Source organism: Mauremys reevesii, linkage group 25 (assembly GCF_016161935.1).
Source record: "Mauremys reevesii isolate NIE-2019 linkage group 25, ASM1616193v1, whole genome shotgun sequence".
In the NCBI taxonomy this organism is placed as follows: Eukaryota; Metazoa; Chordata; order Testudines; family Geoemydidae; genus Mauremys; species Mauremys reevesii.
Window position 1 is genome coordinate 11,215,613 of NC_052647.1, and position 67,204 is coordinate 11,282,816.

At 60.6% G+C, this 67,204-nt stretch overlaps 3 protein-coding genes and 2 long non-coding RNA genes across 5 annotated transcripts; 3 read left to right on the forward strand and 2 right to left on the reverse strand.

Annotated features, from left to right (window-relative positions):
- The first annotated feature begins 1,571 nt into the window (after positions 1-1,571).
- On the forward strand, positions 1,572-5,287 carry MRI1 (methylthioribose-1-phosphate isomerase 1). Its single transcript, XM_039513771.1, has 6 exons — positions 1,572-1,889; positions 2,683-2,924; positions 3,003-3,172; positions 3,569-3,745; positions 4,577-4,801; positions 4,970-5,287. Exons 1-6 carry the CDS (start codon positions 1,758-1,760, stop codon positions 5,101-5,103), a joined length of 1,080 nt encoding a protein of 359 aa, XP_039369705.1. The 5' UTR covers positions 1,572-1,757; the 3' UTR covers positions 5,104-5,287.
- Positions 5,288-5,965: 678 nt separating this feature from the next.
- C25H19orf53 (chromosome 25 C19orf53 homolog) lies at positions 5,966-10,915 on the forward strand. The gene is made up of 3 exons (XM_039515122.1): positions 5,966-6,130; positions 6,474-6,529; positions 10,007-10,915. The coding sequence occupies exons 1-3, from the start codon at positions 6,034-6,036 to the stop codon at positions 10,148-10,150; spliced, it is 297 nt and encodes a 98-aa protein (XP_039371056.1). The 5' UTR covers positions 5,966-6,033; the 3' UTR covers positions 10,151-10,915.
- A 2,728-nt stretch (positions 10,916-13,643) lies between these two features.
- On the reverse strand, positions 13,644-14,931 carry LOC120391480. Its single transcript, XR_005591351.1, has 2 exons — positions 14,875-14,931; positions 13,644-13,961 (listed from the first exon to the last, which is right to left on the reverse strand). It is a non-coding gene; the product is annotated as an uncharacterized LOC120391480 (long non-coding RNA).
- Positions 14,932-15,417: 486 nt separating this feature from the next.
- LOC120391479 lies at positions 15,418-17,266 on the reverse strand. The gene is made up of 2 exons (XR_005591350.1): positions 17,159-17,266; positions 15,418-15,694 (listed from the first exon to the last, which is right to left on the reverse strand). It is a non-coding gene; the product is annotated as an uncharacterized LOC120391479 (long non-coding RNA).
- Positions 17,267-17,794: 528 nt separating this feature from the next.
- On the forward strand, positions 17,795-40,874 carry ZSWIM4 (zinc finger SWIM-type containing 4). The gene is made up of 14 exons (XM_039514868.1): positions 17,795-17,901; positions 21,964-22,165; positions 30,749-31,105; positions 31,549-31,697; positions 32,042-32,192; positions 32,510-32,689; positions 32,970-33,284; positions 33,544-33,681; positions 34,236-34,499; positions 34,653-34,788; positions 35,769-35,926; positions 36,926-37,089; positions 37,545-37,626; positions 38,176-40,874. Exons 2-14 carry the CDS (start codon positions 22,051-22,053, stop codon positions 39,039-39,041), a joined length of 3,075 nt encoding a protein of 1,024 aa, XP_039370802.1. The 5' UTR covers positions 17,795-17,901; positions 21,964-22,050; the 3' UTR covers positions 39,042-40,874.
- The last annotated feature ends 26,330 nt before the right edge of the window (positions 40,875-67,204 follow it).

Genomic DNA, 67,204 nt, shown 5'->3' on the forward strand with positions numbered 1-67,204 from the left:
TCTGAAGCATCTGGCTCCAGCCACGGTCGGGGGATCCTGAGCTAGATGGACCATTGGTCTGACCCAGTGTGGCCATTCTTATGTTCTAGAGACAGCATGGGCAGTGGATTGGGGTTGGGAGTCAGGACCCCTGGGTTCTAGCCCCAGCTCGTGGAGAGCAGTGGGGGAGAGGTCAGCACTTGGCTTCTATCAAGGGTTGTCAGTTTGGGTTGGATGTATTCCTGGAGGTTTCATCATATGAACTAATCTTTAATTAAAGATTATTTTTTTACTTCCTGGAAACTACAGGACAATTCTGGAGTGTTGACAACCCTAGCTCTGGGAGAGCAGGCAGATCTAGTGGTTACGGTGGGTGTGCTAGGATGCCTGGGTTCTATCCCTAGCTCTGGGAGGGGAGTGGGGTCTGGTGGTCAGAGCAGGGGGTTGGGAGTAGGGTGACCAGCTGTCCTGATTTTATAGGGACAGTCCTGATTTTTGGGTCTTTTTCTTATATAGGCTCCTATTATCCCCCACCCTGATTTTTCACATTTGCTGTCTGGTCACCCTAGTTGGGAGCCAGGATTCCTGGGTTCTCTCCCCAGCTCTGGAAGGGCAGTGGGGTCTGGTGGTTAGCGCAGGCAGCCGGGAACCAGGACTCCTGGGTTCTCTCCTGGCTTTGGGAGGGCAGTGGGGGCTGGTGGTTATAGCAGAGGGGCTGGGAGTCAGGACTCCGTCCTGGGTTCTCTCCCCGGCTCGGGGAGGGCAGTGGGGGCTGGTGGTTGGGGGGAGGGGGCTGGGTGCCAGGACTCCTGGGTTCTCTCCCCATCTCCGGGAGGGCAGTGGGGGCTGGTGATTAGAGTGGGGGTGGGGCTGGGTGCCAGGACTCCTGGGTTCTCTCCCCATCTCCGGGAGGGCAGTGGGGGCTGGTGGTTAGAGGGGGGGGCTGGGAGCCAGGACTCCTGGGTTCTCTCCCTGGCCCCGGGTGGGCAGTGGGGGCTGGTGGTTATAGCAGAGGGGCTGGGAGCCAGGACTCCTGGGTTCTCTCCCTTGCTCCGGGAAAGCAGTGGGGGCTGGTGGTTAGAGCGGGGCAGGACTCCTGGGTTCTCTCCTGGCTCCGGGAATGGAGTGGGGGCTGGTGGTTAGAGCGGGGGGCAGGACTCCTGGGTTCTCTCCCTGGCTCCGGGAGGGTAGTAGGGGCTGGTGGTTAGAGCGGGGAGGACGGGAGCCAGGACTCCTGGGTTCTCTCCCTGGCTCCGGGAGGGCAGTGGGGGCTGGTGGTTAGAGTGGGGGGCTGGGAGCCAGGACTCCTGGGTTCTCTCCCTTGCTCCGGGCGGGCAGTGGGGGCTGGTGGTTAGAGCGGGGGGCTGGGAGCCAGGACTCCTGGGTTCTCTCCCTTGCTCCGGGACGGCAGTGGGGGCTGGTGGTTAGAGCGGGGGGCTGGGGGGCAGGACTCCTGGGTTCTCTCCCTGGCTCCGGGAGGGTAGTGGGGGCTGGTGGTTAGAGCGGGGGGGGGGGCAGGACTCCTGGGTTCTCTCCCTGGCTCCGGGAGGGTAGTGGGGGCTGGTGGTTAGAGCGGGGGGGGGGGGCTGGCAGACGCATTGCGGGTTTATAATCCGGTTTCAGAGGCAGAGCCCAGCCCGGCACTCGGCGGCGCTAGGGCCGCAGCGCAGCGCGGGTCTCCCTGTGCGGAGCCCCGAGGCCCGGGTCCGTCCGGGGCTGCAGCGCCCGAAGCCCGAGTCCCTCCCGGCCGAGCTGCGCCCCCCGCCCGGCCGCGGGCCATGAGCCTGGAGTCCCTGCGCTACCGCCGCGGCTCCCTGCGCGTCCTCAACCAGCTGCTGCTGCCGCAGCGGAGCTGCTACGAGCAGATCGGCGGCGTGCGGCAGGGCTGGGAGGCCATCCGGGCCATGCAGGTGGGGCACCCCGGGGCGCAGAGCAGGGGCGAGGGGCGGCAGGGAGCGGAGCAGGGCTGGGCGCAGGAGGTGGCGGGGTGCGGGAATGGGCGCGGAGTGGTGGCGGGTTGCAGGACTGCGCATGGAGGGGGTGCAAGGCTGGGCATGGAGGGGGTGTGGGGCTGGGCGCAGAGGGGTGGGCGGTGCAGGGCTGGGCATGGAGGGGGTGCGGGGCTGGGCGCAGAGGAGAGCGGGTGCAGGGCTGGGCATGGAGGGAGTGCGGGGCTGGGCGCAGAGGGGTGGGGGTGCAGGGCTGGGCATGGAGGGGGTGTGGGGCTGGGCACAGAGGGGTGCGGGTGCAGGGCTGGGCATGGAGGGGGTGCTGGGCTGGGCGCAGAGGGGATGTGTGTGTGGCTGGGCGTGGAGGGATGGGGGTGCAGGGCTGGGCATGGAGGGGGTGTGGGGCTGGGCGCAGAGGGGTGGGGGTGCAGGGCTGGGCATGGAGGGGGTGTGGGGCTGGGCGCAGAGGGGTGGGGGTGCAGGGCTGGGCATGGAGGGGGTGCGGGGCTGGGCGCGGAGAGGTGGGAGGTGCAGGGCTGGGAGGTGCGGGGAGGCGGGTGCAGGGCTGGATATGGGCATGGAGACATGGGGTGGGGACCGGGTCTGGGCTGCCCTGGGGACAAGCCTAGTTGGGCTCTTGCTCTGAACTGGGGTGGCAGCTCCTCCCCTGCAGTATCTCTCCACCCCACCCCCTAAAGCTTCCCATATGGTCCTTGGATCCCACTCTACCCTGACAGTGCCCCCTGTCCCCCAGGTGCGGGGCGCCCCTGCCATTGCCATCGTGGGGTGCCTGAGCTTGGCGGTGGAGCTGCATGGTGGGGCCGGCATGGGGCAGGGCAAGGCTGGCCTGGAGACCTTCATCCACGACTCCCTCCGCTACCTGGTGACTGCGCGCCCCACGGCTGTGAACATGGCGCGGGCAGCCGAGGAGCTGGGAGCTTTCACTTCCCAGGAGGCCCAGCGTGAGGAGGTCACAGCTGAGAGCCTGCGGGAGAGGTGAGAGCTAGGCCCACGGCCCCTTCCCTTCCTTGGGGTCGAGGGAGCCGTGCCCTAACCTTCCCCCCACCCCCCCAGCGTCATCCAGTGGGCAGAGGCCATGCTAGAGAAGGATCTACGGGACAACAGGAGCATCGGGGAGCATGGGGCGCGCCACCTGCTCCAGGCGTCACCGCAGGACAAGGTGACGGTGCTGACCCACTGCAACACCGGCTCCCTGGCCACCGCCGGCTATGGCACCGCGCTGGGTAAGTGGGGCTGGGGGGAGCCACATTGCCTGTAAACATTGGGTTGGAGGAAGGTGGGGGTTCCGCCAGGTCTGCAAAGTAGAGTCGGGTCTTACTACTAGGCCCCTCTCCCCTCCCAGAGCCAGAGAACCCAGGAGTCCTGACTTCCAGTTCCCTCTGCTTTAACCACTCGTCCACCCTCCACCCCCCTACTTAGACCCAGGGAGTAGAACCCAGGAGTCCTGACTCCCAACCTTTGTTCTAAGCACTAGACCCCATTCCCCTCCCAGGTCAGGGGAATTCACCCCAGGGGTCCTGCTACCATGCTCTGACCACTAACCTGCGCTCTCCAACTCACTAACCTCTTGCCCTCCTCCCCTCCCTCCCCCCATTCACGATTCCCCTCTCGCCTTGCAGGGGTCATCCGCTCTTTGCACGCCCTGGGTTGTCTGGCGCACGTCTACTGCACGGAGACGCGGCCGTACAACCAGGGGGCGCGGCTGACGGCCTACGAGCTGGTGTACGAGCACATCCCGGCCACGCTCATTGCGGATAGCATGGTCTCTGTGGCCATGAAGGAGAAGGGCGTGTCGGGTGAGTGGGAGACACTGCAGCCTGACCCCACCGCCACAGGCGCCAGCTGGCCTTGTTAGAAGGAGATGTGGATTCTAGGGCTTGTTAAGCTGGTGAGCTCTTCAAGGCAGGGGCCATCCTGGAGTCTGGCATGGTAGAGCCCTGATCTCAGTCAAGGGTGGGCATCTGCAAAGCAGCACGAGGAGGCCCTGATCTCGGCCGGGGTCTGTGCAGCATCACGCACAATGGTGATGACGGGGAGGAGACGTCTGTGCCGTGCCCAGTGCGACGGGGACCCATCTTGGTTGAGTCTCACAGGAATCAAGACATCAGTAGATCCCTCTAACCCAGTATGACACCAACAGGAGCCAGCACCAGTGCTGCCTTGCGCATGGCTGAGACAGTAACACCTATTTCTCAATGTAGGGCACTTCATCCCCAGTGTATTAGTAGCATTGTCTCCCGTCTGTGAGCGGGGTGGACATGCTGAGGCGTAGAGAGGGGTGATGGCTTGCAACTGCTCTGCTGGGTGTCTCTGGGCATAGCCAGGAATAGAATCCCGGTGTTCTCCCAGCATGGGGTCCTTTCCCCTGGACATCACTGCCTCTTGGAGAATCATGCTGGGTGCTCCATAGAGATGCTTTCTTGGGGCCCTGCGCAGTCCCTGGGGGTGCGGGAGGATTGGGGTCTGCCAGCCACAAGGCTGACCAGCGGCAGGAAGGGGGCGGGAGGAGGGGACCGTGATAGGATCTCACGAATGCTAAGGTGGCCATCTCAGTGCTGACTCCTTGGTGGTCGTGTGGCAGGGGAATCGCCCCTCCAGGACTTTAAGCGTTGCATTCCCTCGCCCAGCTGTCGTCGTGGGAGCCGACCGGGTGGTGGCCAACGGCGACACCGCCAACAAAGTGGGCACCTACCAGCTGGCCATCGCTGCAAAGCATCATGGGATCCCCTTCTACGTGGCGGCCCCTAGCACCTCGTGTGACTTGAGCTTGGCAGAAGGGGCTGAAATCGTGATTGAGGAGCGGCCGAGCCAGGAGCTGACGGACGTCAATGGAGTGAGGATCGCAGCGCCAGGTACTGCAGTGGGGGCGCATCCCCGAACAGTATTGCGGACCAGTGGGCTATTCTGGTGCAAGAGGAGGTGGCAGTATTGGGCCAAAGGGGCCAAGGGGGGGAATTCTTGGTTGGGTATTTGTCACGTTGCTGAGTGGCTCACGGTGTCTCTGTTTTTCTCCTGCCCAGGAATTGGCGTTTGGAACCCGGCCTTCGACGTCACGCCGCATGAGCTCATCACTGGGGGCATTGTCACGGAGCTTGGTGTCTTCCGCCCTGAAGAGCTCCGAGAGGCCCTCACCCGAGCAGTGAAAGGAGTGTGAACCCCTTGGGCCAATAACTGCCCTGACTCGGGCTGCGGGAGAGAGACCCGGCTTTCCCTCCGCAGAGACCAGACTCTGTGTGTGCGGGGGTAATACACCCCTTGCCTGGCTCTGTTTTACATGCTGTTAATAAATCCCCATCGCCTTTGACCACCACTTGTCTGCGTGGGCTGATGCCTGTAGCTGTCTAAATTAGCAGGGCTTTAAGGAGCTGGGTGGAGGTACTCCACCCAGGAGACTCCATCCACTCTACTGGATGGAGTCTGACTACCTCCCTCCCTCCGTGTCATAGCCCCTCTACTGCCACAGGAGATTCTCCCTTCGCTCCCGTGGCTGGGGTTTGTGCTTTGGGCTCACGTGATGTCCTGAATGGCAGCAGGGGGAAGTGCCCACGTGCCCCGGCGGCTCCTCCTGACTCACTGATACCAGAGCAAACGAGGGGCAGAGGGAGCTTCCCCAGGAGGCCCCGGCCGCCCTCAGAGCTTTGAATGGGGGGGGGAGATGAGGGTATCTGGAATTGGGGGGGGTGACCTCACTGCTCCCCAGGGCGTTCGGTATCCCGGCATGCACTGGGGTTAGTGGGCCTCTCTCTAGCCTGGCAAGGTTGCCCTGGGTGCGTGGTTTGCACCCGCCCCTCTGTATCCCGGCATGCACTGGGCGCGTGGCGTGCCCTTCTGTATCCGGGCATGCAGCGGAAGTGACGTTTCCCCCCGCCCCTCTGTATCCCGGCATGCACTGGGCGTGTGGCGTGCCCTTCTGTATCCGGGCATGCAGCGGAAGTGACGTTTCCCCCCCGCCCCTCTGTATCCCGGCATGCACTGGGCGCGTGGCGTGCCATTCTGTATCTGGGCATGCAGCGGAAATGACGTTTCCCCCGCCTCTCTGTATCCCGGCGTGCACTGGGGTTCTGCCGGATGTGGAGGCCGCCTCATGGCTCAGGGGAAGCAGAAGTTCCAGGCGCAGAAGCCGGGCGGGGGGAAGAAGCCGGCGGCGGCGGCCCAGGGGGTCCGGGGATCCCGGAAGGGAGGTGAGCGGCCTGGGGGCGGGGCTAGGCCCAGCTGAGCCTGTGCAGGGCACGGCCGGGGGGGGGGCGGCGGTTAGCGGGGCCCCGGCTCCTGGGCACGGCCGGGGGGGGGTTGGCGGGGCCCTCCCGGGCACGGGGGGGTAAGTGACCCCTTAGCCCTCCGCACTTCAGAGGGCCCCAGCAGCCCCATCCTCCTGCAGTCCCCAGGGAGAGGCTGTTACCCCCCCCACTCCTCTCCCAGGCCCCTCTCAGGGATCCCCACCCTGGGGCCGTACAGCTGCTGGCACCGAGTTCTGCTTCCCGGGGTCCAAATACTTATCTCTCCTCTCCCACGTCTCTCCTCCAGGCCGGACAATTGCTCCCAAGAAAGCTCGAGTGATCCAGCAGCAGAAACTGAAAAAGGTGAGGTGGGGTGTGAGAAACAAACCGCCCCCAGCAGCAGTGGCAGCGTTTATAGCTCAGTTTGTTACAGATGGGCCCCTGCCAAATTCATGGCCGCCGTGAAATCTGGTCTTGTGTGTCCCTTTACCCTGTACTGTACAGATTTCACGGGGGAGACCAGTTTGTCTCAAATTGGGGGTCCTCACCCAAAAGGAAGTTGTGGGTGGGGGGGTTGCAGTATTGCCACCCTTATTTCTATACTGCCTTCAAAGCTTGTTGGCCGGGCACCCAGCTCTGAAGGCAGAACCACCAGCAGCGGTGCAGAAGTAAGGGTAGCAGTACCCCCCCCCAACAATATCCTTGTGACCCTCCAAAATTCCTTTTTTGGGTCAGGATCCCTACAATTATAACACCATGAAATTTTAGATTTAAATGGTTGAAATGATATTTACCATTTTTTAAATCCTATAGCCGTGAAATTGACCAAAATGGACCATGAATTTGGTAGAGATCTGGTTATAGAGCAGGCTTGGCCAAACAGCAGCTGGTGAGCCACAGTGCAGTTCTTATACAGTTAAAGTGCAGGGCTTGCAGAGAAACTTCAGGAAATTTTGTCTTTCTGTATTTAGACTTTGTTCTGTGTGGACCTGGTGTGTTCGTGATCTCCTGCATTCTGCAGAATACAAGCTCTGTTTATGGTTCATAAGTTGCATTTGAATAGTTTTTAGGTTTAAGTGTTAACCCTACGTTAATTTCATGAATGACAATTTCTTCAAATTGTAAGAAATACAAGTATGAAGAAGAAAACTGAAGTTTTAAGCCAGAATGGGAGGAAGAGTTTGCATTTACTGTTAAAGGTGGCAAACCTCTGTGCCTTATCCGCAGTGCATCGCTCATTCACCATGAAGCGAGCAACTTGAAACATCATTGTGAAACAAATCACAATAACTTTTCATCTAAATACCCTTCTGAATCAGAATTAAGGAAAAACAAGCTAACCGCACTAAAATTACGCCTAAACAGTTAACAGACGCTGCTTTCGGCATTCAGTAAGGAAGCTGACACAACGACTGAAGCTAGTTTTATTATGTCATGGAATATCGCTCGTGCTAAACATCCATATTCTGATGAAGAATATTGTGGAAGTGGTTGCAATTTTAGATGCAAATAACACACAACTTCAACGACTAATAAAACAAATTCCAATTTTGTGCCACGCTATGGAGACGCGTATCTTCCCAGATCAATGCTGATGTTGCAAGCAAGATGCAAAATGATCTAAAGAATTCTCTAGCATTCAGCCTAGCTCTTGACAAATCCACAGATATACAAGATAAACCACAAATAGCGATATTTGCTACGATTCCATGGAAGGTTAAGATTATTTCTGACCTTACTCAGTCTTCAGCTTCCAGAACAAGTTACAGCTTCTGCAAAGAGACATAATGTCAAGAGACTTCAACCACTTTCCCCCATCTCAAGAATAGGGTGAACACATTCTCCGAAATCAAAGTGGAAGATCACAAAGTTGAGGAATGCAGAGGTAAATTACAAGGACGGCTTAATGACTTTCTGGCCAGGTTTGAAGACTTGCAGAAGTTGAGATCCTGCTTTGCCTTTCTTGTAACCCCATTCACGATTGATGTGATCAGCGATGGCTGTCCAATTCCCAAAACCATGGTTACGGAAACACTTACTATAGCAATGGAACTCCAGGAGGACCAGGCTCTAAAGATGATGCATAAATCACAGTCTGCAATCAAGTTCTGGAAGCAAGTGCCAGGAACAAAGTATCCTCAACTGAAGAAGACCAGTGTGCGACTCATTCAATTTTCGGCACAACATACTGCCGTGAATCGCTGTACTCCCTGACGAAGTTGGTAAAATCAGTCCTTACAAATCAACATCTGACCGAGCTCCTCTGTACCGCCTTGACAACTGGATTTCCAAAGACTTACAGCCGGGATGGAGACCCAAAAGGCCTCTAGCTCTAGCAGTAATTATCCAGAATACAGTAAGTGGGGTGTTAATGTTTAAAAAAATGCACATGTAAGGTTGTGCGGCTCTCGAGCTCCTGAATATTATTGTATATGGCTTGGAGGATCAGTAAGTTTGGCCACCCTGGTGTAAAGGTTCCTCTCCAGGGGTAATAGGATGGCTGCTTGTCAGTTTTACAAAGCCCCAACCTGATCCTCCGGTGTAAACACAGAGCAGCGTGTACATCTACCACACCACCCTGCCCAAACAGACTGCACCACTGTTTCCTTGTGCTCATCTGTCAGTCGGCCTGTATCATCTGTTGTCTCTTGCCTTTGATAGTAAATTCTGTGACGGTCTGTTCTGTGTTTGTATGTCACTTAGCACAGCGGGGTCCTGGTCTGCGACAGGAGCTCCTAGCCACTACTTGAATACAGATAACCAATAAAAACAAGGGCTGTTGATTTAATCGCAGTTAACTCATGCAATTAACTCAAAAAAAATTAATTGCTGTTAAAGAAATTAATCGCAGTTTTAATCACACTGTTAAACAATAGAATGAAGAAAAATATTTAAATAAATGGCATTTTCAAATATATTGATTTCAATTACAACAGAATACAAAGTATACAGTGCTCACTATATTACTTTTGATTACAAATATTTGCATTGTAAAAATGACTAAATAGTATTTTTCAGTTCAACTCATACAAGTACTGTAGTGCAATCTCTTTAGCGTGTAAGTGCAACTTACAAATGTCGATTTTTTTTTTTGCTACATAACTGCATTCAAAAACAAAACAATGTAAAACTTTAGGGCCTACAAGTCCACTCAGTCCTACTTCTTGTTCAGCCAATCGCTCAGACAAACAAGTTTGTTTACATTTACGGGAGATAATGCTGCTGACTTCTTATTTACAATGTCACCTGAAAGTGAGAACAGGCATTCGCATGGTACTTTTGTAGCCGGCATTGCAAGGTATTAAATACCAGATATGCTAAACATTTGTATGCCTCGGCCCCATTCCAGAGGACATGCTTCTGTGCTGATGATGGATTGTTTTAATCGCTTGGCAGCCCTAACAAAAACATGACTGGAACCATGCTAGACATGGACATGGGTAATGTTAGCCTGGAACCCTGTGTGGGAACACAATTCAAGTTCTGCTCTCTGTGTGCAGACCGTGGTTGTGGAATCTCCATCACTGGAGATTTTTAAGAGCGGGTTAGATAAACCCCTGTCAGGGATGGTCTAAATACTCACTCCTGTCAGGAGTGTCAGGCAGTGGACTAGACGACCTCTCGAGGTCCCTTCCAGTTCTGTGATTTCCAAAGGGTTGTCACCTGCTCAGGCAGAGACCTGTTCAAATTGCACTCAGGTAGAGTGGTGAAGGGAGGTGAGAGGTGGGTTCTGGGCAGGGACTAGGGGGCTCCCATTTAGCCCCCAGCTCCTCCCCAGGAGGTCCCTGCTTAGATGGCGGCCGCTGGGTTAATTTGCCTCACATCCTCCTTCCTCCCCAGAACTTGGAAGTCGGCATCCGGAAGAAGATTGAGCACGAGGTGATGATGAAAGCCAGCACCAGCATGGCCAAGAAGCTGACCGTGGTCAAAGCACCAGAGAAGGGAGCCAAGAAGAAGGGCCAGTCCAGCAAGTCTCCCCTGTAACCTGAGCTGCTCAGCTTGGAGCCCTGTGGAGGGACGGGGGCAGCTGTGTGTCCCTGAACACAAGTGCTTTTGCAGCAACCTCCTTGGACTTGGACTTCCTGCTCTAATATCTCCCGTGGTTCATATTCCCCCAGGGCCTGTTCCATGCCTTGTAGCTGGGGGTGGGGGATGGCTTAACCCTACGCGGTTCACCTGCCTCGTGCCACAAATGGCACAAGCGAAGCCCGTCTTGTCAGCTGGAAGGACGCCGAGGCTGAACGGGGCAGGGCAAATCGGTAGTTCTCAGCCAGGCCCCATGCGAGGGATTCTCTGTCCCTTCCCTGTGGCAGGAAAGTGACTGAGGCCTGCGCTCCCACTGCAGAGTCAGGAAGGGTGTTTCCTCAGGCGGCAGCGGGTGCAGCCACGGAAGAGTTAGCGAGAACAGTCTCAAGGCTTTTGGCTGGCGAATTGCTAGCTGTGGGCCCCTCCTCCCAAGCCTGGGAGCCCTGTTGGAGTTTGTGGCAGCACCTAGGAAAACCTGCCTGTGTGAACTACGCACCTGGGCCTAAACTCATTTGCTGTGAGTGGAAGGGGAGCAGCTTGGGCCTGTGGAGCTGAGATGCTAAATCTCATGTTCTCTTACCAGCGCCCTTGGCTGACTCCAGCCGCACAGATTGGTCTCTGAAAATGCCTGGGGGAAGGGACATGCTGCTGGGGTGTCTCCCTGCCCTGACCATTCTCCGGTGCTTTAATAAAATGTACTGGGGGGAACGTCCTCTCCTGTAACTCCTCTGTTCCACCTCCTTGGGGACTGTAAAATTAGGATAGCTGAAGGCTCCTGCCCTGGGGCCTTGGATACAGGATCCACTTGGTCCTTGTGAGCTAACCACCCCCAGAGCCTTCTGTGCTCGGGACAGCCTGGGGGAGGTTCGCCTTAGCTTGGCTAGCAGGGGGTCTGTGGTGGATCTCAACATAAGAAGGGGCCCTACTGGGTCAGACCAAAGAACCATCTAGCCCGGTATCCTGTCTTCCAACAGTGGCCAATGTCAGGTGCCCCAGAGGGAATGAACAGAACAGGGGATTATCAAGTGATCCATCCCCTGTTGCCTATTCCCAGCTTCTGGCAAACAGAGGCTAGGGACACCCTCCCTGCCCATCTTGGCTAATAGCCACTGATGGACCTGTCCTCCATGAATTTATCTAGTTCTTTTTTGAACCCTTTTATAGTCTTGGCCTTCACAACATCCTCTGGCAAGGAGTTCCACAGGTTAACTGTGTTGTGAGGAAAAATACTGCGTTGTGTGAAATCTGGTCCCCGCAGGACTTCCACCCAGTGCGGGATCTGCGTTGTGACTCCCTGTATGGTTCTATCTCATGTCCTCATCTGGCCCCATCACCATGATGTCTGAGCACCTCACATGCTGTCTCTGTCAGGCAGCGTGGGGCTAATGCCCCACTTCAGAAGCAGGAGGGCCTGAGGCGCAGAGGGGCTGAGATCCAGACCCTCAGAGCAGTTAGGCATCAAACTCCCAGGGAACTCGGGATGCCCCTAATGCCTCAGAGGAGCTGGGAATGGACCCCAGAGATCCCAATTCCCAGGTTACTGCCCTAACCATTGGGCCGTCCTAACTGCGGTGGCCCTCACAGGGGGAATTAAGGGTACAGTAGAGTCTTCACCAAGGGGGGCATCTTTTGGTAAGGCTGCGGTCTTATCTCAGCCATGAGCTTTGGGCTGGTGGGGGGGATTCTCCGGCTTGTGTTCTGCAGGAGCCTGAGCCGGATGATCGCAATAGCCCCTTCAGCCTTAAACGATTCCTGTGCTCCCATGTGAATGCCGGCGCTCAAACCTTGGGGCACGGATTCCGCCCTGCCGAGGCCTGGTCCACACTAAGGCTGTGTCTACACGATACCGGACTAGCTAGCTTGCTGTAGCTGTGCCAGCATAACCCCTCAGCGACGGGAGGGCCTGAGCTGCAGGAAGCTGTTTCTGCTGATGTAGGAACTCCACCACCCCAAGCGACGGCAACGTTTTGCCATTGACATATCTGTGTCTGCGCTGGGAGTTCTGTCCACACGCCCCTGGCACTTTGCGGGTGGGGGGGATTTTCATACCTGTGTTGATTTAACTTTTCCATGTCGATGAGCACTGTCCCGCTATGCTACACCAAGAGAGCCGGCCGAGCGTGGGCGCTGGCAGAGCCGTGCTGTGTACGGGTCTGGCTCACGAGCGAAACCAGCTATGCTAGGCTCTTCTGCTGGCTGTCGGACAGGGATCACACCTCTTTGTGCCCCCGCTGGCCAGAGCTGTGCACCAGACGGCGGCAGTGTAGATGTGGCTTGTGCATTTCCTGGTGCTGGCGCCCCCGCCCGGGTGCTAGACTGGCCTGTTCATACTCTCCGAGGCCCAGCTCAGCTCCTTAACCTGATTAACTCCCATTGAGGCGACTGGTGATGAAGTGTTTTTGGTTCAGGGGCATGGGGGAGATAATCCCGGCTGCCGGAGGTCATGGGAGGGAGGCGCAGTGAGCTGGGGGTGGGGGATTGAGGGAGACAGATCAAAGCAGCTTCCCAGGAAGTGGGACAGAGGGATTAGAAGGGGGCAGAATGAATAGAGACTAAAAATGCTGGGTCCCAGTGTGATGAATCCTCCTCTGCCAGCCTTTGTCACACACGTGCTAACAGCCCAGTGCTGGGAAGGAAGGAGGTTTTCATCTGCTCCTGCTGGACCTGGCCTGGTCTTTGGTCTGTTGGAGCCATGTCAGCCCCCTTCCCTGCGGCTAATCGGCTCTGCTAAGCCTGGGCCTGGTTTCTAATCAGATGGGGCAGCCACTGGCATCTGGGGCAGGCGGGAGGGGTGATGGGGATGGAGCCCTTTGCAGCAGGAGCTGAAATTCCAATCCCCTCCCCTCTGGTACTTCTGGGGCCTGGCTGCAATGTGTTTGATGACTCCCAGCCCAGTTCTCTGGGGTGCAGAGGAGGAAACTGAGGAACAGAGATTAGAAGCAAATTGAGCAAAGACACATGGGGGTGGGGGAGTTGAGAATAGACAGAGCTGGGGGTAGAACCCAGGAGTCCTGGACCCATCCGCCTGCTCTAACCACTGGGTCCCACTCTGTTATTTCTCGATGCTCTATTGTTTAGCACAGACAATTCCCCACCTGTGCCAAGCCTGTGGGGCATTCAGCAAGGTCCCATCTTTCCTGTGCTAACACTTCACGTGTGGGAGGAACCTCCAGGTTCCATGGGGGGATGTGGATTCCAATTGATCTCCGAAGCCGGCTCTGTGTGAAGTAAGAGACCCCTCGCCCCAGGCAGTGGGCTGCCTCCAAAGGGAAGGGGGATTAGCCTGGGCTGGGGGACCCCATCAGCCCCCAATTGTCTGCAGGGAACAATGGGGATTCCACAGGGGCCAGTTCAAGGCTGTTCTGAACGCTGGCAGCGACCGAAAGGAGGGACCCCCATGCTGTCTGCCCTGCTAACCCAGCTCCCAGACCTCACAGCCGGGGGAAGCAGCTTAAACCTCTTTCGGGGGCTTTATTTATACAGTGGATTAGCCCTGGGGGAAAGCGCAGGCTAGTGGCTAGGAGAGGGGCACTGGAGCCAGGACTGCTGGGTTCTACTCCTGGTTCCAGAAAGGGAGTGGGGTCTTGTGGCTGCAGCAGAGACTTGGTCCAGGACTCCTGGGTTCTATTCTGAGCTCTGGCAGGGGAATGTGGCCTAGCGGCTAAAGCAGCGGATCGGGGGATCTGGATTCTGTTCCTGGCTCCACTTCTGCCTATTTCTGTGACCTTGGACCCGATCACTTCCTCCATCTGGGCCTCAGCTTCTCATTCTGTAAAGCAGAGATAACGCAGGCCTGTGCCTCCAGGGCCGGTGGATCAATGTTCACCAAGTGCTTTGAGATCCCAAGGTGCCAGAGAAGGGGCAAAAGGCTGTCAGGGTTACTCTAGCCCAGACTCTGCCTCGCTTTGTCCTAGGGTGTTAGTTCCTCCCGGCTCCTAGGAGCCCCCAGCAGCAGCAAGGGGGTTGGTGGATTCGGTTGAGGTCAGAGCTGGAACCACAGCTCCCCAAGGAGGTGGGAGTTGGAGGGGGTGCAGGTGTGGCCAGGATTGCTGGACACCTCAGATGCAAAAAGGGCGGCTCAAGGAGATGTTTGTGCGCAAGATGTTTCATGTTGGTGAGAGACTCCGGCCTTCCAGCCCTGGAGATTGAGCAGGGGGGGGCATATCTCCTCTCCCAGGCCCCTGCCCCCTCACTGCAACCTTATTGGTGTCCCTGCCCCCCACTTGAAGAATGGTCCAATGGTCAAAGCAAAAGGATGGGAGCCAGGTGATCTGGAATCCACTCCCGGCTCTAGATGGTCTGTGGCCTAGTGGTTAGAGGAGATAGCGATGGGGAGACCAAGACGCCTGGCTTCTATTCCCAGCCCTGCCAATGACTTGCTAGATGACCTTGAGCAAGTCACTTCCCCCTGTGCCTCACTCTCCCTACCTGTACAATGGGGCTAATGTTACCGCCCACTGCTTGGCAGGATTATGAGGCTCCACTCATAACGAGATTCCCCAAGACAGCTGGGGACACACCAAGGTACTATCATTATTGCACTTTGGGGAGAGCCGCCATTGGAATAAAGAGTGCCTGGATCCCTTCTTGGCATCCCGGCAGAGCTTGCCAGCTGTGTCACTGCAGGAGCACGCCCCTGGCTCTTACAATGGGAGACAACTTGCTACAGCTACGAGTCACACCTGAATCAGGTCTGGGTTTCCAGCTCATTCTGGAGCACACGCCTTAGTTGCATCTTCACTGCAATAGATTAATAACAATCCCTAGTTCCTATCTACCGCTTTGCATCAGCAGCTCTCAAAGCACTTTACAAAGGAGGTTGGCATCCTTATCCCCATTTTACAGAGGGGGAAACTGAGGCACAGAAAGGCAAAGTGACTTGCCCAATGTAACCCAGTAGCAGACCTAGGAATAAAACGCTGGTCTCCCAAGTCCCTGTCCAGTGTTTTATCTGCTACCACATGGCTCTGAAGAGAAACCAAGTTGCTTTTTAATCATTTTTAGGGGGGGAGGGGAGTCAGTGGGACAATCACTTCATAGCCAGTGTCCCCTGTACACAAGTACCTGCTTGTTCAAGAAAGGCACTGACGCTTCCAAATCCTACCTTGAATCTAGGCTGCACTGTGGTTTCTTAACAGGCTCAGACCCAACAAGCATTGAGATTTGGAACAAGTTTTAGCAAGAACTCCTTTGAACACGGTTCCTGATTATCTGGGTCTTAGAAATGCAAAATGAGATGTTTAATACAATGCAAAATTGTATTGCAGTTGGCTACTCTCCTGCAAGCAATCATTAATCATCACTAAGTAATCCAAGTCTGAATTTAAGCTGTTACATAGTCAGTGTGACAGAGTTCCACACTCATCGCTTGTCCTGTTTATTCAGTAGCACCATGTAAATGAAGGAGGTGAGAGCATGGGCCCAGGAGACTTGGGTTCTATTCTTAGCTCTGAGTGGAGACCTCGAGTAAGTCACACCTCCGCCGTACCTCAGTTTCCCCATCTACAGAAGGAGATAATGACACTGGCCTTTTCTACAAAGCAGGAAGATCTTCTGGTGAGAAGCCAGCTCTTGTCAGATCAGGGATCCCTATCTGCTATAACCTCCCCTGGCAAGGTATGGAAAGGGTGGGATAACCAACACCTGTACCCAGCTGAACCCCCAATTGTTATCCCCACCGCAGAGCATGGCGTGGAACAGGCCGTATGTACCCTCTCTCCAGGAAGTGGCAGCGCTCAGATGTCCTGTGCATGAAGTGGTGCTTCTAACTCTGCTTCAGACACCTCCCAATATAAAATGTGTTGCCCCTAAGGGGAATGGCTACCTGGGCTTCCGAAACTCATTCCAAGTTTCCCTGGGTTTCCCCAAGTTTCTGCCCTATGCCAGCAGAATCACAAAGAGCCTCCTCTTGTCTGAAACCTACTGAAATGCAGCCACCTCTGGGGAGGGGGGTGACAGCGGATAGTAACAGAGAAAGGCGGGGGACACTTGAGCAAACCCCTGCTCTTAGGGATGCTGCCCTGCCTCATTGACTAGCATCCCTCCCTCTTTCATCTTCATAGGCTCTGGATATTATCCATCCCTCCCCAGCAGTCCTGTAAAATTAACCGGAGCCCTTTTGGGTCCTTCCACAGGGGAAGGGGATTTGCATGCATTGCTCTGGTTTGCATGGGATGGGAGACAGATGGGAACGTGCTGCCCTGGGGTGGGAGGTACGTGGTCCTGGGTGGAACCTGCACATGGGGTGGGTGATCTGCTTGCAGCAGGAGGAATAGGAGAGGTGCTTAGCTAGAAGTGGGAACTGCAGCAAGAGGATCCCGCTGGGGCCGAGGGATCCCCTAGTCTGGAAGATGAAGTAGGAGGAGGAAGAGCCAAGGGGATGTCCATGGTGTGGGGCATGCGGGAGGAGGAGAAACTGGGGCGGGGTTGTCCCTGGGCTGGGAGACGCAGGGCGGGGGAAGAGCTGGGGATCCTGGGCTGGGAGACGTGTGGGGATAATTGGGGGTCCCTGGGCTGGGAGATGCAGGGGAGGAGGAGCTGGGGTCCCTGGGCTGGGAGACGCAGGGGGTCCCTGGGCTGGGAGACGCAGGGGAGGAGGAGCTGGGGATCCCTGGGCTGGGAGATGTGTGTGGGGGAAGAGCTGGGGGAGAGCTAGGGGTCCCTAGTCTGGGAGACGCAGGTGGGGGAAGAGCTGGGGGGGGTCCTGGGCTGGGAGACGCAGGGCGGGGGAAAACTAGGGGGGTCCCTGGGCTGGGAGATGTGGGGGGGGAGGAGCTGGGGGGGAGAGCTAGGGGGTCCCTAGTCTGGGAGACACAGCGGGGGAAGAGCTAGGGGGGGTCCTGGGCTGGGAGACGCAGGGGGGGAATAACTAGGGGGGTCCCTGGGCTGGGAGACGCAGGAGGGAGGAGCTAGCCTGGGGGGTCCCTGGAAGGGACTGATAGATGAAAGGGGAGGAGCTGGGGGTACCTGGGCGGGGAGGGGGCGGAGCCTGCCTCCTGAGTCCTGGGCCGGAACCCACCGCAACCTCCCGGTTGCTACATTGTTGCCATTCCCAGCCTCTTTCGAATGTTGTGAATGAAGGCTCGGCGGCCACGCCCACCTTCCCCATATATGGGCACCACCTCCCGGTCCCGCGCTCCCTGATTGGTGGACCTCCCGCCCTGATTGACGGCTCTCCCCAGACTTCCCACGTGGGGGAGGGGGCCCAGCCGCTGATTGACAGCGAGGACAGCCATTGGCAAGCAGGGGCTGCCGCCCGGCGGCCAATGGGGGCCAGGCAAGGGGAGGGGAAGCCGGGGATCAAGCAGCCGTCGAGCTCATTGTTGTGGAGCTTCTTAAAGGGGCCGCATCGCGGGGCTGGAGGAGGCGGTGGGGGATCCGCGCGGCGAGAGCGGCCCGGCCCGAGGGAGACCCCGTCCCCGCCCCCACTCCCCGAGCGCGGGAGCCGCCGAGCTCCGGACCCGGCGGGAGGGACCTGGGGAGGCGCCCGGGCGAGCCCGGGGATCGAGCGCTGGGCCGCGGGGAGCCCGAGGCCGCCCGAGCCCATGGAGCACCCGGCCGCCAAGCGGCGCTGCGGCCCCCCCGGCGGCGGGCGGGGGCCCGAGGGGCCCGGGCCCGGGGCCGCCGCGGAGGCCGGAGGAGGCAGCCGGGCCGAGACGCTGCTGGATCTCAGCGCCAAGTGGGTGGCGGAGACGTGGGCCTTCGAGCAGGTGAGGGGGGCGGCCCCGGCGGGGATCCCCGGCCCGCCACGTGTCCCCGGGGGGGTCCCCTGGGGGTGTCCCCCCGTGTCAGCCCTCCTGGGGGAGCCCGGGGTGTCCCCTTCCTCCTCCCTCCCCGTGTCAGCCCTCCTGGGGTGTCCCCCTTCCTCCCTCCCCGTGTCAGCCCTCCTGGGGTGTCCCCTTCCTCCCTCCCCCCGTGTCAGCCCTCCTGGGGTGTCCCCTTCCTCCCTCCTCCCGTGTCAGCCCTCTTGGGGTGTCCCCTTCCTCCCTCCCCTCCCCGTGTCAGCCCTCCTGGGGTGTCCCCTTCCTCCCTCCCTCCTCCCCGGGTCAGCCCTCCTGGGGGTGTCCCCCGTCCTCCCTCCCCCCCCCCGTGTCAGCCCTCCTGGGGGTGTCCCCTTCCTCCCTCCTCCTCCCCGTGTCAGCCCTCCTGGGGTGTCCCCTTCCTCCCTCCCTCCTCCTCCCCCGTGTCAGCCCTCCTGGGGTGTCCCCTTCCTCCCTCCCTCCCTCCCCGTGTCAGCCCTCCTGGGAGTGTCCCCTTCCTCCTCCCTCCCTCCCCGTGTCAGCCCTCTTGGGGTGTCCCCCTTCCTCCTCCCTCCCTCCCCGTGTCAGCCCTCTTGGGGTGTCCCCTTCCTCCCGTCCCCCCTCCCGTGTCAGCCCTCTTGGGGTGTCCCCTTCTTCCTCCTTCCCCTCCCCGTGTCTGCCCTCTTGGGGTGTCCCCCTTCCTCCTCCTTCCCCCCGTGTCTGCCCTCTTGGGGGTGTCCCCCTTCCTCCCTCCCCGTGTCTGCCCTCCTGGGGGTGTCCCCCTTCCTCCCTCCTCCCCCCTCCCCCCCCCGTGTCTGCCCTCCTGGGGGTACCCTAGTGTCCACCCATTTTTTCTATCCCCTATTCCCCCCCATGTCCTGTCACCCCCTGGGTTCTGAGCGCTGCTCCTATAACCCCACCGGGGCATTTTCCCCAATCTCTTCCCTTGGGGTGGCTCCACCTGCTCCTCTTCCCCAGCCCCATGTCCCTTCTCGCCCTGCCGTGGGAGGCTCCTACAGCAGGTGTCAGCCATTGGGGCAACCCCCCTACTGACCTTCTCACCCCCCGTGGCCTCTGTGCCAGCATCAGCCCCCGCGCCCCGCTGGCTGCCACCCACGCCTCCTCCACTGCGCCCCGGCGGGTGCCTGCTTGCGGGCAGGGTGAGACTGGCTGGGGTCAGAGGAAGTGGTTACTCACACCCAGGACAGACCAGCCCTCTTTAAATTGCGGGGCGTCTCTTTGACCTCCTTTTGGGGTGACAGCCCCTCCTCCGGCTTCCCCAGCTTGGCTGCCCCAGCGGGGAGCACTGGTGGGGAGGGGGGTGTTCTTCTATTGGGGAGGACGGCAGCTGAGCAAAGGGGAGTTTCAGGGGTTGCCTCTGGGACTGGAGGCAATGACCCAGGAGGCCCCTGCCCGCCCTGGATTCCTGCGTTCGAGCTGGGTACCAGGGAAGCTATGTGCTGAGAGTGAGAGCTGGGAACAGACGGGCACCTGCCCGTCGCTTGGGACTTCTAAACTAGTCCGGGCAAAACCCTGGAGACGTGACCCCGGAGGGAGCCTTGGCAAACGGCTGGGCAGGGGGGTGGGGACCTGACTTGGGGTGTGTCTCCCCGTCTCCCTGCTTGTCTGAATGTGGGCCTGACTCCCCCCACCCTCCAAACCAGTGTTTAACCCCCCTTTCTCCCCCCCCCCCCGCCCCCTGAGAATCCAGGCTGATGGGACGATTCTCTCCCAGGGAAGGGATTTGGTTTCGGTCAGGCTGGGAAACTTGTCAAACGGGAGTCTCCTGTCATGACACCCCTCCCCGAGATGAATGAACCCTTCCTTCCCCGCTAGCCCCCGCCACCAGGACGTGCTGAGGCTTCCTGCTCTGGGACACGTGCGAGGTGGCTTTAAAGAGGGCAGCTTCCTTTCATCCCAGGATCAGCCCCAGAGACTCATTTAGCAGGGGGCTGACAGGACCTGCTAAAAATAAAGGCTGCTCAGAGCTCAGCTGTGTTCTTACCCTTCTGCTGGAGAGGGGCTGTGCTGAGGCCGTGCTGCAAAGACCCACAAGGGGGTGAGATTTTGCCCTGCAGAGAATTGGTCCCTCCAACCCTTAGATCATCCGTTCTTATCCTAGGTGCCATGTCATGCCCTTCCCCGTTGCTGGGGGAGGGGCTGAAGGTGGCAAGGGGCTGGTTGCAGAGATAGAGAGAGATGCTGGGGTCAGAGAACGTCAGCACTGGGATGGCCCTGGAAAGGTGCAATCCTCTTTTCTTTTGACGCTGAGGGTCCAGCTGTAAATCAAGAGTCCACACCTCACTGCGAGATCCTAAATGCGCCTCTTGCCCCATTCCTCCTAGCCCCAGACCCAGGCGGCCCTGCCCAGCTTGGGGGCTGCGTGCGGAGGGAGAGGAAAGTGGTTAGTGCACGAGCCAAGAGCCAGGGTCAACTCCTTGCTCTGCCACCGATGCCCCTTGCCGGGAACAAGTCCAGCGCTGCTCTGTGCCTCGGTTTCCCCTCTGTCTCTTGGGGGTGCTAGCTCTGCCCTGTCTCACAGGGGAGGGGTGAGGGTAAATACAGTAAAGATTGTGAGGCCCTCACATAAAATAGACACCCCCTTCCCCAGGGTCTATTTCACACCTCGCGTATCCGTGTTGGGGCTCTTTCTGTCTGTGCGGTGGCCTGGATGCTCCTCAGTTCTGTAACACGGTTTATTTTTAAGTTGCAAGCACCTTCTTGTTCAAGTCTCTGCTTCTTAACACTGGCTGGCTCCTTGTTTGCAGGGGCCACTCAGCTGAATCCAGCCCCCCGCTGCCCCCTCCCCCAGTCACCGATCGCTCCGCTTTGAGGGGGTTGACAGAGGAAAACATGCAAACGAGGGCGGCCTGTTTTTTTCTGTGGTGAAACTGACAGTGGCTTTTTTTTTTCTCTTTGCTCTGAGCCCCTGCGTCATGGAGACCTAAATCTGCCTTTTTGAACCTCAGCTGTAATTAATTTCTGCCCCCCCTGACATTTCCCTGGTGAGGGGGAAATAGACCGCAGGCGGTCCTCGAAAATAACTCCCTCTGGGGCTTGAATGTAATTGCGTAGCCCAGCCTTCCGATCTGCTGGTCGCAAGGAGCCCTGATCCTGCACCTCTCGCTTGGGGGACGCTCCCAGGAGCTTTGCCTGTTTAAGGGAATGGACCCCACAGTGAGAAATGATCACGGGGGGTGGGGTTGAGTCTAGGGGCTGTGTGAGCCTTGTGCTGGACCCAGCCTCCCCCCCTGTGTGGCCTCAGACAAGCTACTGCCCCTCTCTGCGGTTCTGTTTTCCTCCTCTGTGAAGTGGGGGGGGGGCATGATCCTTCCCTCGTGTGTCTGTTGTGTGGGGCAGGGAGGGCCCTTCAGCCTGGGCTGTGCAGCGCCAGGCGCGGTGGGGCGCTGGCGTCAGCCCGGCTACGAGAACACGGGTCAGATCAGAAAAATCTCACTGAGAGGAAACTGACGGTCCCTGGCCTGGTGTGTCTCCAGGGCCTGGGTTGTTGTCGTGGTCCTTGCTCCCCACACACCTTGTCTCCGTTCCCTGTTGAGTCTTCCAAGCCAGCAGAGCCCCGGTGGCTGTTTTTAGCCAGCGGCCACTGGGTCGGGCTTGTAGTGATGGGGAGCATTCCACAGGATCTATGAGTCGTCCCCTGCTGTAGCCACTAGACCCCGCTTCCCTCCCGTCATGCTCTAGGGAGAACGCTTCAGAGCTGCCCCGTGTGCACCTCGCTCTGGAGGGTGTCTAGGAACAGCAGCCGAGCTGCCTCCCTGCTCGACCAAACTGGCTCCCCAAGGGGGCATCTCATCAGCCTTGGCTCCCAGGTGCAGGCTCATCCTAGCCAGCGGCCGGGCCGGGCCAGTGACTGGAACATCCCTGCTGCTCTGGTGCCACTTGGAAGATTGTTGGCCTATAAGTTTCCACAGGCCTTTGTCTGCCTAGGGGAGGAGGAGCTCGAGTCGCTGGCAGAGACCAGGTGGGTGACTGATGCCGTGTCCCTTCCTCCCCCGGCCCCGCGCGCTGCAGGTGGAGGAGCGATTCTCCCGCGTCCCGGAGCCTGTGCAGAAGCGCATCGTGTTCTGGTCCTTCCCGCGCAGCGAGCGTGAGATCTGCATGTACTCGTCCCTCGGCTGCCACCCCCCCGAAGGCGAGCGAGACTCCCGGGTGCCTTTCAACCGCGGCCTGCACCTGCTGCAGTCGGGGGCCGTCGACCGGGTGCTGCAAGTGGGTGAGTGTCGCCCACTGGGGGCTTGGGAGCGGGGCAGGGTGGGGGCCGGGACAGAGGGCAGTTGGGGCTGGCAAAAGCTACTGCATAGGTAGATCCTCGCTGCGAGGGCATCGGCAGGGAACCCCTCGGTCCCCCTGCTGCACCTGCCTGAGAGAGAGGAATTGGCACAGGATTGGCACCGGAGTTTCACTGCCTGGCTGTGCCACAGACTCCTTGGGCAAGTCGCGGCGTCTCTCTGGGCCTCAGTTTCCCCAGATCTAAAACAGGGGCTGATCCTTCCTCTGTCGTCTCCATTTAGCTGTCGCTCTGTGTCTGTGCAGCCCATGCTAGCTGGAGGGGGCGGATCTGTGTGGTGCCTGGCGCGAGGGGCCCGGATCGTGGTTGTGGAGTGCCCCTGTGTGGCATTTGGCATGACGGGGGGGCCCCCAGTCATGGACAGGGGGCTCCATGTGGCACCCAGAATGACAGGGACCCCACGTCAGGGGTGTCTGTGCGGCCCCCAGAACAGGTCCCTCATTGTGATCAAGGATTGTGAGTGTGCAGCGCCTGGTACAACGGGGACCCCCATCAGTCGGGGGGGCGGGGATGGGACTCTGGGGCTGATCACTCCTGGGGTTTGTGACGTGGACAGTTGCTGCCCTAAGAACCAGGCTGAATCTCTGCTGCTGAGATGGGACAGGCCCACTCCCAGGGATCCAGGCCTGTCCCCCAGCCAGTATTGCTCTCTGGGTCCCGTTCCCCAGGGCTGGGTCCCGTCCCGCTTGCAGCGTCCCCCGGCCCTTTGCCGTCCCACACGAGCACCTTCCGCTCAGCAGCGGCCGGGCCCCTGGGAGAAGCCCCATGTCCTGGGGACCCACCACTCCCTGGCTCTAGTGTGGTGCGTCAGGCTGTCTTCCTGGTCCTGGCTGCTTAGCCCAAAACACTTGCTTTGCCTTTGTCTGAGCTCTCTCCCCATTCGACTCTATCCCGCCCCCCAAGGGCTGCTCCAGGCAGCTGGGGGTCGGGGGGTGGTCTGTGTCTGCGCTAGCAACTCATCAACCAACTTCCAGGGCTTCCCGTCCCCTTCTCATTTAGGCCACAAAAGTCTGTTTGTCTCTTTCAAACGTGGTTCCAGTTGGGGCCGGTGTTGTGTGAAATCCGGTTCTTCTCCCTGACCCTGGTGAAAACTACGATCCCGGGGGGAAAATAACCTCCGAGATTTCCCCTTGCCCTGGGGGAAGTGCCTGGGAATAAACTCTCCACACTGGCTGAGGGAAGGTCTGGTACAGACAAGCGTTACCCGCAACACGGCTTTGCTTTGTGTGTGTTGAGAATCAGACGCTCCTGCGGGTGGACTTGAAATTTGCTCCTCACTGGATCTGAGGGTCTGAAAATGCTCCACAGAGTCCCATTGTTGTCCAAGTGGATGGCCTCGGGGGTTCCTGCAGTGAGAGCCCCCATGGACATAAGGGGCTCTGTCTTGCTCTGACGTCTCTCGCTGGGGGCTTGCGTGCCACGAGGCCGCAAGCTTTCGCCCACCCCCCTCCCAGAAGTAACTCCATGGAATGAGGACACAGCAGCATCTCCAGCACCCAGCTTTGCAAATTCAGCTCCCGGGAAGGTGTCGGGTCTGGCACTCGCTTGGCTATTTCACGCCAGCAGCCCTCTGACAGGGAGAGGCCCAGGCAGACCTGGGAATTAAGCCCTTGTGAGCCTGTATGTGCAGCTGCGTGCAGGGAGCCGGCTCCAGGTTTCACTCCCGACACTGCTTTGTATTAGGGCCCGATTGTATGTCCAGCATCTCTGTGCTACTAATGGAAAGGCCCATTTATTTGGTAGGCGTCGTACATGCGGGAATGCAGTATGGGAGGTGCTGAATGGGGTGGCAGTGTGACCTCATGGCTAGAGCATTAGATGGGGACGCAGGAGTCCTGGGTTCTGTTCCCAGCTCTGCCGTCGGCCTGCTGGGTGACAATGGGCAAGTCAGGGCCTGTCTCCGTGCCTCAGTTTCCCCACATGTAAAACAGGGATATAATTCCGACCTTGTTCGTGAAGTGCGTTGAGACGTGCTGCTGAGGGTCACTGAACTGGGGGTAGAAACACAGGCTGATACAGCCACCTTGGCAGAGGATCCATTTCCAACCCCCGGTTGTGATTTTGTGTGGACCGTCCTAGCCATGTCTCTGGGCTGTGCTCCAGCCCTGATCTGCTCAGGTGGGCCCCGTCGCTATTACAGAGCTGTGTCCGGGAAGCCACATGGAGCCAGCTACCTGGACGCAGCTCCCCTGCAGGGCTTGCCCGCCCTTCATCCCCAGCTCTTCTGAATGCGGCCCCTGCCTGCCTTCAAGGCAGGATTGCTGCTGTGAAATGTCCAGGTGGGGGCCACCAGCACCTTCTCCACTAGCTGAATTTGCAAAGCTGAGGCCAGAGCCCTCCTGCCTGTCTCTAAGACGCTGCTGTGTCCTCATTCTGCAGAGTTACTGCTGGGGCCAATGGGGTGGCGTAAGCTCGTGTGTGCTTGGTGTAAAAGCTCACGGAGAGAAGGAAAGATGCTAGCAGATGTCTGAGCTGAAGAGTGTTTGGCTGCAGGGACTCTGTCTTGCAGCACGAGATCAAGGGGACACTGGTGAAATGAAAATGCATCTTCTTCCAAACCGCTCGAAGGAACGACTGTCTGACCATTGTGTTAGCCTGTGGAACCCCCGGCCACTGGATGGCAGCGGGGCTGAGAATTCAGCAAGGGTCAGAGGGACTGGATGTTTTACATGGGTAACAACGATAGCTGCAGTTACGGCTCGCGGCCATCTAGGAAGGGATGGACGACCTCTTTCTTCTGAGTGGAAGAGTATTGTCTACACTCCAGTGTAAGCCTGGGCTCTGACTCTCAGCGGTGGGCCCCGCACACGTCAGGCTGACTCCGGTCAGGCACCGGTCCTGGGACCCTGCTCTGGGGAGGGGGTCTCGGCCCAAGCCCTGCTGTGGCTCCGGTCCGAGCCCTGTCATTTCGCAGTGTGGACTCGGGGCAGAAGACGGTGCAGCGCAGAGGCGTCAGCGCCCCCTGGGTCCAGCCCTTGTAGACCCAGGCTTACGCTGCAGTGTGGATGCCCTGGGGGAGATCTCATGCGGGGGCAGGTTATCCCGCGGGGGGCTGCTGCGGGCTGGGTGCACTGCGCCCAGAAGCAGCAGCAGGTGGACAGCTGGGTCTCTGCCCTGATCCGGGCGGCCAGTCCCTGTTCCCCTTCGAACTCCAGAGCCTCCCCAGCGTCCAGGCGCTGGGACGAAGTCGGCTCCTCGAGCTCGTGGCTCAGCGCCTGCCGGTTCCTAGAGCAGCTGGGTTAGAAACACGTCCGCGCTGGGGCTGGCGCAGCCTCCAGGCCCCCCGGGAGCTCGTCCGCGGGGTGATAAACGCAGGCCCAGTTTGGGGTGGGGCCGGGCCCTCTTGGAGGTGCAAAGGGGTGAGTGGCTCCCCCTTGGGCCGGGAGGGGAACGGTGGCCGATTTCCAAGGGGGCACCGAGCCGCGGAGATGGGAAGTGGGCTGGAGAGCCGGGAAGGGGTTGTGTGTTTGGGGGGGGGGGAGGACTAGCCTCAGTCGACTGCTTGCCCCAGAGCTCCCCTGGCTGCTGGGGATTTGTGGGCGTGCTGTCCCGGGGTGGGGGGAGCAGCCCCCGGGTGCTCACCTCGTGCGAGGGGGGTGGGCAGGGCCCCTGGGGTGAAAGTCAGATCTCAGCTTGTCCCGCTCCCCTGCTCCAAGCCGGAGGCAGGGCGGCTTTGAGTGCGCCTGGAGCCGAGATGCGACTCCCACCGCTGATCTGACGCCGCGTCTGGAGTGGAACTAGAGGCAGCTTGGCCCAGGAGCCAGGCTGGGAGTCAGGACGCCGGGGTTCTTTTCCTGGCTCTGCCATGTGAGCTTGGGCACATCCCTGCCCCGTGCCTCAGTTTCCCCCTCCCGCCCTGTGTCTCTTTGGACTGTGAGCTCTTCAAGGCAGGGACTCGCTGTCTGTGCAGCACCTGGCACAATGGGGCCTCAGTCTTGACTAGGGCCACCGTAATATCCCTAATAGTCACTGAAATCCGCCTGGTTGTAGCTGCTTGGCTGGCTCCTACGGCCAGGGCTGTGTATTTCGAACCCCCTTCGTGCTCCCTGGATTGTAATGCTCCCCCCGCCCCCGAGATCTCAGAGCAGGGGCCGTGGCGTTTACAGGGTTTGAAACACAGTCCAGGGTCACAGGCTCTGGGGGAGTTTCCGTATTCAGGCTGGAAGCCTGGCGGGTCTGTTTCTGTATTTCGTCTGTAAGGACCCCACCGTCTAAATCTCACCTGCCCCTGAGGTGCAGCCACTTCTGGGGTGGAGCAAAGCGGCGCCGCTCAACTGGGAGCGGGAGGAGGATCGTACCCAAACAGCCTGAGAGCGGCCATCGCAGTGCAACTGCCCGTCCGAATCCAGCCCGAACGCTGGGGTTCACGCCGCCCTCTCTGAGGCAGGAACTTCGTTAGCGGCTGCTGGCTGCTGGAGCCCAGGGCTCTGAGGGCCCGTGGGGATTGTTGAACAGAGCTGGAAAGTTTTTGCCATTTGTCTATATCATGGCGGTGGTTAGAGGCCCTTGACCAAGCTGCAGCTGCCTCTGGGATGGGACGCGGGGGCTGTTTGTACAGGGATCCCCCCACCCGGCACTGAAATGCAGCAGCTGTGTACAAGCCACACCCCCGTTTCAGACAGGAAGTGAAGAATCCTGCAGCCCAGTGAAGGTTATAAGCTTGTTCCCCACTGTGGTTTCTGGTTCTCTGTGCTAGGGCTCCCTGGGGTTCTGCGTGCTGCAGCCCCCCTCTCCCCACGCCTTAGGGAGAGACTGTCCCTGCCCCACAGAGCTCTCACTCCCAGTAGAGGATTATTAGCCCGTCCTTGTAGATTTGGGGGAAGGGGGGGAAACTGAGGCACAGATTGACACTGACTTGCTGGACAACACCCAGAGTCTGGCAGAGCTGGGAACTGAATGTGGATCTCCCCGAGCCCAGCTCCTTCACCCCCACCCCGCCCGGCCTTCCGAGCCAGGCACGCGGGACCCCAGCCCAGGACTGCGGGTGGTGTGTCTCCGGGGTGGGTGGGTGAAGTGCCTGGATTTCTCTCTGGCCTGGGGGGTGATGGGGCCCCTCTGGGTTGTGGGGACTCCAGCCGGGTTGAAGCACAGTCCCTGGGCGGTAACTGTGTCTCTCTGCTCCCCGCCGTCTCAGTCAGGGGAGGGTGGCCTGGGTGGCTTCTGCGTCCCGGCACCCGCCGTTCCCACCGCCTGCTCCTCTTTCTGGGTCTAGCCCCTCCCCTGTGTGCCGCTGGCTCCAGTCCAGCCTGCTGCGTGCGGGGACATGCGCCGGCAGCCACGGGTTCCACCCCCAGCTGCGCCACCGTGAGTCACCAGCTGGCCCCGGGCCAGTCTCGGTCAGACGTCAGCACCTGCCACCCGTGCCTGCTGCGGACTGGTTCCATCAGGGTGTCTGTGTCACCCCCTCCCACCTCCCCAGTACCCGGCTCACCCGTGTGATTCACCCATGTGCCACGCGGGCTGACCTCCCCTGCCCCTTCCCCCGGGCAAGCCAGCGCTCGTCAGCCCAGCCTCCCGGGGATTCCTCCTCCCGCAAACACCTGCTCCCGGCCGGGGGAGGGACTGCAGGTGACCCGGGAGGGGAACGGCTTTTAATGACTGGCTCCTGCCAAAAGTGGGAACAAGTGCCGAGGAGGAGCCCGGGCTGGCAGGGACAGACTGAGAACGGCCAGGGCCGGCGCAAGGATGTTTTGTGTCCTAGGCAAAACTTCCACCTTGCGCCCTCCCCCCCCCCCCCAGCGCCCCCACCCTGAGGCCTCCCCCCTGCCCTGCCTCCTCCCCGAGCACGCCGGGGCTGCTTCATTTCTCCCGCCTCCCAGGCTTGCGGCGCCAATCAGCTTAGGTGCCGCAAGCCTGGGAGGCGGGAGAAGTGATGCAGCCCCGGTGTGCTCGGGGAGGAGGGGGGGCAGGGGTGAGCTGGGGCGGGGAGTTCCCCTGCGTGCCGCCCCCCCTTACTTGCTGCAGGCGGCCCTCCCCGCACTCCCCTGCCCCAGCTCCCTCCGCCTAAATGCCGGTGGCGACTGGGGTGGCCGAAGATCCAGCCACCGCGGTCGCTGCCAAAGAAAATGGTGCCCCCCAAATGCCAGCGCGCGGTCGCCTAAATGGTTGCACCGGCCCTGAGACCGGCTAAGGCACAAAACGAGTTACCCGGGCGAGAGACACGAGCCGCAATACCAAGAGATTCCTTAAAAGCAGCAGGAGCAAGAGAAAGGCGAAGGGACGAGCCGGGCGGCTACTCAGCGGGGCCGGAGAGCCAGTCGCCGGTGCCCTCACGAGGGCAGAGGCGTTTAGTGCCTGTTTGGCTTCAGTCATCGCTACAGCGGTTAATGGCGACCGGGAGCTCAGCACCGTTCATACTAACACGAAAGGCGCAAGGAGCCTGGGCGCAGTTAGCAAGTCGGCAGGGCCCGGTGCATTCGTCCTAGGTACGTGCGGAACTAGCTGAAGCAATGTCACCCCTGGGAGAGCTCCTGGAGGCCGGCTGAGGGCCGGAGCCGGGCAAACGTGCCTTTTGAAAAGGGGAAGGACGAGGTCTGGCAACTTGAGACCAGTCAGTCTGACCTTGATAGCAGGAAAGATACTGGAACAGACAGTTGATAAGGGGTGGCCGGCATCTGTCAAGGGCAGCCCACGCTAATGGCCTCCTTTGACCACGTTCCTGCGGGGGGGTGATTTTATGCAGGCTTTTGACCCAGGCCCACGTGACGCTCTCCTGAGCAGACGGGGATGTGGTCTAGATGGAATTACGATAAGGTGAGTGAACAGCGGCTTGAATGACTGTTCTCCGAATCGTTCTCCGGGGTTTGGCCTCCAGCGGGGAGGACGTATCTGGTGGGGTCCCACAGGGCTGAGTCCCGGGTCCGGCACCAGTGGCCGGTTTCGTTAATGACGTGGCTGAGGGAGGGGACGCTGATGAAATCTGCGGGTGGCACCGAGGGGTGAGGGGCGGGTCGCGCTTTGGAGGCAGGATTCGAATTCAGGACGGCGGCGACAGATCAGAGAATGGGTCTGAAATCAGCAAGATGCACTTCAGTAAAGAGACGAGGAAAAGCTGGCGCTGAGGAAGGAAAAAGCACAAGGCAAAGCTACAAGCCGGGGCCAGGGCCGGCCCCAGGGGGTGCGGGGCCCGGGACAGAGGTGCAGAGTTTCTAATCTGCCAGGGGGGTCCTTCCCCTCCCCCGGCTCTGCCCAGGCCCCACCCCCAGTCAACCCCTTCTCCAAGGCCCCACCCTGCCTCTTCCCCACCAAGTGCTCTGTGCCCTCACACCTCTCCCCTGTCCCCCCCGCCCCTGCCGCCATGAAACAGCTGATCCGTGGCAGGTGGTAGGCACAGAGGGGGAAGACGCTGATCGGCAGGGCCCACGGGTGGGCAGGAGGCCCTGGGGGGAGGGGGATGTTCTGGTGGGGGGGGTCCTCTTTGCCGTCCCCCCCACGCCTGCGTGCTGCTTGCCTCCCCATTCACCTCCTCACCCCGCCTGCCTGCTTCCCGCCGCCTCCTCACAATTTTATAGCAGCGCGGGGCCCAGGGCGATCGCCCCGATTCGCCGTACCCAAGGGGTGGCTCTGAAGGGGGAATAAAGGACCTGGGGTGAGAGTGGCTCACCCATTGAATATGGGCCCACAATGGGATGCGGTTGCACAAGGTGGGGGGAGGTCGGGGCTGGGGGGGCCGTGCTGGAGGGAAGACGTGGGGCAGTTGGGGAGAGTGCGGAGGAGAGCGTTGGCCTGCGAGGAAAGGGGAGAAAGGGCTCGGAGGAGTTGCCGGCGTGGATTTGTCACGTGCCCTGGAGCTCCTGGCCTCCTGCAGGCTGGAACTCGGTTACCAGAGGACCGGGACGGATTGTTCTCCGGGGCCGCTGGAGGCAGGACAAGAAGCCCTGAGCTTCACCTGCAGCAGGGGAGGTTTTAGCTGGATATTAGGGGAACCGTCTAACTCTCAGGGCCAGGCATCCCGGGGGGCTGCGGGATCCCCGTCCCTGGAGGCTTTCAGAGCCACTCGAGGTTTCCGTGGCCCTGCCTCGGCGCAGGGGGCGGGAGGTGGTGACCTCATGAGGCGGCTTCCCGACCGACCTGGTGATTCTGTGCCAGAGAAGCTGAGGGGGGAGCCCGGGGCTGACTCCCTGGCAGCACCTAGAGACCTCGGCTGAGATCGGGGCCTTCATCGGGCCAAGCACTGCACAGATTCCCCCTGGCAGCTCCGACCGAGATCGGGGGCCCCACTGCACCAGGTGCTGCCCAGACAAACGGGGAGAGATGAGAGCTCCCAGTCTCCACAGACAATGGGCAGGAGGTGTCTAGTGGTTAGAGCAGGGGGTCTGGGACCCATAACTCCTGGGTTCTACCCCTGGCTATGGGAGGGGAGTGGGGTCTAGTGGTTAGAGCAGGGGGGTCTGGGACCCATAACTCATGGGTTCTACCCCCGGCTCTGGGAGGGGAGTGGGGTCTAGTGGCTGGAGCAGGGGACCACCTCCCCCTTCCCACAGCAACCCTGTTCCCTCCTGTCCCCAGGCTTCCACCTCAGTGGGACCGTGACGGAGCCGGCTGGCCCCAGCGAGCCGGAGCCGAGCTTCCACGTCTCCATCAGCTTTGACCGTTGCAAGATCACGTCGGTGAGCTGCGCCTGCGACAACCGGGACATCTTCTACTGCGCCCACGTGGTGGCACTGTCGCTGTACCGCATCCGCAACGCCCGGCAGGTGGAGCTGCGCCTGCCCATCTCCGAGACCCTCTCCCAGATGAACCGCGACCAGCTGCAGAAGTTCGTCCAGTACCTGATCAGCGCCCACCACACCGAGGTGCTGCCCACTGCCCAGCGGCTGGCCGACGAGATCCTCCTGCTGGGCTCGGAGATCAACCGCGTGCACGGTACGGGGGGAGCACCTGCCATTGGCTCCGGAGTGGGGGGGCCCCTGGATCGCTCTCGGCCCTGGGATCCGCCTGCCATTGGCTCCGGAGTGGGGGGGCCCCTGGGTCGCTCTCGGCCCTGGGATCCGCCTGCCATTGGCTCCGGAGTGGGGGGGCCCCTGGGTCGCTCTCGGCCCTGGGATCCACCTCCCATTGGCTCCGGAGTGGGGGGACCCCTGGGTTGCTGTAGAATCTGGGATCTGCCTTCCCCCCCCCCATTGGCTGCTGGGTGGGGCCCCTAAATTGCTCTAGAGCCCAGGCCCTGCCCCTGGTTGGCTGCAGAGCAGGGGCCTCTGTCACGCCCTCCCCCAGCCCTGTGCCCAAGAGGGGAGGTGGAGTCCCAGGGGAGCCAGGGGTTCTGTCCTGCTGACTTTGTGTGTGTCGTCCCCCCCCCCCCCCTCCAGGCGCCCCAGACCCCACGGCTGGCGCTGGCATCGAGGACGCCAATTGCTGGCACCTGGATGAGGAGCAGATCCAGGAGCAGGTCAGGCAGCTCCTGTCCAACGGCGGGTACTACGGAGCCAGCAAGCAGCTGCAGTCCATGTTCAACAAGGTAACTCCTGCCCCCACCCATACCTCCCCCCCCACAGCCTCAGCAGGGCCACAACCTCCCTGCCCCCGGCCTGCCTGTGTCCCCTCCCTTCCGCCCCCCAAGTTGGGGTCCCGTCCCCCCCATGGCTTCCCCCAGAACAGGGTCCCTGCTGATCACTCTCCCCCAGGCCCCTCTGCCCCCTTTTGCCCTGCAGTGCGGGGGTCTCTGCTGTAGCTATGGGGGGAGCATCCCTGGCTGGGGGCCTCCTGGCCTCCCCCCTCCCATCCCCCCCCCAGGCTCCGGCTCCATCTGCCTTGGGCCGCAGCGGTTGCAAGTCCCCCCCTGAGTCGCTCCCGCCCCCCCAGGTACGCGAGATGCTGCGGATGCGGGACTCCAACGGTGCCCGAATGCTGATCCTGATGACGGAGCAGTTCCTGGAGGACCCGCGCCTGGCCCTGTGGAGGCAGCAGGGAGCCGGCATGACAGACAAGTGCCGGCAGCTGTGGGACGAGCTGGGTAAGGGAGGGAGCCGCTTGGACTAGCATCTCCCAGGCTAATCTGCTGATGCCCCTCACTCCCGACCCGCAGCCCCTGCTATGCCAGCCCTGGGCTCACAGCCCTGCCGGTGCCCCTCACTCCCGACCTGCAGCCCTGGCTATCCCAGCCCTGGACCCCCCACCTCTGTTGTTGCCCCCACTCCCGATCTGCAGCCCCCTGCTGTCCCAGCCCGGGGCCTTCCACCCCCAGGTCTGCTTGTGCCCCTCACTCCCGACCCGCAGCACCTGCAGCCTGGTTTGCCTGACCCCTGCGTCACCCCCTTCTCCCTGCTGCAGGGGCCCTGTGGGTGTGTGTGGTCCTGAACCCCCATTGCAAGCCTGAGGAGCGCGCCCTGTGGCTGGCGCTGCTGAAGAAGTGGAACAAGCTGGATGTCTGCCCCTTGGAGGAGGGGAACTATTCCTTCGATGTGCCTGGAGCCACCGCGGCCCTGCAGCTCCCCTCAGTCCCCAGCGCAGGTACGGGGGGGGCCCCGTGCGGGGGACAGGAGTGGAGATGCAGGGGGTGGCTGGAGGGACCCTGGGGCGGGGGTGGATGGAGCTGGGAGCAGGGCAGCGTGGGGAGGGTCTGCTCCCCATGGCTCACATCTCAGGGGGCCCCCCAACCCCATTTCCCCCCCCCCCCCGAGCCAGCCAGGCCCCTGCCCTGGGGCCGGATCAGAGCTGGTGCCCCCTAGTGGGGACAGGCTCAGTCTCTTGCTGCCCTGCCCTGCCCTGACTCCGGCTTTCCCCCCCTCAGCCGGCGCCCGCCAGACCGTCTTCGGCCGCGCCATCAAGGCCGGGGAGCTGCGCTGGGGCGACTGCCACCTGCAGAAGATCCTGGGCAGCGACTGCTACGGCCTGGGCATGAAGACAGGCGTCGACAAGCTCTGCTTCGACCCCCAGGGCCGCCCGCTCTGGCTGGGCGACCCCTTCCCCACGGCCTGCGCCCGCGTGGACGCCCTGCGCTCCCACGGCTACCCCCGCGAGGCCCTGCGCCTGGCCACCGCCCTGGCCACCACCATGCGCCTGCAGCGCCGCCACCAGCTCGAGAGCTACAAGCAGCAGAAGAAAGGTGGGGGAGGGGCCGGGAGGCAGGACACCTGGGTTCTATTCCCAGTCCTGGGGGGATGGGAGGGGGAGGTCTAGTGGGTGGAGCCAGCTGGAAGCCAGGACGCCTGGGTTCCTTGCTCTGCTCGGGGGAGATGGACGTGCCAGCCCCAGCTGGGGGCTCTGGGCCGGGAGGGCTCCCGTGCAGCGAGCGTGGCCGGTCTCAGCTGGGGGGGGGAGGGGAGCTGAGCCAGCGTCTCATGGGCCTTCCCCCCTCCCCACAGAGATATTGCACAAGGGCAGCACGTCCATCACCAACCTGGAGGGCTGGGTGGGCCACCCCCTGGACCCCATCGGCTGCCTGTGCCGGACCCTCCTGGAGCCCTGCCGCACGGACCAGGAGGGGCTGTCGCTCTATCCAGGTATGGGGCGGGATGTACCACGCTCTGTGACGGGGGACGGGCGGGATGTACCACGCTCTGTGATGGGGACGGGGCAGGATGTACCACGCTCTGTGACGGGGAGAGGAGGATGGGGCGGGATGTACCACGCTCTGTGATGGTGGGGGACGGGGCGGGATGTACCACGCTCTGTGACGGGGGGGGACGGGACGGGGCGGGATGTCCCATGCTCTGTGACGGGGGGAGGAGGATGGGTCGGGATGTACCACGCGCTGTGACCCAGGGGGAGGGGGGGTTGCAAGCAGAGATCCTGGTGACCCCCCCCCCCTTGGCAATGGAGGGGGAGGTGCTGGCACAGACTGGGGGAGTCTGCATCAGTGTCTGTACTCCTGGCTCAGTCCAGGGCTCCCCATCTCCTCCCGCACCGGGGGGGGGCACACCGCCCGTGGCTGAGCCCCCCCATCTCCTCCCGCACCGGGGGAGGGGGGCACACGGCCCGTGGCTGACCCTCCCCCATCTCCTCCCGCACCGGGGGGGGGGCACACCGCCCGTGGCTGACCCCCCCCCCTTTGCAGACGCGGCGGCGGACGGGAAGAAGAAGGTGCTGCACCAGCACGTGCCCGTCCCCTCCAGCCCCGGCTCGGGCGAGTCGTACCTGGCGCTGGCGCTGGAGGTGGCGCTGGCGGGGCTGGGGCAGCAGCGGGCCATGCCCGAGGGGCTCTACGCCCAGGACAAGGTGGTGCGGAGCGAGGAGCAGCTCATCGCCCTGCTGGACGAGATGGAGCCGGACGAGAGGCTGGTGCAGGTGCTGCGCAAGCAGGCGGCGCTGCTGCTGGAAGGTACCGGGCTGGGCAGGGCCTGCGGCCCCCTGGGGGGCTGGGATCCAGGGCCCCATCGCCGGCTAGGGAGGGACCCTGCGAGGAGAGGGGGAGGCTGTGCTGCGATTGGCTGTGCCCGGCCAGCCCCTCACCCTGGCGTCTGTCCCCTGCCAGGCGGCCCGTTCAGCGGCTTCGGGGAGGTGGTGTTCCGGGAGAGCCTGCCCATGCACACCTTCGCCCGCTACCTCTTCTCCGCCCTGCTGCCCCACGACGCCGACCTGGCCTATCGCCTGGCGCTGAGAGCCATGAGGTACGTCCCGGGGGGGCCCTGGCATCCGCTGCCTGACGGGCTGCGCCGCTCCCTGCCTTGGTGGTCGCCCCCCCACCCTGCAGCGCAGCCTGGGTACCCCTCAGCAGCTCCCCCCCCACCCCGCCCTGCAGCGCAGCCTGGGTACCCCCAGCAGCTCCCCCCCCGGCTCTCCAAGCCACCTCCCCGCCCCCCCTGCCCTGCAGTGCAGCCTGGGTACCCCCAGCCGCTCCCCCCCCGCCCCAGCTCTCTGAGCCACCTCCCCCCCCGCCCGGCCGCGCCGCCGGGGTACCCCCAGCCGCTCCCCCCCCCGCCCATGTTGCCCAGCTATTCCTCCCCTGCCCTCTCTGGGTCTGAGGTGCTGCCGCCCCCCAAACCTGCCCCCAGGGGCCTGAGGAGAGCCCAGGCAGGTACCCCCCCCCCAAACCCCATGCCTGTGAGCCACCCGGCCGGGGGCACAGGGACATGTGGGGAGGGGCCCATCCACCCCCCCCCCGAATGAGCCGCACCCCTAGGGGATGTCGAGGGGGGCGATATCCAGTGTGTCTCCCCTCCTGTTGCCTTTGGGACCAGGGAGGGGCTGGGTCTCCTTGGTTCTCTCCCTGGCTCTGGGGGGGGGGGCGGGTCTGGTGGTTGACATCAGAACGGCCAGACTGGGTCAGACCAAAGGTCCGTCCAGCCCAGTGTCCTGTCGGCCGACAGCGGCCAGTGCCAGGCGCCCCAGAGGGAGTGACCCTAACAAGTGATCTCTCCCCTGCCATCCATCTCCCCCCTGTGACAGACAGAGGCCAGGGACCCCGTTCCTTACCCAGCCTGGCTAACAGCCATTAACGGACGTAACCTCCATGAATTGATCCAGTTCTCTAAGCCCTGTTACAGTCCTGGCCTTCGCCAGTTTAGAGCCGGGGGGACTGGGAGCTGCCTGTCCTGCCGAGCCCAGGCTTCGGGGAGCTCCCCTGACCAGCCCCTTCTCCCATCCGCAGGCTCCCCGTGCTGGAGACGGTGATGCCGGCCGGGGACATCCTCCACCAGAACCCGCTGGACTCCATGATGGCCAATCGCTTTCCCCGCTGGTTCATCCTGGGCCACCTGGAGACGCGCCAGTGCGAGCTGGCATCGGCCATGCTCACCGCAGCCAAAGGTGAAGCCAGACGCTGGGCCAGTCGGGCCTGGGAGCCAGGACTCCGGGGTTCTGCCCCGGCTCTGGGAGGGGAGTGGGGCCCTGTGGTTAGAGCAGGAGGCTGGGAGCCAGGACTCCGGGGTTCTGCCCCGGCTCTGGGAGGGGAGTGGGGCCCTGTGGTTAGAGCAGGAGGCTGGGAGCCAGGACTCCGGGGTTCTGCCCCGGCTCCGGGAGGGGAGTGGGGCCCTCCCGGCCCCCCGGCCCGGGGGAGGTGGGGTGGGGGAGCTAGAGCAGGAGCTCTGCCTGCCCGGCCCCGGAGGAGTGGGACCCTGTCGGTTCTGCCCCCGGCTCGGGAGGAGTGGGGCCCGGGAGGAGTGGGGTCTAATCGTCACAGTGCAGAGGGGTAGAGTTGGGCACTGGGTCTCTAGGGATCTAATCCCGCCTCTGCCACTGGCTGAGTGCCCAGGTCAAGTCCCTCGCACGGCCCCACGCTGATCCCATGGGAGGACGAGGAGACCCAGGAGACCCCTGAGCATCTGTGATAGACGCTTGTTCCTCTGGCCAGGCAGCGCCCGCCCCCCCCCCCCCCCCCGATCCCCTTCGCGTGGGAAAGGACGTGAGATCACAGCCTGGGGCCGGATGGGAGCCAGCGCCCCCTAGAGGGGAAAGGCCTCGTGCCCCCATCCCCACCCCCCTCAACCAGCCAGTCCCTGCCCTGGGGCTGGCTGGGAATCTGGCACCCCCAGAGGGGACAAGCCCCAGCCCCGTCCCCCGGGCCAGCCAGTCCCCACCCTGCTGCCAGATGGGAGCTGGCGCCCCCTATAGCGGGAAGTCTTTGTAGCCCCTTCCTGCGGCCCCTGTGATCGCTGGGAGCTGCAGGCGTCGGCCCCTCCGGGAACCAGGCCCCGGGGGCTCGCGTTGGGCTCCCCCGGTTCCTAGCCCTGCAGCTTTGCAGATCCTCTCCCCCTGGGCGTCCCAGCCGTCCCTGGGGCTAATCTCTGCCCCCCATCCCTGGTCTAGGAGACCCCAAGTGGCTGCACACAGTCCTGGGGTCCATCCAGCAGAACATCCACTCCCCTGCCCTCCTGTTCAAACTGGCCCAGGATGCCTGTAAGACCGCGACGCCGGCCAGCGCCCCACCGGACGCCACGCTGCTCAACATCTCCCTGGAGCTCGGCCTGCAGGTAGGGGGCGGGGGGAACCACGGCTGCGGCCCCACTGGAGGAGGGTCAAGATCTTGACAGACCCTATCGCTGTGCTCACTTGCCCAGCACTGACATGCAGCCACCTCTGGGGTGAGGCGCAGCAGCTGCTGAACAGCACGCAGTGGGAAGGGGGTGGCATCTAGTGGTGAGAGTGGGAGTGGGCTAGGAGTCAGGACTCCTGGGTTCTTCTCCCAGCTCTACCACAGTTTCACTGAGAGACCTTGGGCCAGTCCCTTCCCCCGTTGTGCCTCAGTTTCCCTTTCTGTTCAGTGACTCCTCCCCGTGTGCTCTCAGCCCCTCTGGTGCAAGGCTCCGTAACGCCTCTAATCCAAGCGCACGGCAGCTGTAGATGGGCTCCCCGCCGTGGGGGCTCTGTCTTATGGGGGCCGTGGTCTGGCCACTGTCACGAGCTGTGTCCCCCCCCCACCCCACAGGTGATGCGGATGACTCTGAATACCATGACGTGGCGCCGGAGGGAGATGGTGCGCTGGTTGGTGAGCTGTGCCACTGAGATCGGTGAGTGGGGGAGCCGGGGGGGTGGGGCATGGACACCCTCCCCCCGTAGTGATACCCATGAATGGCCCTCGGCCCAGCCGACCCTCCACCCTATCCCGCTTGTCCCCACCCCTCTAACATGGCACCTGGTGCTCCCGGCTCCTAGCATGAATCAACCAACCCAGCATGGCTGGGAGCCAGGACTCCTGGGTTCTCGTCCCAGCCCTGGGAGGGGAGTGGGGTCTAGGGGTGAGAGCAGGGGACGGGTAGGGCCCCTGGACTCCTGGGTTCTCGTCCCTGCCCTGGGAGGGGAGTGGGGTCTAGTGGTGAGAGCAGGGGACTGGTAGGGCCCCCGGACTCCTGGGTTCTCGTCCCAGCCCTGGGAGGGGAGTGGGGTCTAGTGGTGAGAGCAGGGGACCGGTTGGGCCCCTGGGCTCCTGGGTTCTCGTCCCGGCTGGAGTTGAGCAAGTTGCTGTCTCTTTGGATGGGGCCGATCCCTGCCCGCTGGGCGGTTCGCAGGCTGGGCGGGCGGAGACCCATGAGCTGCACTGACCCCTCCCCTCCCCCCAGGCGTGCAGGCGCTGATGAACATCATGCAGAACTGGTACAGCCTCTTCACCCCCATCGAAGCCACCACCATCGTGGCCGTGACGGGCACCACCCCGGCCACCCTGCTGCGCCTCAACCTGGCCTTTGGGCAGCGGGACGAGCTGTGTGCCCGGGCCCGGGCCGTCGCCCTGCAGTGCGCCATGAAGGACCCGCAGAACTGCTCGCTGCCGGCCCTGACCCTGTGCGAGAAGGACCACGCCGCCTTCGAGGCCGCCTACCAGATCGTGCTGGACTCGGCCGCCGCGGCCGGCATGGGCCACTCCCACCTCTTCACCGTGGCCCGGTACATGGAGCACCGGGGGCTGCCCCTCCGCGCCTACAAACTGGCCACCCTGGCCTTCTCCCACCTCAGCATCGCCTTCAACCAGGACACGCACCCGGCCGTCAACGACGTGCTGTGGGCCTGCTCGCTCAGCCACTCGCTGGGCAAGAGCCAGCTCGCGGCCATCGTGCCCCTCATCATCCAGAGCGTGCAGTGCGCCCCCATGCTCTCCGACATCCTGCGGCGCTGGAGCCTGCCGCCGCCGGGCCTGGCCGCCCTCTCGGGCCGCCGCCACGCCCCCAAGCCCCCCGGCCTGGACAAAGCCCCCCTCGGCCAGCTGCTGGAGGCAGCCATCGCCGCCTACGTCAGCACCACCCACTCCCGCCTCACCCACATCAGCCCCCGGCACTACAGCGAGTTCATCGAGTTCCTGTGCAAGGCCCGCGAGACCTTCCTGCTGGCCCCCGACGGGCACCTGCAGTTCGGCCAGTTCCTCGACAACCTCAAACAGACCTACAAGGGCAAGAAGAAACTCATGCTCCTGGTGCGGGAGCGATTTGGCTAGGGGGCCGGGCCACGGGCTGATCCTTCTTCCCCTCCCCCCCCCGATTGGGTCAGTTGTGGGGGTTCCCCAGCTGAATCCGTAGACCCCCATCACTGCCCCTTGAGGGTGGGGCTGGTTTGACATGGACCCATCTGACTGGGGGGCCCTGGGCCACGACCTGGTCAATGGGGGGGGGGGCTCTGTACCCTCTTGAAGGACCCTGTTTCTCTCCAGTGTTTAATTTATAGGTGGGGGGGGGCAGACTCATGGTGGGGGGGTAGGAGTTGCAGATTTCAGTATTACTGCAGCCTGGCTGCGGCTACCTGCCTTGAAGGATCATCTCCGAGAGCCGAGCCCAGGGGTCGGAGCTGGGCAGAAGCAGCTGGCGGTGGGGCCAGCCTGGGGTTGATGGGGAGGGGCTGGAGGCCCGATCCTCAGGCAGGAGGGGCCGGGCCTGGGCTTGGCAGCAGCTGTGAGATGCATCTGACTTTAGCCAGCCCCTCGGAGGGGAGGCACTGCTGGCTTCCTGCTGCTCTGAGCCAGGTGGGGGAGCCGTAATTGTTGGAAATCAGCCCTGTCTCCACCCTGGCTCTCCCGGAGTCTGGACCATTTTTGCCCATAAATTCCACTTTGGGAATTTGAACCTGTGACAGCCGAAGCCCCCACCTGTCCTGGCTCCACCCTGAGAAGGGAACTGGACCAGCCGTCGTCCAGATCTGGGAGAGGCCGGGGGAGCCCCAGCTGCAGGGCTCGTCTGCCCTTGGTTCTAGCCTGTCCGTTCCTCTGCTACCTCCCAAAACCATCTCCAGGAACGGGCGGCTCCGGCCCTGATCCCTGGGCCTGGCCCCTGCAACCTCCGACCTCTGGGGCTGCCTCTCTCCCAGCACGGGGCAGCCGGGCGAGGGGCACCCGTGCCTGCCTGCCAGTCTGGTGCTCCCAGCCCCAAGCCGCAGGCCTGGTGGATTTCCTGCGGTTCTCCGGTTCTTTTCCAGCCGGGGGAGGGGGGTTCTTTCCAGTTGAATATTTAGGGACCAACCTCCCCGTTATCTCTGGTCCTGTCTTCCCCCCATCTCCAGTATTTCTGCTCTGACCCCTGGAGGGAGGGAAGATGTAGATGAATCCAGGACCCAGTTGCAAGGGGTCGGGGGGCTAAATCGATCCCAGCAAAGAAAAGGGGGGACCCTGATCCAGCCTGTCTTGCACCCCTGTGGGGCTGGGGGTGTGATCTGTTCTGCAGACACCCCCAAGTGAAGGATTCCCGGGGGGGCCAGGAGCTTTCCTGGCTCCTAGCAGTGCTCGTTTCATACCTCAACCCTCCCCCTGCTTCAGGCCAGAACAAGACTTAGGAGACTGGAGGGTTTTTGTTTCTTTTTCTCCCCCGGTGGGGGGGAGGGTAATTTCTCAGTCTCCAGCAGAGGGTGTGCTCCCCCCTCTCCAAAACTCCATTTTCCTCTGGCTCAATTCTACTCAGGAAAGACGCCCGGGCACGTTACAAACTCGATTCTTGTGAAGATGAGAGAATCTAAAAGAAATTAATATATATGAAGAGAGGGTCTGAAATGAGGTGGGGGGGTGGGGGCTGTTTGACTCTAATGCTCCATGTCCCTGGAGAGCCGCGGAGGGGCAGCCGCTATTGTTCTATATTGCACAGCTCTGGTGAGGAGCCCTCCTGCTCTGGTTTGTACTTCCCGGTCATTGTTGGGTCGTTTGTCGGTTTGGTTTGTTTCCCTGCCTATATTACAAAAAAAAAAAAAAAATCCTGTAATTTTGTAATTTTTTTCTATTTATTGAATTGTTTATTGTGTTGTATTTTTTGTAAAAGTTTTAACATTAAAAAAACGACTTTTTTGGTTTCTTCGTGGTGCCAGCGGTGGGGGCGGCTGAGTCTTTTCACGGCGCGGCCAAGCTGCGGCTGGGGGCACTGGAGGATGGAAATTTAGAAGAACGATTTTCTCTGGCCGGGGGGGCGGGACAAATGTGGCATAGGCCCAGGCCCAGGCCCAGCCTCTGCTAGGAGCAGTGGGGCCAGGCTGAGCTCAGCCACGGGTGCTGGTTACACCGTGGCTGCCTGGCACAGGGACAAGGACGGGCAGAGGCCTGGGCTTGCTGCAGGGATCATTGGGCAGGGGTGTCCCGGCCTCCATATGGGGCAGGGCTGGTGGAGGAAACGGGGGGGCAAATTCAAAACGGATCCAAGGAAACACATTTCTCACCCATGTGGCATTAGCCTGCGGCACCTGCTGCCCCTCGAGCAGGGCCCGGCCCTGACCCAGCCATAGGCCTGGGGGAGGGGGGGGTCGCTAACAGCTGTGGTGCTAAAGAACTGAATCACCTGCCCCCAGGACCATGGGCCGAGGAAGCGACGTCCCTGGGCAGAGCTGGGGATAGAACCGGCTTGGAGACAACCGTGACCTTCCCCCCGGACCCTGCTGTGGCTGGCTGTAGCCGGGCAGCAGGGCCCAGTGGTTTCCCACTGGTGCTTGGGTGGAGGAGAGGGTCAGGACTCCTGGGTTCTATGCCCAGCTGGGGTAGGGGTCAGGACACCTGGGTTCTAGGCCCCGCTGTGGGAGGACGGGGGGGTAAGGGTTAGATGCAGGGGTCAGGATGCCTGGGTTCTATACCCAGCTGTGGGGAGTAGGGGTCAGGACGCCTGCGTTCTATGCCCTGCTGTGGGGGTAAGGGTTAGATGGGGAGGGGTCAGGACACCTGGGTTCTATGCCCAGCTGTGGGGGGTAAGGGTTAGATGGGGGGGGTCAGGACTCCTGGGTTCTATGCCCAGCTGTAGGGGTAGGGGTTAGATGGAGGGGGAGGCTGGGAGTCAGGATGCCTGGGTTCTATACCCAGCTGTGGGGGTAGGGGTTAGATGGGGAGGGGTCAGGACACCTGGGTTCTATGCCCAGCTGGGGAGGAGGGGGTAAGGGTTAGATTGGGGTCAGGACACCTGCGTTCTATACCCAGCTGTGGGGCGTAGGGGTTAGATGGCGGGAGGGGTCAGGACACCGGGGTTCAATGGCCCTCAGGGGGAGGAGGGGGGGTAAGGGTTAGATGCGGTGGTCAGGACGCCTGGGTTCTATGCCCAGCTGTGGGGGGGAGGGGTCAGGACGCCTGGGTTCTATGCCCAGCTGTGGGGGTGAGGGGAGGGCTGGGAATCAGGACACCTGGGTTCTATGCCCAGCTGGGGGAGGAGAGGGGTAAGGGTTAGATGGGGGGTCAGGACGCCTGGGTTCTGTGCCCAGCTGGGGTCAGGACGCCTGGGTTCTGTGCCGGACTGTGTAGCCTCCTGGGAGCCTGGCCGCGGCCGCCTCTGCCCCGCCCGCTGCCGCCTGCGGCTCGCCCGCTCAGCCTGGGCCCTGCCCGCTCGCAAAGCCGAGCGGCTCCTTCCCGCGTGCGCCGCTGAGGGCGCCCGCCGCCCACCGACCAGCCCGCGGGCGCCCGGCAGCGCCCAGTCCCGTGAGCTACGTGCGGCGGCGGCCGAGCTTCGCTCCGGGGCTGTTCCCGGAGCCTGCACCGCCGGCCCACGCGGCCCTGCCAGGCCCCGCCCCGGCCTAGGGCTGGGAGCCGGGACGCCTGGATTCTGGCGCTGCCCTTCCCACCCCACCCCGGCCCCGTGCCTCAGTTTCCCCCTCCGGCCCACGTGCGGCCGCTGCCAACCCGGGGAGCCGGCGACAGGGCCAGAAACGCCACGAGGCGGCAGGAGGGGCACGTGACCGATTCCGGTGGCAGCCTCATGGGAAGAGGCGTAACCCAGCGCGGCCGGCCCGGCTGCCCGGCCCTGCCTGTAATTACCGGGGGCGAGGGCAGGGGGGGTTGGGCGCCTGGGGTTTGAGTGAGTCAGTGCCGGGAGGGGAGGGGTGCATGGGTGTGGCCGTGGGTGAGCCCGAGCAACTCATGGCCTCGTGCGCATGCACATTCCGTGCCTCAGTTTCCCCACCTGTACAGTGGAGCTAATGAGCCTTCCAGTGTCTGGTGTGGGTGCGGGAGGGACTCGCTCACCCCTGTGGCTGGGCAGCGCCTGGCGCAATGGGGCATCAGGCAGGGTCTGTGCACTGCCTGGGGGGGGGGCTGCTCGGTGCTACCGTAATATACCTAATACTAGGCATTGAGCACCCCCTGCCTGGGCAGATGGATTAGACGGGGGGGCAGCCTGATGCTGTCTGGCTGGGGCTGGCTCCGACGGGCCAGTGGCTGGAGCAGTGCCCACCCCAGCCCTGCAATGCAGCAGCCATGCCAGGGTTTGAGCAGGGTTTTCCCCTGGCGGCCGTGGGTGCGGCTCCGCCCAGGCAGAGGCCTCTAAATGCGCCTGATCCAAAATGGCATGTGTGCGCCATGGAGGGGGGTGTGGGGGGGTTGAGGCTGGGGGGGCTAGTAGGGCTGGGGCTGGTTTTGATGCACACCCCCCCCATTCCCCCCCACAGGGCTATTTCGGCCTTGTCTGTGCCGGGAGACGCCGGAGAACGTTTCCTAGCCAGTAAAGTGAGACCGGGATTATAATGCTCAGCCAGTTGGACCTGCTGTAGACACAGGCCAGAGCGTCTCACCCAGAGGCCTGACTCCCAGAGCCTCTCCTCTAGCCCCACTTCCTAGAGCTGGGAATAGCCCCCAGGCATCCAGGCCCATCCCTACACCCCCCTCCCCCCATCACCCAGGCCATGGGCTCTTGGCAGGCGCAGGCCGTGGGCTAGGTGACCGGGCGGGCGTGGGGGGCTGACCAGGATACAGTTTCAGGATGGCTCCATTTCCTTTGGGGCTATTTCTAGCTGACATTTCAGATCAAAGCGGCCCAGACAGACAATGACTTCCTGACAGGCCTTTATCAACGGCTGGAGGGTGACCCCGCAGCCCCCCCCACTCAGCTTCCCCAACCGACCAGCTGTGTGTGTGTGTGTGTGTGTGTCTGTGTGTGCATGTCTGTGTGTGTGTGTGTGTCTGTGTCTGGGTGGGTGGGTGTGTGCGTGTGTGTCTGTGTGCGTGTGTGTGTGTGTGTGTGTTGTAGCTAGTACTTTGCACAAGCTCAAACACCCCTTTATAGCTGAGTGCCCCCCCCGGTGGGTGGGCTGGGGGAGGGGTGGTGGAAAGGAACCCAGCCGGGCAGGAAGCGGGTGGGTGCAGATGCAGCGCGGAGGCCTCGGGTGACAGATTTGGGCGGGACGGGGCTCGAGTGGGCGCAGGGGCGTGGCGTCTAAGAGGCAGGACTCCTGGGTTCTAGCCCCAGCTTTGGGCATTGGGTCTCGTACTTAGAGCAGGGTGGGGAGGGGCTGAGCGTCTGGACACCTGGGGCCTAGGCCCAGTCCCAGGTCTGGGAGGGACGTGGGAGTCAGGACGCCTGGAAGTCCCTGCTTGCCATGCCTCAGTTTCCCCTGTGTCAGTGGGGCTGTTGCCTTCGCCCAAGCACAGTTCTCAGGCAGCACCAAGAGTGATTGAATTCAGGCTCCGCTGTAGCAAACCGGAGCGGGTGTCTCAGGCACAGCTCTGCAAGCGCCCCCGGCCCAGCCACACTCCCTCCCTGGCTTTGGCTGGGAGCCAGCGTTATAACGTGGGCACGTGTCCTGCTAGGGGTTATGCTGAGCCCCCTCAAACTCACCCCATGCAGGGCAGAGGGGGCAGCGACCAGCCAGGCAGGGCTAGCGAGCCTGGGACCCAGACGGGTTCCATACCCCGCTCCCCCCCCCCAGCTCGCCACGGCGCCGCGTGTTACCTGGCGAGGCCACATGGGCATCTGCTGGCCTGGCATGTGCCCCCCACCCACCCGTTGCATCGCCACCCTGTGCATGAGCCTTCCAGCCCTACCACCTCCTGCCTCGCGCGGCGTGGGGGGCAGGCCAGACTCGTCGAGGCGCCAACCAGCCAGTGACTCAGAGTGGGTGGGATCCGCTCCCCTTAAGCCGCTAATTGCCCATGAGGCCTCGACTTGCTGAGAAATGTTGCTTTGCGCCGCGTTGGGCCAGGAATTCGCCCCTGGGCTGCCCCGGAGGGACTGCGTGGGCCGGGGCTGAGCCGGGAGGGCGGGTACCGGGCTCAGCGGCATGTGTCTCGTTCAGTGCAACTCCCTGTCCGGGCTTGTTTCGCACGCCTGCAATCACGGGCGTCACGTTGTGCAGCGGCAGAGCCCGCGGGGAGTCGAGCGTTCCTGCAGCGGAGTGGTGGCCACCCTGCCCCTCGTGCTTGCCAGCTGAGCGGGCGCAGAATCATCACCCCTGTTTTACAGAGGGGGAAACTGAGGCACAAAAGGCGGGAGGTGTGTGACTGCCCCCCCCCAGGTCACATGGTCAGTGTGTTAGCTGCAGCATCCTTGCCTAATACCTGCTCTGCCTCCCATGAGGTGACTGATTTGTCCTTCACTTCCTGTCCTAAAGAGCTATGCAGCAGCGCAGCTACCATGCCCCTGCCCCAGAGGTTGCTGCATCTCAGCGCTGGGTGAGCAATCCTTGTGTAAAGAGCCCCTGTACCTGCCCCCAGAGGTGGCTGCATCCTACATTTCAGTGCCAGGTGAGCACTCCTCCTGCAGCATGAAGTGACAGCTGAACATCTGCCGTGTTCTCCCCCCCAGAGAAGGCTGCATCTTGGTGCTGGGGACTGGGCCCTCCCCCCTTTGAGCCCCCCCCCAATCCCACGGGTGCTGCCCGTCCCTTCTCCCTGTGTCACAATAGCCCTGCGGCTCCGCGTTCCTGTAAGAGGCCACTCCAGGAAGCCTGTGGGTCTCCCAACGGTCTCCTCTGATCAGGCTCCATGTGGAGGGTGGAGAAGGACATGGCCACCGCACATTTCCTCCCACCACTTGGTTTCTTAACAGCGCTGTAAAGGAGGAACCGATACCCCCCACCCCACCCCCAGCCGCCCCCGGGATGCAGGGCTGAGGCCGTACTGCCGGGCTGTGGCTTTGCTGCGGTGCTGAGGGCCTGCCGGGGGACGTGGGAAACACCCCTCAATTCCTTCTCGTTATCCTGGGCAGCTGGGAAGAGCAGGATGGCTGGCAAGCAATTCCAGTGCCATGCTGGGCCAGTGGCAGGCGGGTCTCTGGGGATCCCCAGCGATTCCCCTCCTCGCCCGCCTCATCCTGCCCCAGGGCAGAGGGAACCCAGCCCTCCTGTGCCTCCCCTCTGCCCAGATCCGTGGGAGAAGGTGCTGGAGAAACGCCCAACGGGAGGGCTGGGTCTCCATGGGCGCAGCCTTCGGCCCAGCTGGATGGCCTGGAGCTCAGGTGGGGAATCAGATTCCCACCCCACGCAGCTCGGCTGCACGGACAAGGTCTGCACCCACCGCTCAGACTGGGTCAGCCCACGGAGACCCCGCGTGCCGGGGTCCGGCTCAAGCTGCCGGCTTGTTCTCCAGAACCTCAGCTTGCCTCACAAAAGTAGTAAGAGGAAGGAGCCTCCCGCTGCGCCGCTCGCGGAGACGACCTCACAAAGGCCCCCAGGTCTGCCTGAGTTTGCAGAGAGCCTGAGCCTGGCCCAGAGAGGTGGGACCTGCTGCCTTCAGCTCAGGGAGGGATGGACTCAGAGGCCACGTTGTTAACTCTTTCATCCCTGCTGTAAAACGTGTGGTTGGGCACCCGGGTTAGCATTGATTCAGAGGGCAGAGCACCCCGATTGAGCGCCCCCCCCCCCGCCCTCCCTCCGCAGCACAGCACCCCCTAGTGCCACCCTGGGGCCTGGCACTGGCTGCCAGGGGAGAGCCCCCCCCAGCTTTGGCTTGGGCAGTGTTCTGCTAAGGCCGTGGGGGTGGCGAGCCGTGTCCCAGCCACGCGGGGGGGCCAGCTGGGTCCCATCCCCCTGACAGCAGAGAGCCCCCAGTGGGTGTCCCTGTAAGCACCAACCCTCCAGTCCCGGCTGCCTGGCAGGGGGGGGGAGCTCCCCGCCAGTTAAACTCTGCGGCTGGCTGGGCGGTCGGGCCGTGAGCCCTTCCCCCCCCCGGCTCTGCTGAACAAAGAATCAGGGCAGAACTGGGACAGAACCCAGATGGCCTGACTCCCATCCCCCACCACCTCTGTTCTAACCACTAGGCCCTACTCCCATTCCTGAGATGGGACCAGAAGCCAGGCCTCCCCTCCCTCACCCCCAATCTAACCACTAGGCCCTACCCCCTCCTGGGACCAGAACCCAGGAGTCCTGGCTCCCAGCCCCTCCCCACCCAACCCACGAGGTCACATGACACTTCCACCACTCCCCCGCCCCCCAGGACCTCCCGCAAGAAATGGCTCGGAGGCTCTGACTGGTCAGCAGCGTTTATTCCAGGAGCACCCGGCTGGGCACAAAGCTTCTTAGCTTCCCCCAGTGCAGACAGCAACACAACCCCCCCCACCCCACTCCGGGCACTTCACCCCACTGACGCCAATTCCACGGGGTCGCCCGGGCACACTGGGAGCAACAGCGGAGTGGAAGGAGGGAATGGGGAAGGCGCAGAGGAGTGGAAGGAGGGAATGGGGAAGGCGCAGAGGAAGTGGAAGGAGGGAATGGGGAATAGCCTGGAAGGAGGAGTGGAAGGAGGGAATGGGGAAGGCGCAGAGGAGGAGTGGAAGGAGGGAATGGGGAAGGCGCAGAGGAGGGGTGGAAGGAGGGAATGGGGAAGGCGCAGAGGAGGAGTGGAAGGAGGGAATGGGGAATAGCCTGGAAGGAGGAGTGGAAGGAGGGAATGGGGAAGGCGCAGAGGAGGGGTGGAAGGAGGGAATGGGGAAGACGCAGAGGGGTGGAAAGAGGGAATGGGGAAGGCGCAGAGGAGGGGTGGAAGGAGGGAATGGGGAAGGCGCAGAGGAGGAGTGGAAGGGGGGAATGGAGAATAGCCTGGAAGGAGGAGTGGAAGGAGGGAATGGGGAAGGTGCAGAGGAGGAGTGGGAACCGGGCTGGGGCCCAGGATTCCCCTGCCCCCCAGGAAGGATGAGCCCCTCGGCTGTGGAGGAATCAGCTGGTCCCGGTGATCTCCGGCCCGGCGCGGGGCTCCCCCCCAGGCTCGGGGCTCCCCTCTCTCGGCAGCGGGGGCTCCTGGCCGGCGCAAGGCTGGAGCCGGACTCCTGTTCCTGCTGAACTGAGCCAGTTTAACCAAAGCGACTGAGTATCAGCTCAGTAGGCACAGGAGGCACAGCCCGGAGCGCGGCACGCAGGGCCCCCAGCAGACAGCAGCAGCGCTGGGGACGGAACCCAGGAGTCCTGACTCCCCGAGCCCCAGGGGATGGACTCCAGGGGGCGGAACTTAGCCACTGTGAACACGATACGGGTGCGAACTCTGTTCACAGGTGAGCTAAGCCCTGCACCCCGGGGTCGGGCGAGCACTGGGCAGTGCTGGGGGGGCAGCTCAGGGCTTGGCTACACCCCCCCCCCAGCCTCAGCTCCCTCCCCAGCTTCTGCTGCCCCCTTCCCACCGCTCCTTCGCCCTGGCCCCCCCGCTTGCCCTCAGCTCCCCGTCCCGTCCCCGAAGCCCCCCCACCGTACCTGGCTCTGGGCTGAGTTACCGTGACGGGGTGCGCTGCTCCACTCCATCGCGGGGCTCGTGCAGCTGGCAGCCGAGGGCGGGGTGGGCCCACCCCCCCCTTAGCCAGTCGGTCTCCTGGGCGCTGTGGCCCGCTGCCCGTTGGAAATCCCTGGCAATGTGATTTTGGGTGGTAGGATAAAAATCGCATCACCAGGAACCCCAGCTGGCAGGGGCAGGAGAAGCCGCCCTGGCTGCTGTCCCCGCTGGGTGGGAGAGTCTGGGGGGACCCCACGCCCCATCCAGCTGCTGAAAAGACAAGAGAGGAAGGAGTCAGCATCTGGGGAGGTGTCCTGGAGTCTCTGGTGATTGCTGAGCAAAGAGCAGGGCAGACACACAGTTCCATAGCACCTTCCATCCCCCAGCACTGCGCCCTATGCTCAGAGGCGGTCACCTCTGGGGTGGGGCACGGGGATCCCACACCTGCTCTGCCTGTGGGATGGGGCATGAGGGCTGTTTACACAGGGATCCCTCGCCCAGAGCTGAGATGCAGCTGGCTCTGGGGTGGGGGCTTTTCATACAGGGATCCCTCACCTGGCACACCTCCATGCGGCACAGCGCCCCCTAGTGCAGCACTGGGGCCAGTGCTGACAGCGAGGCGCATGCCTGCTCCTTACAGCTTAAACTCAGGGGAACCAGCCCCCTGCGAAGCCCTTTGGACAGGGGCCTCCCCGCGCCGGCTGCAGACAGGCCTGGGGACAGGGCCGGTGAACTCTGGCCATTCTCCACCTCCCAGGGGCCATGGGGGGCAGAACGTAAGTTCCAGCAGCCCCAAGGCTGCTCTGACTTACCCCAGGGGCCGGGCAAGATCCCCCAGCATATGGGGAGCAAAAAGGTGGCTCCAGGTTTCTCCCTCCCCATCTCCTCCTGCCTCAGCCTTGGGAATGGACCCAGTCAGGCCCCAGGCCAGGTTTGCATCTCTCTTGGCTGGAAAATTGCGCCTCTCCCTGCCCCTCTCTCACAGGGGCACAGACCCACTGCAGTGCCTGGGGGGCGGGGAGAGGAGAGACCAAGGAGCGGAAAGAGGAGGATGCTGCTGGTTTTCATTCAAGCAGCTGTGAAATCTGGCTGGGTCCTGCACCAGCTGGGCCTCTGAGCCTCCGCTGCAGAAGTGTGTGTGTGGGGGGGCTGTGTCTGAGCACCCTGGGGTGGGGCGAGCAAACGCAAGAGGATCTCGGACACCAGGCAGCCCCAGGGAGGCGGGAAACGCCCAGGGCCCGCTAGAGTGGGGGGGGGGGCTCGAAGGGCCCCCGACCAAGCTGCCCCGGATTGCGAGGCCAGAGAGCAGCGAGTGCTGCAGGCCTGGGCCACGGGGCGCTGCTGCACACCACGGCTCTCCGGCGGCTTGCTGGTGACTGCACCGGGCTTCCTCGTACACGTACGCACACACACACACGTCACACCTGCGCTTCGTGACATGCACACGCATACAGAAACCACACCCACGCCAAACCCGCCGCCCCCCAGGCAGATCCCAGCCGCCCCCACGCTCCTCACACTGCCCCAGGTGCATCCAGCCAAACCCGCCGCCCCCCCAGGCAGATCCCAGCCACCCCCACGCTCGTCACACTGCCCCCGGTGCATCCAGCCAAACCCGCCGCCCCCCACGCAGCTCCCAGCCACCCCCACACTCGTCACACTGCCCCAGGTGCATCCAGCCAAACCCGCCGCCCCCCCAGGCAGATCCCAGCCACCCCCACGCTCGTCACACTGCCCCAGGTGCATCCAGCCAAACCCGCCGCCCCCCCAGGCAGATCCCAGCCACCCCCACGCTCGTCACACTGCCCCAGGTGCATCCAGCCAAACCCGCCGCCCCCCACGCAGCTCCCAGCCGCACACGCGGAAATCGCACCCACACTCGCTCACACGGGCACACACACCCTCACGCTCGTCACACTGCCCCACACAGCCAAACCCAGGCAGCTCCCAGGCCGCACCCCGCCGCACCACACACCGCCACACGGGCACACACCTCACACCGCTTGTCACACCCCCACACCCCCCCCCAACCCGCCGCCCCACACACGGGCACACACACCCTCACGCTCGTCACACTGCCCCACACACCCCCACACCAAACCCGCCGCCCCCCAGGCAGATCCCAGCCGCCCCCACGCTCCTCACACTGCCCCAGGTGCATCCAGCCAAACCCGCCGCCCCCCCAGGCAGATCCCAGCCACCCCCACGCTCCTCACACTGCTCCAGGTGCATCCAGCCAAACCCGCCGCCCCCCCCAGACAGATCCCAGCCGCACACGCGGAAATCGCCCCACACTCGCTCACACGGGCACACAGGCTCACACCCGCGCGTCGTCTCGCACACCCACGTCCCCTCGCAGCGTGGCACGCGCGCTCTCTCACACACGGCCCCGTGGCCATGGCCAGTGTGGGGGGGCTGGCGGGCACAGCGGGTACGGACGCTGAGCAGAGGGAATGGGCAGTGGGGGGCTGGCCCCAGCATTCTCCAGCATCGCGGGGGGGCTGGGACCCTGCCCCTTCCCCGCTGCCGGCCCGGCCGGCCCCATGACCCGGCTGGGCCAGGTGCCAAGGGGAAGTTCGCAGTTGTGCCCACCGTGAGGAAGTGACTTTGCGCCCGCTGCGCTGGGCTGATGCTGTTTCCTAGAAGCCGGCGCCCGCCCGTCAAACCACAAGCCCATCCCCCTCTGCCCGGCAGTGCTGCGGGCTTAACCCTCTCCCTCTCCAGGCACAGCCACGTCGCCCAGCATCCTGCCTTCCCACCCCCCAGCTCACTCCGTCAGCCACGCAAAGCCGCAGCCTGGTCACGGCTCCGCTGGGGGTGGGGAAGTGCTTCTCCCCCAAAGCCTTTCACAGTCAGTTTGTTAGTCCCTAAGGTGCCACCCGTACTCCTGTTCTTTTTGTACGCAGCGAACACGCGCCCGCCACAGAAACGCAGCCACCTCTGGGGTGCGGCGCGGGGGCTGGGTACACAGGGATCCCTCGCCCCCGGGCCGAGATGCAGCTGCCTCTGGGGTGGGGCATGGCAGCTGTTTTCATCACAACGCAGCAATGCTGCCTGGGGGTTGCTCATCCCACCCGGGGGCAGTTGTTTCCCTGTTCCTGGTGCCTACGGAGACAGGAGGGAGGGATTTGCTACGTGGGGGAGCTGGGTACAAGTCCCAGTCTCAGCCACTCAGCCCCTGGGCAGCTCAGGCCCCAGGCCAGGCAGCTGCCCTTTCAGCATCGCTCCCCCCACCCCGTGACTAGTTAGAGGAGCAGCACTGGCTGCACCCAGCCTGCATCTCAAAGGCCAGTGGGTGTGACCTGGGGGGAGCAGGGATGCATTGACAGGGACTCACCAGCCGAACAGGGACATGGACGCTGTCTGGAGGGGCAGGGGGGGCCCAGTCTCTTCTGGATTCACCGCGTGAGGTCAGGTCCCTCTCTGAAATCCCCCAGGGGGCAGATCCACCTACACCTGCTGGGAGGAAGGGAAGGCAAGGTGAGCGGCTGCCCATCTGATCAGGGACTCTCCCCAGCCCCCTCATCCCATCAGAGACCCCCAGCTGATCAGAGACCCCCCCTTGCTCTATCAAATCAGAGAAACCCCCGATCAGAGACCTCTCTCCTGCTCCATCCAATAAGAGACCCCCATCCAATCAGAGACCCCCCACCTTCTCGAACCGGAGACCCCATCCAATCAGATAACCCCCTCCTGCTCCATCCAGAGACCCCATCCAATCAGAGAACCCCCTCCTGCTCCATCCAATAAGAGACCCCCATCCAATCAGAGAACCCCCACCTGCTCCAACCGGAGACCCCCATCCAATCCGAGACCCCCACCGGCTCCAACCGGAGAGCCCCATCAGATCAGAGAACCCTCCTGCTCCAACCAGAGACCCCATCCAATTAGAGACCCCCACCTGATCAGAGATCTCTCTGCTGCTCCATCCAATCAGAGACCCCCATCTGAACAGAGACCCCCTCCTGCTCCGTCCAATCAGAGACCCCAGCTGATCAGCACCCCCACACACACATCATCCCAAGCCCCCCCACCTAAACCCCAGCCTCCTTGGGAAGATTCCCCTGGAGCTGAGTCTGCTCTGAGACCCGGAGCTCGAGGAGCCAAACCTGACGCTTAGCCCTCCAAGCCACCCCCTGGACCCAGCCCTCCCCTGCCCCTCTGCCCCCAGGGCTGCCGGCCTCTTGATTCTGGAGCAGTTAAAGACGACCCTAAAAATAGATTTTAGAAAGCGCTGAGATTAAGTGGCAGCTCCGGAAACCCTGTCTCAGCAGGGTGGGGCCCTGGGCGTTCGGCTGTTTCCAGCCATCCTGTCAGAGCTAGTTCTTATTCGTATGTATCAAACAGCACCAGCTCCCGGGGCCCCTCCCAGCTGGGCCTGCGATGGCCTGACTGGGCCCCGAACCAGGATCGGCGCCGAAGCCCAGCGCTGGGGGCTCCTCTTCCCCCACCACTCTGCTCTAGAGCCCTGGTCTGCTCCAAATGCTGCCAGGCTGCAGCGAAGGATGAATGGGAAACTGAACAGAGCGAAGGTCAGAGTAGGGCAAGATGGGCTGTCTCTGTTCAGGAGGCCCAGGGCAGGGCTAGCAGGGGGCTGCAGGTTGGGAGTGAGGGGCACTGGCAGAGCTGGGGGGCTGTGGGAGCCCAGGGCAGGGCTAGCAGGGGGCTGCGGGTTGGGAGTGAGGGGCACTGGCAGAGCTGGGGGGCTGTGGGAGCCCAGGGCTGGGCTAGCAGGGGGCTGCGGGTTGGGAGTGAGGGGCACTGGCAGAGCGGGGGCTGTGGGAGCCCAGGGCTGGGCTAGCAGGGGCTGCGGGTTGGGAGTGAGGGGCACTGGCAGAGCGGGGGCTGTGGGAGCCCAGGGCTGGGCTAGCAGGGGGCTGCGGGTTGGGAGTGAGGGGCACTGGCAGAGCGGGGGCTGTGGGAGCCCAGGGCTGGGCTAGCAGGGGGCTGCGGGTTGGGAGTGAGGGGCACTGGCGGAGCTGGGGCTGTGGAGCCCAGGGCAGGGCTAGCAGGGGCTGCGGGTTGGGAGTGAGGGGCACTGGCAGAGCGGGGCTGTGGGAGCCCAGGGCTGGGCTAGCAGGGGCTGCGGGTTGGGAGTGAGGGGCACTGGCAGAGCGGGGCTGGGGGCGCCCAGGGCTGGGCTAGCAGGGGGCTGCGGGTCGGGAGTGAGGGGCACTGGCAGAGCGGGGGCTGTGGGAGCCCAGGGCGGGGCTAGCAGGGGGCTGCGGGTTGGGAGTGAGGGGCACTGGCAGAGCGGGGGCTGTGGGAGCCCAGGGCTGGGCTAGCAGGGGGCTGCGGGTTGGGAGTGAGGGGCACTGGCAGAGCGGGGGCTGTGGGAGCCCAGGGCTGGGCTAGCAGGGGGCTGCGGGTCGGGAGTGAGGGGCACTGGCAGAGGGGGGGCTGCGGGAGCCCAGGGCGGGGCTAGCAGGGGGCTGCGGGTTGGGAGTGAGGGGCACTGGCAGAGCAGGGGCTGCGGGAGCCCAGGGCGGGGCTAGCAGGGGGCTGCGGGTTGGGAGTGAGGGGCACCAGCAGAGCGGGGGCTGCGGGAGCCCAGGGCGGGGCTAGCAGGGGGCTGCGGGTTGGGAGTGAGGGGCACTGGCAGAGCAGGGGCTGTGGGAGCCCAGGGCGGGGCTAGCAGGGGGCTGCGGGTTGGGAGTGAGGGGCACTGGCAGAGCAGGGGCTGTGGGAGCCCAGGGCGGGGCTAGCAGGGGGCTGCGGGTTGGGAGTGAGGGGCACCGGCAGAGCTGTGTGTTTGGGGTGTCCAGGGGTGGAATCATGGGGAGCTGGGGGTCAGGAGTGAGAGGCGTCTGTGACTCAACAGCTGAGCAGCAGAACGGTGACTCAATCCTACGCCGATGGGGCACCGGAAATGCCTGTAGGAGCAGGGTGCACCGATTCCATTGCTAATAGAACCCAGGCGTCCTGGCTTCCAGTCCCACCCCCAACTAGGCCACGCTGCCAGGCCCCCTTCCTTCACCTGCCTCTGTCCTCGCCCAGCCCAGGGTGGGGGTGGGGTGCCTCTCTCTTGACCACATGGCCAGAGGTGAGCATGCTGGCGGGAACCCGCCCCAGAGCACATGACACCTCGGGTCAACCCGGGGGCATCTCACAGGCCGGTGGGTGTGACCTGGGCGGGCTGCAATAACAGGGACTCTCCAGCCGAACAGGGACATGGACGGATCGTAACTAATGATCCCTACGGAGGAGAACAGAGCAGGATCCGGACTCAGCTTTACGGCATTTAGAGGAGTGTGGCTCCATGTTTGGGCTCCTGGGTGCTACCGTAAAACACCTAATAATTAATCAGCAAGGTGACACTCTTGCGCCAGCCACCCGGGGACATTTCAGCACAGACCCCTGAGTTAAGAAGGAGCTCCTTCCCCACAGGGCTGGTCACATGCCCCTGCCAGAACCCAGTATATCCGTCCAGCTGGCTCCCATCGCCTCGTGGGGTTATGGTCTATCGATCTATTACATCGGCATTGCCAGTGGTCGGTATTCTAGCCATTACAATGCTGCTGGAGATCCTAACCGAGAACTCGGCCCCCATTATGGCAGGCGCTGCATCGGTGCCCCCGTTGTGTGGGGTCGGAGGCAGTCTCTGCCCCACAGAGTTTACAATCTAAACTCCCCCATGGTGGGAGAAAACTGAGGCCCCGCTCACTCAGCTTCCCACTCAGATTAGAACCAGGGTGTCCGGTCTCCCCGTATGCTGCGCTACCCACTAGACCACACTATTGCATTCCGATGGCGTCGTCTGGTTTTAAACCCAAACTCACATGGATCAGACTTCCCAGCGGGCATCCAGTTCTAGGGGGCGTGAAGAGGCAACAGGCCCGAGGGCGCAGCAGTGAATCCATAATAACCAAAGTACAGCGCCCAGTGGGGTCGTGGTGTTAGCGAGTCAACCAGCGAGGAAGCAGAAACAGCTCCATGTGACCAAATGAGCAGGTATCCGAACATGGAAGCAGCACATCCTCAGCCCGACTTCGAATTCGTAAATATCGGCGCTGAGGGAGAATGGCTCCAATGTTGCTTGGAAGAGGTTATACCAGGAAAACGTTACTCCCCTCTCAAACAATGGCCTTTCACTAGGCTTCAGCGATAGATCTGAGAACAGGAAGATCCTCCAGTAAGTTATTTAAGCTCTTTCTGAAACATTTTCCATCACTTCCCCGGGGCTGGAAAATATCAGATCGTTTTGTGTGTTTTCCAACCATCTCCAGGGGTTCTGGAGAAAAACAATGTAAACTGAGAGACAATGAAATAATAACAATAATTTAAAATGGCCAAATTCTCCACAATTCAGAGCATTCTTTTCCACCACTTGGAAATTGGTGATTCCTTTAAAAGGAAAACAGCAGGAAACGAATGCCCAGAATTAATTAAATTTCATATAAAAAAAGTCTTTTTATAGCAACTTCCAGCCTGTCTGATTTAGTAAGCAGCCTGCTGAATATAAATTTTTTCACCCAGCACTAAGATGCAGCCACCTCTGAGGTGGAGCAGTTTAAAAACTGCACAGCCATGTTACAAAAGGACTGTACACCCAGCACCGAAACGTAGCTACCTCAGAGGTGGGGCACAACAGTTTTTTAACCAGCGCCGCGGCAAGGCTGCTGCACAGGGATTGCCAATTCAGCACGAAGATGCAGCCGTCTCTGGGACGGAAAATGGCAGCTGTTTGACTGCCACACAGCAATACTGCAGGGCACAGGAATGGGACAGGAAGTGAAAAAGAATCTGTATCCGACTGAAAATGCGAGGGGTCAGAACGTGATTAGCGGGGCCCGACTTTGGACAACAGGATATTTTACTAAAGTTGCCATCACCCAAGGGATGCATCTCCTGCAGCCCCAGTGCCCCTTGCTGAGTTCCCACGCACCACGGCCTCCCCGCTGGCTTTTCCAGGGAGATTTCGCCCATTCAAGTACCAGTCAGCCCTGGCTCTGCTTGAATGCGTGAGAAGTGAGCTCATCACAAGCACAGGTGCTGCTACCGCAGGCAGGTGACTGCGCCGCCAGCTTGGATTCAAGGGGTGGGGATTTAGGCAGTTCCATATGGAGCCAATTCATCTCAAGTTGTTTTAAAATTGAACTTCAAGGGGGTCCTTCCTCCCGGCTGGAATTTCCCTGGGGACTCCTGGGTTCTACCCCCTGCTCTACCACGGACCTGCTTCCCTTCTCTGTATTTGAAAAATATGACAATAGCTAGCACTTTCCAACCCCAGATCTCAAAGTGCTTTACAAGGGAGCTCACTGTCATCACCCCCAGCCTACCTATGGGGAAACTGAGGCACGAAGCGGGGCAGTCACGTGCCCAAGGGACCCAGCAGGCCAGTGGTGAGGCCGGTAATAGAACCCAGCGCTAGGGATTACTACTCTTCAAGTCAGGATTTCCCAGGGTCTCAAGGGCCATTTATCCCCAAATACCCGGCTGCTGTCTTAGGGCCTGCATGAGGTTTGGATTTTCCAGCTGCAGCCCAGGCCCCGTGAGGGCTGTGTCTCCTATGGCCAAATTGTCCTCAGCCCCGGAGATTGTTGAGCCATCTTGGAACAATCTGTCCCAAAGTAACAACGGTTACAAGTAGAGCTTCATTTTGTCCCGCAATACCCCTCCCCCCAATCCCGTCCAACGGCCTCAGACAGAAACGCTCATGGAGGGAGAACGACCCCCGAGCGGGACAGAAAACTAGCTCCAAGGGATGATGGGCAACGAGATGGGGAGCCGGGAGGGGAGAGGTGTGGCCTTGCCGATTCTCATGCTATGGGGTGTTTTACTTCAACCCCCAGCTCCTGGAGTCATGTGCTAATCCAGGGGTAGGCAACCTATGTCACAGCTGCCAAAGGCGGCACGCGAGCTGATTTTCAGTGGCACTCACTGCCTGGGTCCTGGCCACCGGTCCAGGGGGCTCTGCATTTGAATTTAATTTTAAATGAAGCTTCTTAAACATTTTAAAAACCTTATTTACTTTACATACAACAATAGTTTAGTTCTATATTATAGACTTATAGAAAGAGACCTTCTAAAAACGTTCAAATGTATGACTGGCACGCGGAACCTTAAATTAGAGTGAATCAATGAAGACTCGGCGCCCCACTTCTGAAAGATTGCCGACCCCTGTGCTAATCTCAGCTTTCATTTAAAAAATGTTTATTGTTTGTGTTACAGCGATGGGGAAAGAGCGGAGAAACGTTTGGGGAGCTAGCTCCAGGGCTCAGAAACCCACCCACACGGCACGCTGGCATTTCTCTTGTTCTCCAAAATCTCCATTTTCATTTTTTTTTTAAAAAGCAGTGGTCGTGGTCACAAAGAAAACCTCAGGAATGTGACTCAAGTGGAAGCAATGTCTGCCTGAGTCTGCCGAGAGCCTGGAATGGGAGTTTGGAGAGATGTGAACTGCCCCATTCCACTCAGGGAGAGGGGAACGCCGATGCCACAGTGCTAAAAGTCAACAACTGCTCACTATTTCATCCCTCCTGTAAGGGGGCTGGCAGATCGGCCACATTCGCCGAGAACCACCTCTCATTTTGGTGCCAGCAGTGGGTGTCATTTGGGAGATGCCACCGCTGATTTCCTTTCTCCAGGCAGGAAAGTGCTGAGCCCACGGACAAGTTCAAGCCCCACCGAGGAACAGCCCGTGGAGTAGGATCACATCCAAATAGCTGCGCAATCTACCATGATCAGCACCTCATTTTGGCAACTTGCGTGGGCAGAGCTTAGAGGACTTTGCTTCCCCCATCCCATCTCTCCATGCCACAATGGGGAGCATCTGGGCGCTCTATGGGTTTCATCATCATGATCCAGAGCAGAGGAGCTTGGCGGTCAAGTCCCACCAGAGGTGGGGGGGTTATGGCTGAGCTGCAGGCTTCCCGGGGGGTGGGGGGTCGGGGGCCACAGGATTTCAAGTTCTGGGAGGTTGCTGGATTAAAATCCACAGAGGGCTTTAAGCTGTGAATCCAGCAGGAGCTGTGAAATTTACTCCCATGAAGAGGGATTTCACCCAGGGCGGCTGGCTGCAATTTCAGTCCCCTGGAGTGACTTGGCTCTTGATGGGATGGAGATGATCATCGGGTGGGTGGGGAGGGGACCTGCGAGGTTTTGAGCTGAGAGCGCACATGGAAAGTAGCTGAGTGCAAGGGGGGTTGGACTGGATCCGACATCCCCTTTCAGCTCCCAGATGAAACTGGGCTCCTGCCGGTTGCGTGCAAAGCACTTGCAAATAAAACCCAGCTATTTTCTGCTTCTGCTATTTCTTTGGAAGGTGCTAGTCACAAGCAGGGGTGGGGAAGGGAGCGAATCCTGCTGTATAAATAGGGGAAGCTTCCCAGAGGCAGAGGCAGAGGCAGAGAGAAGAGTGAGAGACGTGCACAGACACACACCGAGAGGGAGAGCGCCTTTCTAGTCCTGCCAGAGGTGCAAAGAAATTGCCTTCCCCCAACTACGCCCCAGAGCCAACCTGCTCTATTTACACCCATCACCCTGATCTCTAGTCCCTGAGCAAATTCAAAACCAATGCAGGAAATCCCTTGCTCGCCCGACGCACTCTTGGACTGTGGAACTCCCTGCAACAGGATGGCCCTGAAGCCGAGAACTCAGCCAGGTTCCAAGAGGGACTGGAGATAGAAATGGAGGGTAAGGTTACCCAGGGTTATAAGAGTTAATGCAAGCAGGCCTTTTGGAAGGGAGGTTAAACCTCACGCTTCAGGACTAGAGCCAGTCTGTAAGTATCAGGGATTGTTCTGTCTGTACCGCGCCTGGCACAACGGGGTCCTCCTCTGGGACGGGACGCTCCTAGGCTCTACCGTAATACACCTACTAAAGAACAATATATTAGGATGCCCCTTCCACTGGTTGTGGCCACTGTCAGAAACAGGATGCTGGGCAAACGGGCGTGAGAATTCCTCACCTGGAGTTAAACAGCCTCAAAGTGGGAGATCTAGGGATAGAACCCGAGAGTTCTGGTTCACACCAGCCCATTCGCCTCCCCGGCGCTCGGAATCCTGGTTCACACCAGCCCACTCGCCTCCCCGGCGCTCGGAATCCTGGTTCACACCATCCCACTCGCCTCCCCGGCGCTCGGAATCCTGGTTCACACCAGCCCACTCACCTTCCTAGTGCTCAGAATCCTGGTTCACACCAGCCCACTCGCCTCCCCAGCGCTCGGAATCTTGGTTCACATGAGCCCACTTGCCTCCCCGGCGCTCGGAATCCTGGTTCACACCTGCCCACTCGCCTTCCTAGTGCTCGGAATCCTGGTTCACACGAGCCCACTCGCCTCCCCGGCACTCGGAATCCCGGTTCACACCAGCCCACTCGCCTCCCCGGCGCTCGGAATCCCGGTTCACACCAGCCCACTCGCCTCCCCGGCGCTCGGAATCCCGGTTCACACCAGCCCGTTCGCCTCCCCGGCGCTCGGAATCCTGGTTCACACCAGCCCGTTCGCCTCCCCGGCGCTTGGAATCCCGGTTCACACCAGCCCACTCGCCTCCCCGGCGCGCGGAATCCCGGTTCACACCAGCCCGTTCACCTCCCCAGCGCTCGGAATCCTGGTTCACACCAGCCCGTTCGCCTCCCCGGCACTCGGAATCCCGGTTCACACCAGCCCGTTCGCCTCCCCGGCGCTCGGAATCCCGGTTCACACCAGCCCGTTCGCCTCCCCGGCGCGCGGAATCCCGGTTCACACCAGCCCACTTGCCTCCCCGGCGCTCGGAATCCTGGTTCACACTAGCCCAGTTACTGCCCCAGCACTGGGCCTAGACCCTGGAGCCCTGATTCTCAGTCCCCTATTCCCTGCTGTGGGAGGGAGCATACCCAGCAGAAGGGCCCGGCTCTAGCAATTTCACTGCCCCAAGCACGGCGGCACGCTGCGGGGGGCGCTCTGCCGCTCGCCGGTCCCGCGGCTCCGGTGGACCTCCCGCAGGCGTCCCTGCGGAGGGTCCCCCGGTCCCGGGGCACGCTTGCGGGAGGTCCACCGGCGCCGCCTGCCGCTCTCCCAGCAACCAGCAGAGCGCCCCCCGCGGCGTGCCGCCCCAAGTACGCGCTTGGCGTGCTGGTGCCTGGAGCCGGCCCTGCCCAGCAGCCTCCAGTCAGTGCACATGGGGTCTGCGATTTATACTCTTAAGGGATCTGGTGCCTTCAATTCCTCCCCTCTGATCCCAGCGGGTGGAGCTGGCAGGGGAGTGGGAGCTAACGGTTAGAGTGGGGGAGCTGGGAGTCAGGACTCCTGGGTTCTACCCCTGGCTTTGGCCCTGGCTTGGAAGCTCTTACCCAGCTGCACAGCCCCATCATGGCTGTTGATCAGAAGACCCCTCTCCTCGGGTGGCCACGTAGGGGGCAGGCAACACACAGCTGAGACTGCTGGTATTTCTGGATCTCCCTGCGCTGGCCCTGCTTTCCCAGGCCTGCATGTGCCTTCACACAGCTGCCAAGTCAGGCCGGGTCATAGCCTGACGGCTCCCTCCGGGCCCCAGCGTGTCTATATCGGGGCCGCCCCTTGTACGGTACTAACGGAGCCCTAGTAAAAATAACCCCAGGCCGGCCTCGCGCCACGTGGTGTCGAGAATGCATGAAGCTGCTCTCCAGCCCTCCTCCCCTCAAGGCTCGGCCCACGGCTGCCAGCCCCTTGGCCTTCCCTGGCAGGCGGCTGGCCTCACGCAGCTGCACGGGGGGGTGGGGTCCCTCTCCCCCTGTTCGTGGAGACAGGCTCAGTCTGCTCCCCTGTTCCATTATGCAGAGATCTGGCCTCCGGCAGGGGATCCAGTCCTGCCAGTCTCCAGCCCACCCCCACCAGCCCTGCGCTGTGAATGGGCGTTGCCTTGCGGGGCGTTACCTTGCATTGCCTGGGCCCAAAATCGTAGGGCTGGGGGCTCGAGCGTGCAGCTCCCGCCAGAGCCGCAGTCTGGGGCCAGGCCAGCCGGGAAGCCGCTGGGAAATACACGATGGGGCGGGAATGCAAAGTCAGCTCCACTGTGAAACCTGCCCTCCCGCCTCAAGCAGCAAAGAGCTAACAGGAGGAGACGGGCAGAGCTACAGCGCGCGGCACGGTACACTGACACCACAGGGAACGCCTCGCCCGGGGTCGAAGCTCTGCCATGTGGCACGGTTGTGTGGCTAGCGCTGGGTGGGCGTCAGGGCTCCTGGGTTCTCGTCCCAGCTGTGGGAGGGGAGTGGGGTCTAGTGCATTAGCGGGAAGGGCGGGGTTGGGACCTAGGACTCCAGGGTTTTACTCCTCACTCGGAGAGGGGAGCTGGCTCAAGTGAGGAGAGCAGGGCGGGCTGTGACTCAGGACTCCTGGGTTCTCTTTCTGCTCCTGCCGAGGAGTGTGCCTTTGCAGAGACAGCTGAGAAGATAACAGCTATGGCTGTGACAGGGGGAACCCCTGGATATCCTTCCCCCAAAGCAGAGCTCCTGCCGAAAATGAGCAAGCGGGTAAATTAAAGAGATGAGAAAACGTGGCCGAGTCCGGAGCAAACAATGATTCTTTCTGGATGGAAGGCGGCCGTTTGCGCCAATGAGCAGCACCCCGTTCTGTACACCCCTGGCCTCTGGGGGAACCCAGGGCTAATGGGCCAGCTTCAGAAAGAGGCACTGAGGGCTCAGGCAGATCACCTGAAGGTGCCAGTCAATGGGGAACATGCCTTGGACACTCCCGCTCAGGAGCAAGGCAAAGTTTGTTACAACTTTCATTCACCTGCCAGGATTTTTTTTAGAGGCAGTTACATCTCTGTCCACTAGGAGGAGCAATTTTTGATTAAATAATAATTGGCCTTTGGGGGACGAGAGTGACAGAAGGTGATGACTTAGCAACTGCAGTGTTATTTATTGTAGCCATGACAAAGCCGGAGGAGGATTGTTCTCCGGACGCCAGGCCTCGCCCGATCCTTCGCAGCGCGAGTGTGGACGATCTGTTTCAGAGGAAATCGCTTCTACAAATATTGACTCACGACTGCCGATCTGGGTCACGCTGGTATAAATCTGCGGCGACTCCACCACATTTATACCAAGATCAGAAGCGGGCCCTTCGCCTGAAAGCATGTTCCTGTTTGAAGGGTACAGGCCAGATTCTGACCTGTAAATGTGGAGTAACTCCAGGGAAGTCAGTGGAGTGACACTGCTAGAAATCTGATCAGAATTGTGCTTTCTAGTCTCACTGGCCGGATAAAGCTTAGCCCCGGGTGGGCGGGAGGGAGAGAGTGAGATTTCCACAGGGATCTGCAAACCCAAATGAATGAGAGTGGAGGAACAGCACAATGGCCTTTCCCGCTCTGCCACAGATCTCCTGGTCCCGGGTCCTGAAAGGGAGTTAGCGCCTAACTCCCCTTGACTCACTCTGTCCCTGATCTTTCGAACAATCAAAGCAAAACTCAATGGAATCTGTTGTGTTTTAACCTGATTTATCTAAGAAAACCCCTATCTGAGTCTTAAAACCAGAAGCATCAAGATCTTCAGGATTCCCTGACACTGGGGGTTTGCAAACTTTAGTCTGAATTTTAGATTTGCAACCCAACTTCTTACCTAGATCCTGGAAATCTGACCCCCTTGGTTCCTTGGCTTTTCAAGGTCTTTCTTGCAACTGGACCTGGTTGAAGTTTTTCAAAGAAGCATTTTTCCCCCCATCTGAAAATGAAGTTTTTTGTCTCAGTTGAAAAGGTTCAATTCCAATTTTTTGATTAAAAAAAAATCAAAACAAAATGAAACTGGAATTTTCATCTCAGTCCTAAATTGATATTTTCATTTCATTTGGGTTTGCAAAAACCAGAAAAAAAATCCATTTTCTGGACCCCAACTTCTATTGTCTCTCCCTTTTTCAGTCAAAAAAAGGGGGAAATGTTTCTTTTTTAAAGGCATAAAAATACCCCCAGGTCTCCAAACTGACATTTGTCAGATTTCAAAAAGCAAAATTTCCATTCAAAACAATCTGGCACAAAAGTTTCATTTTGAATGTTTCTCTTGAAAAAAAAAATCAATGGATATTTCAGTCAAAAATTTTGATCAGCATAGTTTCTCTCAAATCAATTCAAAGAAATAACATTGGATTTTTCCACCAGTTCTATTCACAACCTTAACAACCTTGAAACCCTTATCAATTTCCTTCTGAGAGACATTCTGACTCTCTCTTATCTGAGGTTCCTGAACAGTAGATCCAGGACTCTGGGCTTTGTTCCTAGTTTAAGTTTAAAGCCGGAAACGACCTTTAGATCGGCTAGGCTGACCTCCTGTAGAACTAGGCTTGGAAGGATTCGATTTGTATTGGTAAATGGCAATTTCACCATGCACACACAAACCAATAGGAAAATATTCCCATGGATTATAACTGAAACTTACAGACCGGCAAAGAAGGAAAAATGCTGCTTGAGAACTAGAGATTGACTGGAGGCTATTTACTTTCTATATTTTGACGTGATGTCGACTATTTGTGTTGTAACAGTTATAAAGCTTCCACTCTTTGAATCTCAAACGTCTCCTGTCATTAAGTTATTATTGGCTGACCCCCAGAATTTCCCACAACTGTAAAAACTGAAATGGATAAAAATAAAAAAAGCTTCAAATCCAGAATTTTGCACAAGTGTTAAAATGTAAATAGACCAAACCTGAAAAAAATACTTAAAAATAAACATCAGTTCCCCCCCCCCACAATTATATATGTATAAAAAATCAAATTCTGCCAAGCCTGTGCGTACCTCCAGGCCTTCATTTTTATCCAGATATTGAGCCCAAAAACTTTAGTTAGGCTGAACCCATTTCAGGCCTCAGAAAACTAAACTGTGTGTCACTGGGAGAGACAAAGGTGTCACCAATGTCACTGACCCGCCTTGGGACCTTAGGCAAGTCACTTCCCTGCTCCAGGCCTCAGTTTCCCCATCTGTAAACCAGGGATAATGCTACTGACCTCCTTTGTGAAGTGCTTTGGAATCCCTTGCTGAACAGTACCCAAGCGAACGACATTATTAAGATGCCAATCACCCATATAAGGCTCGGCTTGCAGGCTGGGAGGTTTGGGCCCAACATTTGCAAATGTGTCTGTTGCTATTGGGTGCCCCAACTCGAGACTCAGCTTAAGCAAAGGGCTGAGCGCTGCGGCTCCAGCTGAAACCGGTGGGAGTTGTAGGTGCTGGGAGCATTCTGCAAATCAGGGGCAAGGTTTCCTCACCTCCAGCACCCCAGAACTGACGGCACTTTGGAGAAATGGAACTTCAAGGATCTTTGACTGTTTCCACTCTCCCAAGTCAACGAAAAGTCAAGTCCACCAGCCAATGGAAGGGGCAAATGTCTCCGCTACTAGAGATTTCACTGCATTGCAGATTATGTGGGACTGACAATCTAAGGGTGTAGATGTAGGAGCTAAGCAGGAATTATTACAACCAATTTATATACGCCAGAAGCTACAGCTTCTAAAGAGGACTGAGGATCTCTTCCCCTAGGCCCTGATTCAGCAGAGCACATAAGCACATGCTGAATCGGGGCCTTAATAACCAGGGATGTTGCCTTAGTATTTTTCAGCTAGAGGAACATGATCAACAAAGCACAAGTACATAATTGCATGGGCTGGTATTTATCATGCACGTATCTTCATGTGGCAGGGGTGTTTTGTTGTTATATATACACAAATGTGTGTGTGGGTGGGGGGGTGTTTAGCAGAGCCATGGTTTTCAAAAGTGACGACTGATTTTGCATGCCACAATTTAGTGTGTCCAAATGGAGATACCTTTAAGGAGGCTGATTTTCAGAGGCCCTTTGTACTTTCTGAAAATCAGGTCCCTTTAAGGCATCTCAGATTGGCCCCTCAAAATCATTAGTCAACTATAGTAAATCCTGTCCCATATATGGGTATATATACACGATCCTGGTCCATATACTATTGATACCAGATTGTGTAGACAGCCCTGGCCCGGGTATATGGTACACACACTCACATAATACATATAGTGCACAGCTACCTCTATAGGAGACAGTGCAGCCTAGTGGAAAGAGCACGGGACTGGGATTTAGGAAACCTGGTTCCCGGCTCTACCACTGGCCTGCTGGGTGCCCTTTGGCAAGTCTCTTCACATCTCTGAGCCTCAGTTTCCCCATCTGTATAACATGGATAACAATACTGACCTCCTTTGTAAAGGGCTTCACGATACACTGCTGGAAAGCGCTAAGTAAGAGCGAAGTATTAGTTAAGGTTGCCTAAGTGACTCCATTCTAAAGGATCTTTTCCAACTGCTTATAACTTTCACCTTCAGGCTAAATCCTTCCACCTCAAGCCTCTGCGAGGGGGGTGAATTGTTTTGGAAACTCTGAGCAAAACTGGGTCCGCTGTGTTTGAGTATAAAGTGAAAAGAGGGTTTTTTGGTTGTTTTTTGCCCTTAGAAATGTCATTTTATTAACTTTTGACATGCATGGAGAGGGAGCACAGCCTCACGTGTACAGGCGATGTGGTCACCCTAGTGTTTGCTCACGCGGTATATTTTATCAGGAGACTTCCAACCTCTTTGCAGAGGTGGGTCTGTGCCAATAGCCCTGTTTTGCAGACAGGGAAACTGAGGCACAGAGCAGGGAAGTGACTTGCCCAAGGTCACACAGTGAGTCACTGGAAAAAGTATGAACAGAACCCAAGAGTCCGGATTCGCTGCACCTCTAATCACTAGGCCAAGCTCCCTCCCATAGTAATGAACAGAATCCAGGAGTCTTGACTCCCAGCCCTTTGTGCTAACCACTGCCTGATCCTGTCTACACATCAGTTGCAGAAGCTCCTGGAAGAAACGTGTCATGTGGCCCAGATCGATGTTATCCTGCCATTCTGGATCTAGTTAAGCTCCTTCCTCCCCAGTGACATCACTGTATCCATAGTAACTAACATACTTCGAAGGGGAAAGGGTGGAAGGAGACCGAAAAAATATGGATAAACAATGAACAAACTCAGCTGCTTAAACAAAATGTTTGATGGTGCCCGGGGGGGCTATAAAAGTTTTATTGCCTCTTGTTTGGGAAAACCTGTGTGTGCTCCCTTGAAACGCCAGTGGGACTGGAACAGGGCGAGATCGAGCCTAGGAGCGGAAACCAGGACTCCTGGGTTCTATCCCTAGCCTTGGCAAAGGGAGTGAGGCCTACTGGTTGGAACGGAGGGCTGGGAGTCAGAACTGCAGGCGTCTAGGAGGGGAGTGGTTTCTAGTGGCTAGTGCAGTGGGGACTGGGAGTCAGGACTCCTGGGTCTGTCCCCAGCTTTGGGAGGGGAGGCAATTTAGTGAGTTAGAATAAGGGGGCTGACCATCGGGATCCCCTGATCCGCCTCGTCATGCAGCAACTCACTGCCCAGCTTATGCCTCAGTTTTCCCCACCTGTAAAATGGGGATAATCCTGACCTATCTCAGGGGAGACTGGGGGGACGGAGCTTTTAAGGATTAAATAACCTTTTCTCCCACCCCGGTCACTGGTTTCTGAGCCCTGTAAGGCGTTAGATGATTGCAGAGTGCAGTCCTGTGGCGGTGACACTCACTCCTCAGTAGATAGGTGCATCTGATTGTCATCATTAAGATCTCTCAGGGATGATGTCACTGGTTGAACTGTTTCTTTGCTGTGTTATTTCCCCAAAAACTATTTAAAAATGAGGGGACAGATTTTCCGTTCGGGTCTCAGATCTGCGTCTGCCCTGGCTTCACTGGTATTGGGGCCCAAGCTAGCCAGGTCTGTGTACCTGGGCGGCAGTCAGACCCCTGGCTGGAGAAGTGGCTGGTAGCCAGGACAGTGAAACTGCCATG

What these genes read in the sequence shown, in the direction of transcription:
- ZSWIM4 (XM_039514868.1), top strand. Translation starts at nt 22,051, where the DNA reads ATGTACTCGTCCCTCGGCTGCCACCCCCCCGAAGGCGAGCGAGACTCC. An exon ending in GCAGCTGTGGGACGAGCTGG is followed by an intron (nt 32,193 to 32,509) that starts GTAAGGGAGGGA and finishes TCCCTGCTGCAG; the next exon opens with GGGCCCTGTGGGTGTGTGTG. An exon ending in CATGCTCACCGCAGCCAAAG is followed by an intron (nt 35,927 to 36,925) that starts GTGAAGCCAGAC and finishes TCCCTGGTCTAG; the next exon opens with GAGACCCCAAGTGGCTGCAC.
- C25H19orf53 (XM_039515122.1), top strand. Translation starts at nt 6,034, where the DNA reads ATGGCTCAGGGGAAGCAGAAGTTCCAGGCGCAGAAGCCGGGCGGGGGG. An exon ending in CCGGGGATCCCGGAAGGGAG is followed by an intron (nt 6,131 to 6,473) that starts GTGAGCGGCCTG and finishes TCTCTCCTCCAG; the next exon opens with GCCGGACAATTGCTCCCAAG. An exon ending in AGCAGCAGAAACTGAAAAAG is followed by an intron (nt 6,530 to 10,006) that starts GTGAGGTGGGGT and finishes CTTCCTCCCCAG; the next exon opens with AACTTGGAAGTCGGCATCCG.
- MRI1 (XM_039513771.1), top strand. Translation starts at nt 1,758, where the DNA reads ATGAGCCTGGAGTCCCTGCGCTACCGCCGCGGCTCCCTGCGCGTCCTC. An exon ending in CGGCTATGGCACCGCGCTGG is followed by an intron (nt 3,173 to 3,568) that starts GTAAGTGGGGCT and finishes CTCGCCTTGCAG; the next exon opens with GGGTCATCCGCTCTTTGCAC. An exon ending in GAAGGAGAAGGGCGTGTCGG is followed by an intron (nt 3,746 to 4,576) that starts GTGAGTGGGAGA and finishes TCCCTCGCCCAG; the next exon opens with CTGTCGTCGTGGGAGCCGAC.